The 72089-nt window shown below is 34.0% G+C and overlaps 1 pseudogene; it reads right to left on the bottom strand.

Annotated features, from left to right (window-relative positions):
* Positions 1 to 40022: 40022 nt before the first annotated feature.
* Positions 40023 to 61953, bottom strand: LOC149549139 (YTH domain-containing protein ECT4 pseudogene; annotated as a pseudogene).
* Positions 61954 to 72089: the final 10136 nt, after the last annotated feature.

Here is a 72089-nt window from a genome sequence, read left to right as displayed (position 1 = left end):
CAATCAAATATTTTGAGAATTCATTTGATTTCTCCTTAATGTCACATTCCAAAAGCATATGCATTTGAATCATCCAAGGAATCAAGAAAGTGATTTAGCACCTATTATATATGAATGATCATCTTAAGATATGTTGCCCGACTATAGAATTTGTTCCAATTCTACGAGCCATGGTTCGTATTTAAAACTTGCCTGGTTTTAAGCCTTAAATTGATCATTCTATCTGTGAAATTTGCAAGTCTTTAGGCCTCCATGTCCCCGGCTTGTTAACAGTTCCGCACAGCACTTGAGATCATTGAAATCTAGCTTCTGAGCCTCAAGATATAAAAGGTTAATGATTGCTGCCAAAAACACGTACTTCTTAACCTTTAACTTCTTAAAAGGTTAATGTTAACCATCAAAAACGTGTTTTTCTTAACCTCCAAATAAAAGGTTAATGTTAACCACCAAAAACATGTTTTTCTTAACCTCTCAAAAGGTTAATGTAAGCCTCCAAAATTAACTTCTTAAAAGAGGTTAAGATGAGCTCAAGATCTTAACCATTAACCTGCCAAACACAATCTTAACCATTAACCTGCTAAAAAAAAAAAAGGGGGGGTTAAGATATGAAGGTTAAGAACTCAACTTATTTGAATGTAAGCCATTTTACAGTCAGCAACACAGGAGGAGTGAAGGAATGAATGTTTTGGATAAAGCCTTTGCTTTCAACCCGCAGCCTTTTCAACTCCATGCGCAGTGAATCAGAATAGTGCTAAGCACACGGGGACTATGGCATACGTGAATGCTGTAATAGTTATGTCTCAACTGGAAATGGTTATGACAGTTCCAAATTTTGAACTGTGGTATTTGTTTATAAATATTTTATTGTATTTGATGATTCAGGAACTGTGGTTAAGACTCCGTAATGTTGAGTTGCACAAGTGTATTTCCCCTCAACACATGTGCAACTCAAAATGTTCTCTTCCAAGCTGCAATAATCCCTGTGTAGTGGCGATTGAAGCAAACCATGAAATGCATCAGTGCGATGAAAAATATTGTCCAAGCAAATGCACGATAAATGGGTGTAGCAGGACATGTGGAGTTAAAGACCATTTCCATGATTTGGATCAACATGCAGACACCACCAAAGTCACAAGTCTTTTGAAGTTTCAAGCTTTTAAATTATCTTTTTGTGATTAGTGATTTAAAATTTCTTTTTGATAGGTTAAGGATTTGATCATTTTTGGGTTAATTTTGTTGAGGTTAATTAACCTCACCCAAATCACGTATTTGGGAGGTAGTTATTAACCACAGAAGGGTAGTTATTAACCTCTGTGTCTATATAAGGGCTCTTTTGGGCTTTGTAAAGGGACTTTTTGGTTGGAAAAATAAGGGAACACTATGCTGAAATTTTGATCTAGGGATAAATTTTGGAAAGTATGTACACTTTTTATCTCTGAATTGAAAAATCTCTATTGTTTTTCTTGGTGCAAGGAAATGAAATGAGATCTACTTTGGGTTTCTTATTTTCAAATCCAAATTGTTATATGTTGTAGTGGACATTCTCATGGTGCTATGCGAATGTTTACAGATGATAATGAATGTGCTTAATAATACAGGTTGCTTTCAAGCGTAGTTCTTGGGTATCTCTATTATCGATCTTGTTAATCTTCGAAGGTTGTGAGGGCATGTGGTACATTCACCTTCCACAACTTTCTCTTAAATTTTGAAGTTTTAGATTCTTTAATTGAAAAACCCTTTAAAAATTATATCTTACGAGGGAGCCACCCCTCCAAACGCAGAGGAAGGCCGGATATCAAGGGCCTATCCAACTGTTGTGAACGGTTTGCCACACACTCCGTTGGGCAATTCTTCTGTGACAAATCTGTTTACCAATAGATTTTTGGCGACTCCGCTAGGGACATGGAACAAAAAGATTGACAGTCGCCTACAATGAAGTACAATGGTGCTTCCACATGAGAACATTTTTCTTGTTCTCCAACCGAACCTTGGCTTTCAAGACACCCAGGAAGATATCATCTCAGACTTGAACACTTAGCCTGGAAGTGTAGATGAAGTGTACAAGAATATCATCAAGTTAATCAAGTTCTTGAAGAAGAAGAAGAGTTCGGAGAAATCTTGCGAAGAGCCCCTATTGGTCAGAACATTGTAGTTATTGAGAGAATAGTGGTCATTCCAAGAAGAAATAGGCCAAATCTTGGTCACATCCAAAACCAAGTGAACAATAATCAATAACATGGTTGATAAAAGGTACCTTCCCTGGAATGAAGGTTGGCGACTCTATTTTAAAAATTGATTATTGGCGACTCTATTTGAAGGTGGCAATTCAGAATCATGGTTTGGTACAAGGGAAAAGTTGAAAGTGACACTAATACCGATAGTGATGATGAATACTTTTCATATCCTAAGAAACAGATTCCCGATGAACCTCTGCAAGTTCAATTCTTGAAGAATTTCTATGGTGGTAGGAGGTTAGACCCTAAAATGGTTCATCCCCACTTACTTCAAATTTTTCAGAAGATTGAAGAAGATGATAGAAAAGAATATGGGTTTCTTTCTCATTATCAAGGATCCTTCTTGGAAAGAAATTCAGTATATAAAGATAAAGAAGTCTTTGTTGAAGAATGTGCTTCATCTGAATCAGCAATTAGGAATATTAAAAATGTCTCTCATGCACCTACATCTCAACAAAATCAGATTGATCCTACACAAGCTAGCTTTTTGAAGAGTTTCTATGGTGGACGGAAACTAGATCCAGGCGAGACTCTACCATCTTTGCTCCAGACATTGCAAAAGATTGAACAAGAAGATGGTAAAGATTATCAATTTTTCTCTCACAAGCCCAAATTGTCCTTAGAAACAAGTTCTACATGTAATTATAAAGAAGAGATTGATAAGAAAAGTGATTCATGTCAATTGAAGATGGATAGTGGAGGTCAAAAAGGTGTCCCAATGCTTGCACCTATTGCTCATCAAAATCATATTTCTATTGATCCCAATCAGGTGGAATTCTTAAAAATTTTCTACGGCAATGCACGCCTAGATCCTGAAAAAGTACATCCTTCTTTACTTCAGATGCTGCGAGAACTTGAGAAAGAAGACCCATGCAAGAATTATTTTCTTGATATTAGAACATCTTCTGATCCAAATGTTAGAAAGGATTCATCTAAATCTTCATGCATGGAAGAAGACAAAGGTTCTATGTCTAATCTAGGAGATATCAAGGAATAGAATCTATAGAAGAAAAAGGGTCTATTAATGTATCAAGGCATGAATGTGAAGATTTCCAAATCCAGGAGAAATTATTCAATCATCTCAATCCTAATGAGAAAGAAAGAGAAATATCGAAACCTCGAGAAACTACACAACAAATGATTGAAGATGACGAAAATGTGGATCAAAGTGAATTTCACACTGCTTTTATTCCAACATGGTGCCTGGATGCTTCAGATGATGACTTCCTATGTGAAGAAAATCTTCCAAATCATCCTTCAATGACCATTCGTGATGATGATATCAATACTTTAGATGTCATGGAAGAATCAAAAACCACTACCATTGATGGAGATAAAAGCAGCCATGAACTTCTACAAATATCTGCTTTCCCTGAAGAAATGGAGACCTTTACATTTGATGATATTGATGAACTTGTGATTAAATGATCGGTTGATGGAAACGTTAAAAATCAGCTTTAGAGAGAAGAAGATAAATTATTCAGCCTTCATTCTCTATCATGCATGCCACCTTTCGCATTTCATGAAGAATGTCTTGGTGAAGAAATGATGATTCAAAAGGGGATAGATATCATAGAACATATTGAAAATGAAAGCTATATGGCAACAGGTTCCTATGATCAAATGGAAGTAGATTTGAAATCCTATGGATTATTCGAAAGTCAAAGAAATCCTCTTTTTGAGCCTTCTCATCAAATAGGAGATCTTATGTCAAAAAGATTCTATGAGGAGAATAACCATGATAAAATAAGTAATCAGTCAGCAGATAATCTCATGGAGGAATCTGAGGAAGGAAACTCTAATGCTATTTTTATCCCGAGTTTGTGCTCAAAAGCTTTGGATGATAATTTCCTCTATGGAGAAAGTGTTTACTTTAATCCTTTGTTTGTAGACGAAGACATTTCTACTGATGATTCTCAAGTTGGTATTCAAAGACAAGGTTCAATGGTTATTATAACCCCGCAGGTGACATCACTCCACAGATTGTATGAAGGCAATCCAATATGAGGTTTGATATCTTCTCATCTTAACCATCAGAAGGCCCTTCAGATGGAAAATGTTGATATTAATGGGATGGAAATTGAAGTTATGGTCCGCAATGTTGAAGATGGTACCCATGTAACTCAGAAGTTACTAAAAATTCAAGATGATCTTTTGGAAGAGAAGGAAGAAGAAATGGATCATTAGGAGATTCAATATAACATCGGTGTGCATCCCAGTTGGAATAATTTTATAGAAGATTCAACCATGATCATGCCAGTTGAAAAAAAAGAGTGTCCATTGTCAAAAATGAGTTCAGGACTTCATGATGACCAAATTCAGGTTGAGGGCATGCCAAGTAGAGGAGAAGATCAAATATGCATTCAGGAACTTGAGAATCTTATACTTCAACTCTTTGAAAATGAACTCATTAGTGACATACAACAAGAAGCAGAGTTGATTTTGAAGCCCGAGATTTTTGATGGAGCTTGGTTATTTGGATGCGTCCCTTTATCTAGAGATGTTGAGCAGGCTAAGAATCTCATAATTAGAATTCAAGGAGCGGACTTATATCTGAGCCCATGGAAGCTTAAGAATTTTCATATGGTGGTACACCATGGTATTTATTTTCCCCAGCCAGTGAATGGATTTGTATGATTATACCTTGAGTCACTGTAGGTAGGGAAACCTACCTTGTATATAGTCTAATTAGGAGTTTTTGTTGCGCCTAGTTTTCTTTCAGTTGTCTGGTTTTCGGTGCTAGTTTCCTCCCTTTTGCAAATTGGCCCCTCGAATGACTCTATTTCATAGCCCAATGGATAAGGCACTACTTTATTCATTATGGATTCGAGCTTCGTCCTTGTCAGTCATTGTCCCCAGTTAGAGCTAGCTATTGCCCGACTATAGAATTTGTTCCAATTCTACGAGCCATGGTTCGTATTTAAAACTTGCATGGTTTTAAGCCTTAAATTGATCATTCTATCTGTGAAATTTGCAAGTCTTTAGGCCTCCATGTCCTCGGCTTGTTAATAGTTCCACACAGCACTTGAGATCATTGAAATCTAGCTTCTGAGCCTCAAGATATAAAAGGTTAATGATTGTCGCCAAAAACACGTACTTCTTAACCTTTAACTTCTTAAAAGGTTAATGTTAACCATCAAAAAAGTGTTTTTCTTAACCTCCAAATAAAAGGTTAATGTTAACCACCAAAAACATGTTTTTCTTAACCTCTCAAAAGGTTAATGTAAGCCTCCAAAATTAACTTCTTAAAAGAGGTTAAGATGAGCTCGAGATCTTAACCATTAACCTGCCAAACACAATCTTAACCATTAACCTGCTGAAAAAAAAAAGGGGGGGTTAAGATATGAAGGTTAAGAACTCAACTTATTTGAATGTAAGCCATTTTACATTCAGCAACATGGGAGGAGTGAAGGAATGAATGTTTTGGATAAAGCCTTTGCTTTCAACCCGCAGCCTTTTCAACTCCATGCGCAGTGAATCAGAATAGTGCTAAGCACACGGGGACTATGGCATACGTGAATGCTGTAATAGTTATGTCTCAACTGGAAATGGTTATGACAGTTCCAAATTTTGAACTGTGGTATTTGTTTATAAATATTTTATTGTATTTGATGATTCAGGAACTGTGGTTAAGACTCCGTAATGTTGAGTTGCACAAGTGTATTTCCCCTCAGCACATGTGCAACTCAAAATGTTCTCTACCAAGCTGCAATAATCCCTGTGTAGTGACGATTGAAGCAAACCATGAAATGCATCAATGCGATGAAAAATATTGTCCAAGCAAATGCACAATAAATGGGTGTAGCAGGACATGTGGAGTTAAAGACCATTTCCATGATTTGGATCAACATGCAGACACCACCAAAGTCACAAGTCTTTTGAAGTTTCAAGTTTTTAAATTATCTTTTTGTGATTAGTGATTTAAAATGTCTTTTTGATAGGTTAAGGATTTGATCATTTTTGGGTTAATTTTGTTGAGGTTAATTAACCTCACCCAAATCACGTATTTGGGAGGTAGTTATTAACCACAGAAGGGTAGTTATTAACCTCTGTGTCTATATAAGGGCTCTTTTGGGCTTTGTAAAGGGACTTTTTGGTTGGAAAAATAAGGGAACACTATGCTGAAATTTTGATCTAGGGATAAATTTTGGAAAGTATGTACACTTTTTATCTCTGAATTGAAAAATCTCTATTGTTTTTCTTGGTGCAAGGAAATGAAATGAGATCTACTTTGGGTTTCTTATTTTCAAATCCAAATTGTTATACATTGTAGTGGACATTCTCATGGTGCTATGCGAATGTCTACAGATGATAATGAATGTTCTTAATAATATAGGTTGCTTTCAAGCGTAGTTCTTGGGTATCTCTATTATCGATCTTGTTAATCTCCGAAGGTTGTGAGGGCGTGTGGTGCATTCACCTTCCACAACTTTCTCTTAAATTTTGAAGTTTTAGATTCTTTAATTGAAAAACCCTTTAAAAATTATATCTTACGAGGGAGCTGCCCCTCCAAACGTAGAGGAAGGCCGGATATCAAGGGCCTATCCAATTGTTGTGAACGGTTTGCCACACACTCTGTTGGGCAATTCTTCTGTGACAAATCTGTTTACCAACAAGATACAACAACCATGAATGAGAAATATATAGATATGAATACCTTGATCCTTGTTAAATAAATTAAGCATTCATAGTGCATTTGGTTATCTTTGGACAATGTAAATAATCAACAATGAGGAATAATGATCATCTATTTACAAAACATTTTATTTGGTTATTAATGCATTCAAATCCTTCAAATTCCTTTTAATCAATTGGACCTAGATTAATAAACATGTGAGGAATAATGATCATCTATTACAAAACATTTATTTTTGTTATTAATGCATTCAAATCCTTCAAATTCCTTTTAATCAATTGGACCCAGATCAATAAGCATGTGAGGAATACACATTTTATTTATAGGCCTCCCAAGATCTAGATGTTTGAATATTAAAAAATTATTAGAGAATAGATCTTGTATGATATCATTTTTCATCACACACAACTCTAGAATGACTAAGAAATATATTAAATCAACTTGTGGTGCATGATTAATTCCAACGCACATACATATATTTTCAATGATGAAATTTGAATGCACAATTTCCTTATGTGTGTGAAACATCTCAAAAAAAATTGATTCAAGAAGTAGATAAGAAGAACTAAATTAATGTTTTTTGAATCCATCAATATGTTTCACTAATTCTTCTACACAAAAATCATATATTTTAGTCATATCATCATTTTCATGCTCATTAAGAGAATTTAAAATGACAATTGAAATGTCATCAACATATGTTATTTAATACACCTTATGATGTAATATTTCATGAGGAATTATAATTTCCATTGGTGGATATGTTGGGGTGGATGGTGGGTGAAATGAATGGAACAAGGATAATGGAAAAGGTTGTATTGGATATAGAGTAGGTGGATATGAGTAGAATGGGAATAATGGAGATGGTAGAATATAAGATGGATGTATAGGTTGTTGTGAGAATTCATGATTATATTCATTATGCACACCAAGTGGAAAATTATATTTTGAAGAAATATTTTGTATTTCCAATGTAATAGAGTAATTCATACCTTGATCTACTTGATTTGGTGTATGAAATCATTCATTAGCTACAAGGAAGACTTGTTCACTTACATCCTTAGTGTGGTGAGGTTCATAAAGATCTTGTATGTCATTTACCATGTGTTCTTTTTTGTTTGTGCATGTGCATTTATCACCTTGCCATTAACAAGTAGAACAACAAATGGTTAAATTGTCACTCATGAAATCACATTGTTTTAGAAATTCATCAATTATACACTCTTGTTCAAACATAGAAATAACATTTGGATGTACCTGTGACAATAGAAGATCAAGATCATGTAATTTAAATTCATTAGGTAGAGAGTTTGTAAAAGCATCACCTTTGGTTGATGCAATTCCTCTACCAATTCTTGTTTTCAAACTTGATGTGTTTGGACTACCTTGAAAATGCATTATTTAAACATTTTTCTTTTAATTTTCATTTTATTTAGGAGTTACTCGCAACAAGAAATGAAGAAGAAGAAAAAAATGAATTTACCTACACCCTAAAACAAATAAAAATAAGTGATCTAACTTCTAGGATCTACCCACAAACTAAAACAATGATCTATATGATTTAAGCAATGCAAATTAGGATTAATTACTCAGGAAAGGCTAGCAATTGCAAAAGTTTTCATCCTAACACATTGTTCATAACACAGCTCACTATGAATTCATGCCTTTAATACCTTTCCCTGGCAATGATGCCAAAAATGTAAGGTGAAACTATGGTTCAAATATTAAGGATAATTGATAAGATTAAGAGCCAATTCATCTCATATTTAATTATCAATTTGGGGTCATAGACTAATGAAAAGTATAATGGTTATATGCTCAAGGGATGAAGATAGAATACCAAGTAAATATGACTACAACTAGAAAGCATTGGAGGAAACCTGCAACAAACCAAACAAAATTGGCAACATGAACTGTCACTTCCTAGCGATAGGAGCTACTCTAAATTTGTTAAATAAAAACTATTTTAAACTTAATCAAAAGAATAAAGTTTTAATGTATAAGTTAATAATACAATAATTAAATAGAATAGCACAAAAATTTCAATTTTCATTTAAATCTCAAACAAACACAAACCAAACATAATTCTATGTATGAAATAAAATCAAAATAATAACACACCAAAAATAAAAACACACAAACAATCTAAACTAAATCACCAGTCATTCCAAGAATTGGATCCTACCTGTTTAGTATGCTTGGTGATGAAATGTGAATTCCATTCTACTCTTTTGTGATCAAAATAATGATATTTTATTCATCGATAAAAAATATAAAATTCACATTGAATTCTGCTATAGGAAGATCTGTTTACAAAAGCTTGTGTTTCTCTTTGATATCAGTATATCTCCCATTCAGAGAAGATGCATATATATAAATATCATTCATATAACAAAATAGAACTATTTGACAGATAGTATAATATTTATTTTTCCTCCAACCAATAAAGATCACAATGGAATGATTCACGTACAATGTGTTGGTCACATATTCCAAATCTATTGCAACAACAATAGAAAACTAGGTATGGAATGGTTATATTCTTCTCCAACCATATAGAAATGCATACCACAAATTCCCCAACAAATTGAATCTTCCAAAGATCAATTCCCATGTGGATAGAGCCATAACTTATTGGAGAAAAATGTGGAGCATTTGTTAGCTGTAATGGTAAATTAGATATTATTATGTTTAGAAAACTACATATAACTTCCAAATGGTTTAGTTTCTAAAGATTTTGCCACATGGAAAGTTAAATGGCCTCATTATGCACAAACCCTAGATCATGGACTTTTGAAATTTGTCCTCATTTTTCTGCAAATTGAAATGTAAAGAAGACTATGATATTTGTGATCAGCATAATTTTCCCTTTTCTATAAGTCCACATATCTTGCATTATATGTCCCAAGATATATAAATATATATTTCAAGGCATAAAATAACTATATTGATTAGTAAAATCAATCAATTATAAATTTTCATTAATATATCTAAAAACTTTATTAAGTGTTACTTATTTATATTCAACCATATGCAACATAAGATGATAAAAATATAGATGAAATGTAATAGAATAGAATATAGAAATGAATATGATGGTATGTAAAATGGTGAAAATATGGTATGAATTGGATAAAAAATGGCTATCATCAATTAGAAGAGGATAATGAGAACAAGAGTGGCTTTAAGATAGTTGTTGAAGAGGAAGACAAAGATAGGGGCATAGATGAGAAATGAACTTAAACCTTAGATAGCCAAGAAAGTAGGGAGGTTGAAGTTGGGGAAGCAAAGGAATCAAGTTGTTAGGATGTAAGAGATGGTGCAAAAGAGGATTCAATTGCTAAAGTGTTGAAAATATTGTACTTTGAGCACTTGTTCAATGTGGTTGAAGAGGGTGATTTGTTGTCAATTATGTAAGGAAGCTAAGGTGCGCAAAATCACTTCCTACACTAATCTTTGAGGAGATGATTATGAAAATTCAACTAACTATTGCAAAGATCTCCATAAATGCATAATAACATAATAGAAAATAATAATGAAACCATAAAACAATGATTGTCATGGGGAAACCCTCCCGAGAGAAAAACCCCACCCTCTAAAACATGCACAATGTATTTTCAAATCTAGAAGATTACAATACACTTTCAATGCAAGTTCTTATAAGAGTGCATGACCACAACTCAAACTCAGACTTAGACTCAGAGAGACACCTTCTAGCACTAGTCTTGCAAACTAAACTCAATGATTCAAACATCTCCACAAGCCCTCCTTTTATAGTGGTTTTCCACTTGCAAAGCATTTGTGGTTTTATAGAACCATGGGCAAAACAACCATGTCACATGTTACCCACTTGTAATTTGCAACTCCAAGAATACCATTTTCGTCCATAATTTTGCCCTCTAGTTTAGACCCCCATAAAAGTCATATAATGAGTTGTTTAACTCTAAAAATAGCCCTTATACATTGTTGTAGAGACGAGGCACATTTTTAACAACTCATGCACCCTTTTCCAATTGATAAACATGTGGAAAACTACCACAAACTAATTCTCTAATTTTTTATTAAAAAATTAGAGTTTTTCAGAAAAAGCTTGCCAAGTTGAGACACAATTCTCAACATTCTCCCACTTGTCAAACATCTTGCAAGAGTTAGGGGATCCAGAATGTCATGGACTTAATTGCTAGGAGTCAAGAGGCCCATAGACTTTGAACACCATCTAAATTTCTCTGTGCTCATAGGTTTATTTAATGCATTAACAATATTCGCCAAATTTTCCACCTTTTCTAGCTTCCATTTTCCATCCTCAACCATATTTCTCAAAAAATGATATTGTAAATCAATGTGCTTGGTCTTGGCATGAAATGCTGGGTTCTTCACTAGGTAGATTGCACTCTGACTATCACTATAAATTATCATTGCACCTTGTTTGAACTTTATGTCTGAACATAGTCTCTTAAGCTAGATGGCTTCCTTGTAGGCATGAGTAGCTATCATATACTTTGCCTCTATATTGGAAAAACCAACCATAGCTTATCACTTGCTCATCCAACTGATTGCACCAATGAATAATTTAAACACATATGCACTAGTGTATCTCCTTCTATCAACATCGCTAGCACAGTTTGAATCCACATAGCCTTGAATATCCAAGGAATGCTCATATCCTGTTCCATGGAAATATATAGAGTACTCTAAATTACCCCTCAAGTATTTGAAAACTCTTTTTACTACATCCCAATGTGCTCTTCCTAGATTAGACATATAATGGGAAGGTACTCCCACTACTTGGGCAATGTCTGGTCTTGTATAGACCATAGCATACATCAAACTTTGAACAGCACTCTGATATGATACTCAACTCATCCCTTCCATCTCCAATGGGAATGAAGGACACTGTGAGATGGAAAGATTTGTTCCCATAGCAATAGGAACACTCAATGGTCTAGAATCCTACATATTAAATGTTCTTAGAATATTACAAATATACTTACTTTGGCCTAGCCAAAGCTTTTTATTTTGTCTATCTCTTATAATCTCCATTCCCATAATGTATCTTGTTGCACCAAGATCTTTCATTTCAAACTTTGCAAAGAGATGAGATTTTAATTCTGCAAACAAACCATTTCCTTTGCTAATAAACAACATGTCATTGACATATAAGGAAATAACCAAGAAATAATCACCATTAGACTTTTAGTATGTACAATGATTAGATTTGTATCACACAAATCCCAAACTTAATACATATGTATCAGACTTTTGGTACCACATCCTATGACTTTGTTTTAAACCATACAAGTATTTCTTCAATTTATAGACCAAATGAATTTCACCTTTGACCACAAAGTGCTTTGGCTTTGTCATATAAATTTTTTCCTCCAAATCTTCATGAAGGAAAGCTGTCTTCAAATCCATCTACTCAACTTCTAGATCATAAGACGTTGCAATAGAAAGTAAAAATTGAATGGATGTCATTTTTGCTACAAGAGAAAAAATTTCACCATAATCAAATCCTACAACTTGGGAGTAACCTTTTGCACCCAATCGTGCTTTATAATTCTCAATGCTTCCATCTAAACCAATCTTCCTTTTGAACACCCATTTACAACCAACGGGCTTTCATCCTTCAGGCAATGGTACAAGATCCCATGTGTTATTCCTCTTAAGATTTTTCATCTCTTCTTCCATGGCTATTTTCAAGGACTCTAAATCATTCATACCAAGAGGCTCTTCTACATATTTTGGTTCATTAATATTAGCATTCAAAGAAAATACACACCTCCAATCATTAGGATAATATCCATAACTTCCTAGTGCTTTTCTCTATCTACTAAACCTTCAAAAAAGATTTGGTTCAAATTTAGGTTCAAGTTCATGATCATGATTAGCTTCTCCCTCTTCCTCTAATGATATAGAACTTGTAGAGCTCTCTTCAACAACTTATCTTTCTAAGGGCCTCGATTCAACTTTCTCAGGTGTAGTAGGAAATTGAATCACATCTTTCTTTTCTTTTATGTTTTATGGATGCACTGTAACAAAAGAAAGCTCGGTTTCTCTAAAAATAACACTTCTAGAGTAAAATACCTTTTCTACAACATCATCCCAAAGCTTTTATCCTTTCACACCATAACTATACTTGATGAAGATACATATGACAACTTTTTTGTCCAATTTTTTTACCTTCTCCTTTGACACATGAGCATATGGCTCAAAACCAAAAACTCTTAGATGTCTAAATGAAGGCTTGTGGCCCAACCATGCTTCCATTGGTGTCTTATCAAAAAGAGCTCATGTAGGAGACCTCTTTATTAGGTAGTAGGTAGTGGCTATAACTTCAGCTCAAAAAATCTATTCCATTCTAGCTCCACTCAACATACTCCTAGCCTTCTCCATCAAGAACCTATTCATTCTTTCTACAACTACTTTCTACTTTGGAGAATATGGAGTTGTCTTCTCTCTTTTAATACCACAATCTTTACAAAATGTGTCAAAATCATTGGAGCAATATTCACCCCATTATCAGTTCTCAAATGCTTTATGTTCTTTCTCTTCTACAACTCAACCATTACTTTAAATTCTTTGAAATGAGTAAAAATTTCAGATTTACAAATAGATCCATGTTTTTCTACCAAAATCATCAACGAAAGAAGCATAATAAACTAATCTACCAATAGAAGGAACATCAACTAGACCGGATACATCCAAATGGATAAGATCCAAAATACATGAGGATTTATGAGAACTTGAGTAAAACTGAATGCGATTTTGTTTACCATTGATATAATGCTCACAAAAATCAAAATCAAGATTGCAATCATTCAACCCATCAACAAGGTTTTTATTCTTTATGGCTCATAGAAATTTCTCACTTATGTGATCAAGTCTTTGATTCCATAACATAGTCTTCTCTATAGGTAACTTTGATTTAGTAGATAGAGCACCCTTGTGTACCCAAAAACCATGACCATCTATTGAAAAAGAAACCCTCTCCTTCTCCAACAAAGTAGTCCTCTTCATAGTATTATCAAGAGTACTATTGCACTCAACTATGCATGCATCAAGCTAGTACAATGTACCCAATCTACTTCCTGTTACTATTACCATAGCACCTCTCACCATTTTCACACTTGCTTTAGAAAACTATACATGCACACTTTCATCTATTAATTTATTAACAAATAACAAATTCCTCGCTAGTCCCAGGATATGCAAAACACCATCAAATCATCTAATTCTACCATCATAAAAGTTGACATGAATACTTCCATGACCAACAATATCAAGAACTGAGTTATCACCCAAATACACCTTATCACCTTCAAACTTTTCATATTTACTAAACTGGTTTCTATTAGGATTCATGTGAAAAGATGCACCCGAATCTATTACCAATGCATTATCACCTACATGAGTGGCCAAGGCTATGATGAAAGTATCTCCATATTCCTTCTTGGACTCAGAATTAGAATCTTGCTTCTTCTTCTTTTTCTTTTCCTATTTCTAGTCCTTTTGGAAGTGTCCAGGTTTGCCACAATTCCAATAGATCACCTTGGACTTACCACAAGATTTTGATCTACCCTTATTCTTGGACTTAGAATGGCCAATATGCTTCTCATTCTTGCATCTTTCCTTTGGTATTCCTCAAACACTAAAACCCTCTTTGGCATTCAGAGAGACCTTCCTTCTCATCTCTTTAGAAAGTAGAGAACTAACAACATCTTCAATTTTCAAGACAACTAAAGTGATCCCTGTGGCTATGAGAAGGCTATCCCATGAGTCTAGCAATGAGCATAGCAATATTTGGCACCTTCCTTCTTTATCCATCCACACCCCAACTAAGGTCAATTAAGTCACCAACATATTAAAACTTTCAAGATACTTAGAAATATGTCCACCTTCTTTAATTCTCAATGAATACAACTTCTTCCTCAAGAGAATCTTGTTCACAAGTGATTTTTCTTCATAGATCTCACTTAGCTTCTTTGAAAGCTTTTTTGTGGTAGGTTCTTCATGGAAATTAATTAGTGTAGAGTCTACAAGACACAATCTAATGAGACTCTTAGCTTTTCTATCTCTCACATCATACTCTATGGATGAAGTTGGATTCAAGGACCTCAGTTCCTTTTCATCGACTGCATCCCATAGATCTTGATCAATCAATAGATCTTCCATCTTCAACATCCACATTTCAAATTTTGTGCCAAAAAACTTCTCTAAATTCAATCCTCCCTAATGTGCTTGTCATCTTTGTAATCCTGCAACATAGAAATAAAAACCTTTACACAAGCTCCCACTAAAACTTTGAATAGCTCAAAAAACTCTGTGCCCAACAAATAGAACCAAAACTAGCCAGGCTTTGGTACCACTTGTAAGGAAGCTAAGGTGCATGGAATCACTTCCTACACTAATCTTTGAGGAGACAAGTATGCAAATTAAACTAACTATTACAGAGATCTCAAGAAATGCATAATAACATAACAAAAAATAACAATGAAAGCATAACACAATGATTACCATGGGGAAACTCTTATAGGAGAAAAACCCCACCCTCCAAAACCCACATAATGTATTCTTAAATTTGGAATATTACAATACACTTGATGTCATGCCTAACCACTACTTTGGGTTTTTCTGCATATTAGGATCTTGTTGTTATAAGTTTCTTTCAGTTGTTATGTTTTTATTTCTATAGAACTTGGTTATATTATTGTCCTTTGGAACACGAGACTTATGCTGAACATATTTTCTGTTTAGAACTATTTTATTGGCAGTAAATGTGATTTAGGATTTTATGATTTAAAACTGGCATATTAATGATTGCATGTTGATAGGGTATCGATTATGTTTATTATGTTTTAACTCATTGTAAATTGCATTCTTTGTTTGAATGCTTTGGAAAGAAAGTAAATATATTATATGTTTAACTTGACATTTCAAATGATTAGAATGTTAATATGTTGTATGTATTGAGATCTTGTCATTTTATTTACATATGTGTGACTAAGAAGGGATTGAATTATTTCATTGGATTTTTTTTCAGTATAGCATACAAGCATATGTTGTAAAGGGATTAGATTCTTCTAAATACTTATAAACTTAAGATGGTTTTGTTTACATGACTCATATTAACTTGTTATTTAAAAGAACCACAGTTTGCATTGCATATATATATACTTGTTATTAAAAGGGCTAAATACCCTAAGTTGAGATGGGCATAAACATTTTCTATTTTAAAAGGGTTTAATTACCTCTTAAGTATCATGTAACCCTAAATGGGTATCGAATGCCATGAAAGAGGAAACATATTCATTGTGTTGAAAGCCAAATTCATGGAAGTGGTTTTGACACAGCTGAATACACGGCTCTATGACACTTGATGTGTATTGAATGCTTGTTATGAGGAGTTATGGAACTTAAGGTTTGGTTGGCCATTTCTTGTTGCAAGTTGCGTTTTTTGCAGAATTTGGGCCAAAAACTTGGCCACATCGCTCTGTTTGGCTTAACATCTATGATCTTGTTGTTGAGGTATCACCATAATGAAGGGTTGTGGTTGGAAGGGAAACTTGCATATTTGGTTAAGCTCGATCGAGTTACTCATCAGAAGTTGTCTATTGTTATTATTGGGTTCTTCTACTTCACTCCATTGTGAAGTCATTTGCGAGTTATATGTGTAAGCTATGTGAAGATTGTTACCAGTTTTGACTTGGCTTTTGGGGCTTTGGCATTGAGATTAAATTGCAGAGCATTTTCCATCTTCAGTATTCACATAGGAGCAATTTCTTACCCTACTCTCTCTCTATTTACGATTGCATTTTGATATCGATTAGCATGTTCCAAATGGTTATCAATTTTTTTTTCTTGATGTGAATTTTACACTCAAGGATGGGTATATGCAGAGCATGGCACTGTGGGCAATGCTTACCCTTGTATATATCCACCTTTGAATGGGATTTATGGAGATATTGTTTTAGGTGTTGCTATATGTATATTCAATTGCGCTTTGCCCCAAACATGTGTTTTACACCGAGTTAAGCCTGTGAGAAACACATGGTTGCGGTAGTTAGCTTGCTAGCTATTGTGAAATAACAACTATGTTTTGGGCTCCCAAAGAGGCGAGCTATGTGAGAACCCATATCTCAAAGTTCACTTGGTTTTCTGCAGAAAATAGGTGAGAGGTTCGGCCTCAGTCATGAGTTTGCTTTAAATTACGGGCTCATGACCGTAGTCGAGGGCAGAGGCATTTTGTCGAATAGTTAGTATGAAACCAAAACAATGTTGAATTTACATGTTATTAGCATAGCATCTTTTATGGTTATTGAAATGGTTGAAAAATTCCATATATAATAGCCAATACACTGTCTGAACATTGTAGTATGGTTCGAATTTCTTTATAAAAGTTACATGAGGTTGCGTAAACTGGTATTATGTTATTTTGTGTTGCACCTTGTTTGTTAGTATATTAGAGATTCTAAATAGTAAATATGTTGTCCATGGGTCAGAACTTGCAATTTGGCAATTTGGAAATGAGTTTGTATGAACACTTGGTATCATCAATTATGTTCTTTTTGTTTTAAAACAACAACAAAGCTAGAAAAATTTAGTTAAATGTACGCTGTTGGGAATTGTTAGACATGATTTTATTTTATTTGTTTTGAAGCATTTTAGATATGCCAATAGTATTTATATTATGATGAAAATTATATGTGTACGAATTGGAATCTATTATTCTAATGATGTTTTCTATCCAATATTGAATTGGAAATTGTGTTCAATGGGAAAGATAGATTTATGATATATGTGTTTGATGATATGTCATTCAAAGCAAGAATATCATATGTGCATTATTTTATTATCTTGGTCATTTCAAAGGATAAGTTTAGTTTATTATAACAATAGGAATAAGTAGTATAGTACTACGATTGGTAAATATCATTAAACTGATGTAATAGTTTAGTTATATTTACGAGATCGTAATATTGTAATATTTATTTCTGTTGTTAAAATAACCTAAGTTTACTTTCAAATTTGGCAGTAGAAGATGAGATTTTTAAAAGATGAAGAATGTAATATCATGTGAAAAATGACTATTGTTCATTGCATGTGCATTCTTAGAATATCTGTTTGATGTGTCTTTTAAGGATAGTTGTAATGAATGTATATCGAGGTGGCTAAATATTGATTTATCCTAAAGTTAATTAATTCAGTGATAATTTTAAGATAAATTGGGTGGGTTAATTAGATACAAAAGAGAATTGGCCTTACCTATGACTTAAACCAGTAAGGTTAAGTACGGAGAACAAGGCAAGTCTCTATTTCATCATTTCATGAGTACCATAGAGAATTCCACTATGTGTTGTCTATGAGCTTACCATATGCGGATGCAGTATCTTAGCACCATAGTGATGACACCTCAATATATATATGATTCATTTACTAGTTATTCTTAGTGCGAGTTTAATTTTGCATTTTTAAGAAGATGGTTACTTATTGCATATTAATTTTAGAATTGCACTATGTTATGTGGTTCAGATATCTGCATTATGGTTTTATATATGTTTATTCTAACATGTATGTAGGTGGACTATTCTTTTTAACTTAGTATGTACTAAGCCCTCTTTGTGTTGTGTTGCATTTTTGTGTGAGTTTCAGGTGTTTCAAGTTGATTAACAAGTAGCTAATGATGACTGTTGAAGTTACTTCTTGAAATAGAATTTGATACTTGTAGAGTCCATATGTTGGACATAGGCGTCTAAGAATGATATTGTACTTCATTATTGTACTAAACTCTTTATGTGTTAACATCATTATAGAAATTTATTTGGATGATATCTTCATCTATTTTGAGATTTACGAATTGAGAGTGTCTCAATCATTATTCTTTTTCTTGTAATAGATGATTAAATAAAAAAAATTTCTATGGTTCTTTATGCTTGTTCGTGGTTTCCTAGTTATTGAATTTTTTTTTAATGTAGCTTTACACTTGCAATGCAAGTTCTTATAGGAGCGCATCACCACAACTCAGAATCAGACTCGAACTTAGAGAGCCTCCTTCTAACACTAGTCTGACAAACTAAACTTGATGATTCAAACACCTCCCCACGCCTTCCTTTTATAGTGATTCACCACTCAGAAACCATTTGTGGTTTTACAAAACCATGGACCAAAAAAATCATGCCACATGTTAGCCACTTGTAATTTGTAACTCCAAGAATACCATTTCCATCCTTAATTTTGTCCTCTAGTTTAGACTACCATAAAATTCATATAATGAGTTATTTACACTCTAAAAATAGACCTTCTACATTGTTTTAGAAACTAGACATGTTTTGAACAACTCATACACCTTTTTCCAACTCATAAACATGTGGAAAACTACCACAAACAAATTCTAGAGTTTTCTAAACAAATTGTAGACTTTTCTGAAAAAATGCTTACAAGGTTGAGACACAATTCTCAACAGATTATGTACTAAAAAATGCATGAGTGTAGCTCCTATCTCTCATCTAATTTTGTCACAGATGACACTAATAAGCCTCGGTGGGAAGAAGATCTAGACTAGCTTTCCTTTTTGGGGTCTTTATAAATGTATCACAATTGGGGAAAGCTTAGAAATTTGTCTGTAGAAGGTTTTTCAATAGAAGAAAACAAATCAAATTCATTGTTTACTGTTGTATTACAAACTCTTTACCTTTTTATTATTTTTCTTAATTTGATTGTCTCAAACTATTTTTTTCAATTTTTTAAATCACAATTATTATCATCATAATTTACTATTGTATAATAAACTATTATCTTTTTATTATTTTTGTGAAGTTGATTGTCTCTAATTATTTTTATCAACTTTTCAAATCACACCCATCATAAGAATTATAAATATCTTAGAAAATAGAAAATTATTATGAACTATAGAGATTTTTCATGATTTTTTTTAGTTTACTTAATTTTTTAGAAAATTGAGGTATCTCTAACTATATGGAAGCCGAAACTTGTGGACTATAAACAGTTACAAGTTTTTTTCATTTCATGATGTGTGTAATTTTTTCCAATTTTGAATCTATTTTAACAAAAAGAGAAGCTAAGTACAACAATATAGGCATCTGCATTAGCTTCCAATAAAATTCGTGGTGGATCCATTTACCACTCAAAAAAAAAATTCTCATGCGTTAGCTTTTTCCTTGGGCTCATTTTTTTCATTCTCTTAAATATTAACAAATTATATATTTAAACTTTTGCATTTACAAATGTGTTAGCTTTAATATCTAAAATAGATTGAGTTCAATTTTTGTATTCACGCTATTTTTTTCATAAGAAAGATTTTGGTATTAATTTTTTGTTATAAAGGTCTGAATTCCTTTTCATATAATATAAAAATATTATAAAAATATATGAAAATTAGATAATAGACTAGTTTCACTGAATCTATGTTAGATAGATATTTCAATAGATTTAAATGACTATACCTACTAGTACTCATGTTTGAAGGTGCAATGTGTACACGGATAGTAGCATATCCTCTATAGTTAACTTACATTTGAAAACTCAGTTTATTTCTTTTATTAATAAGTCTAATTGTGCATGTCTTTTCAATACATTATATTGTATAGCTTTTGAAAAAATCATGTGAACATATTTTAAGAAACTATACAGAATATGCCACTATTTGAGTACACATTGCACCTTTAGATACAATTGCTAGTAATATTATTATTATTAATATGTCTTCAATGTTCTCTACATATTATGAAAGGGATATCTTCAAACAATGAGGAAAACTAAAAATGAATGATCTAACATACTAGAGGTTGGTGATGTCTTCAAAGCCATTTTTCACAAGATGTGGTGTAAAGGTTCCTGCGATGGTTGGGAAATTTTGAAAAAAATAGTATGGCAGCATAGATGACATTAAAAAAGGTATCATCACCAAGTGTCTCTAATGAGATATTTAAAGTCATCCTTGGACAAGAAAGGTCAATTAATCCCTAATAATTCACACTCTTTTATATTATAACGCTACCATATCAGTTATGAGGTTGTATAAACCAATGTCAACGATGTACACCTCATGCAAGTAATTGTAGATTGGTTTTCACCATGTGATTTAGGCTTCTCTTGAATAAGAATTTGCTTGTAAATCATTATTTTAAATATAACTATTTTGATTGTCGTGGTTCATTTTTAAGTCTGGTCAATGAAATATAAAACTAAAAACTATCGTAGCATATTCTAGATTACCATACACAATTAAGACATTTCTCATATGGAATCTAGGAAAAGAGAGCAAAGCATCTTTCCTAGAAGTTTCTTCATAGGACTAGATACAAAACACATGCAAAATATTCATATTAAATATTCCTAGTTTTAATACCAGGAGTAGGAATTCATTGTAGGAATTTAAAATGACAATTGAAATGCCATCAACATATGTTATTTGATCCACCTTATTATGTAATGTAGCATGAGAAATTATAATTTCCATTGGTCAATATGTTGGGGTGGATGGTGGGTGTAACGAATGTAATAAGGATAATGGAAAAGGTTGTGTTGGATTTAGAGTAGGTGGATATGAGTAGAATGGGAATAATGGAGAGGGTAGAATATAATATGGATATATAGGTTGTTGTGAGAATGCATGATTATATTCATTGTGCACACTAGGTGGAAAATTATATTTTGAAGAAATATATTGTCTTTCCAATGTAGTACAGTAAGCCATACCTTAATCTTCTTGATTTGGTGTATGAAATTGTTCACCAATTACAAGGAAGATTTGTTCACTTACATCCTTAGTGTGGTGAGGTTCATAAATATCTTGTACTTCATTTACCAGTGTTCTTTTTCATTCATGCATATGCATTTATCACCTTGCCTATAACAAGTAGAACAACAAACAGTTAAATTGTCATTCATGAAATCTCATTGTTTTAGAAGTTCATTAATTATACACTCTTGTTTAGACATAGAAATAACATTTGGATGTACCTGTGACAATAGAAGATAAATATCATATAATTTACATTCATTAGGTAGATATTTTGTAAAAACATCACCTTTGATTGATGCAATTCCTCCATGAATTCTTGTTTTCAAATTTGACATGTTTGGACTACCTTGAAAATGCATCATTTTAAACATTTTTCTTCAAAATTTCATTTTATTTATGACTTGCTCACAACAAGAAATGAAGAAGAAGATAAAAAATAATTTACCTACACCCTAAAATAAACAAAAATAAGGGATCTAACTTCTAGGATCTACCCACAAACTAAAACAATGCATCTATATGATGTAAGCAATACAAATTAGGATTAATTACTCAAGCAAGGCTAGCAATTGCAAAAGTTTTAATCCTAATGCATTCTTCCTAACTTAGGTCACTATAAATTTAGGCCTTTAATACCTTTCCCTGGCAACAACACCAAAAATGTAGGGTGAAACTACGATTCAAATATTAAGGATAATTGATAAGATTAAGAACCAATTCATCTCGCATTTAATTATTGATTCAGGGTCATGTACTAATGAAATCTATAATGGTTGTGTACTCAATGGATTAAAATAGCATGCCAAATAGATATAAGTTCAGCTAGAATGCATTGGAGGAAACCTACAACAAACCAAACAAAACTGGCGATAGGAACTATCACTTCCTGGTGATAGGAGCTAGTCTAAATTTCTTAAAGAAAAACTATTTTAAACTAAATAGAAAGAATAAAGTTTTAATGTAGAAATTAATATTTCAATAATTAAATAAAGAAGCACACAAATTTCAATTTGCATTTAAATCTCAAACAAACACAAACCAAAGATAATTCTATGTATGAAATAAAATCAAAATAATAACACACCAAAAACAAAGACACACAAACAATCCAAACTAAATCCCCAGTCATTCCAAGAAGTGGATCCTACCTCCTTAGTATGCTTGCTGATGAAACATGAATTCCCTTCTACTCTTTTGTGACTAGAATAATGATATTTTATTCAACCATAAAAAATATAGAATTCACATAGAATTCTACTGCAGGAAGATCTGTGTACAAAAGCTTCCGTTTCCCTTTGATATCAGTATATCTCCCATTTAGAGAAGATGCATATATATAAATATCATTTGTATAAAAGACTAAAACTATTTGAAGGATAGTATAATAAAAAATATTCCTCTAACCAACAAAGACCACAATGGAATGTTTCACGTATAATTTGTTGGCCACATATTCCAAATTTGTTGCAACAATAATAGAAAACTAGGTATGGAATGGTTATATTCTTATCCAACCATATAGAAATCTATACCACAAGTTCCTCAACAAATTGAATCTTCCAAAAATCAATTCCCACGTGGATAGAGCCATAACTTATTGGAGAAAAATGTGGAGCATAATTTGTTGGTTGTAACAGTAAATTAGATATTATTATGTTTAGAAAACTAGATATAACTTCCAAATGGTTTAGTTTCTAAAGATTTTTTCATGAGAAAAGTTAAATGGCCTCATTATGCATAAAACCTAGATGGTGAACTTTTGAAATTCGTCCTCATTTTTTTGCAAATTGAAACATAAAGTAGACTATGATAATTTTGATCAGCAGAATTTTCTCTTTTTTGTAAGTCCACATATCCTAAATTATATGTCCCAAGATATATAAATATATATTTCAAGGCATAAAATAACAATATTTATTAGTAAAATCAATCAATTATAAATTCTCATTAATTTATCTTAAAAATTTATTAAGTATTACCTATTTATATTTAACCATATGCAACATAAGATGATAAAATTATGCATGAAATGGAATATAATAGAATATGGAAATGAATATGATGCTAAGTAAAATGGTGAAAACATGGTATGAATATAGATCATAAATGGCTCTCATCAATCAGCAAAGGATAATGAGAACAAGAGTGGCTCTAAGATAGTTGTTGAAGAGAAAAACAAAGATAGGGGTGCAGATGAGAAACAAACTTCAACCTTAGCTAGGAAAATGGGGAGGGTGAAGTTGGGGAAGCAATAGAATCAAGCTACCAGGATGTAAGAGATGGTGCACAAGAGGATTCCATTGCTGAGACATTGAAAATATTGTGCTTTGACCACTTGTTTGATGTGGTTGAAGAGGGTGATTTGTTGTCAATTATGTAAGGAAGCTAAGGTGTGCAAAATCATTTCCTAGACTAATCTTTGAGGAGATGATTATGCAAATTCAACTAACTATTATAGATATGTCAATAAATGCATAATAACATAATAAAAAATATCAATGAATGCATAACACAATGATTACCATGGGGAAACCCTTCTGAGAGAAAAATCCAACCCTCCAAAACATGCACAATGTATTCTCAAATCTAGAAGATTACAATACACTTGCAATGCAAGTTCTTACAGAAGCCCATCACCACAACTCAAACTCAGACACAGACTCAGAGAGACTCCTTCTAGCACTAGTCTTGCAAACTAAACTCGATGATTCAAATGCCTCCACAAGCCCTCCTTTTATAGTTATTTTCCACTTGGAAACCATTTGTGGTTTTACAAAACCATGGGCAAAACAATCATGTCACATGTTACCCACTTGTAATTTGTAACTTGAAGAATACCATTTTCATCCATAATTTTGTCCTCAGTTTAGACCCCCATGAAAGTCATATAATGAGTCATTTACACTCTAAAAATAGCCCTTCTAAATTGTTCTAGATACTAGACACATTTTTAACAACTCATACACCTTTTTCCAACTGATAAACATGTGGAAAACTACCACAAACAAATTCTATAATTTTCTTTAAAATTCTATAGTTTTTTGAAAAAAGATTGCAAGGTTGAGACACAATTCTCAACATTTTCCCACTTGTCAAACATCTTGCAAGAGTCAAAGGATCCACAGTGTCATGGACTTAATTGCTAAGGGTCGAGAGTCCCATAGACTCTGAACACCATCTAAATTTCTCTATGCTCACAGGTTTAGTTAATGCATCAACAACGTTTACCAAAGTTTCCACCTTTTCTAGCTTCACTTTTCCATACTCAACCATATCTCTCAAAAAATGATAGTGTACATCAATGTGCTTGGTCCTAGCATGAAATGTTGGGTTCTTCACTAGGCAGATTGCACTCTAAGTGTCACTATAAATTTTCATTGCACCTTGTTTGAACTCTATATCTGAACATAGTCTCTTAAGCTAGATGGCTTCCTTGCTAGCATGAGTAGCTACCATATACTCTACCTCTGTAGTGGACAAAGTGACCACAGCTTGTCACTTGCTCATGCAACTGATTGCACCATCAAATAATGTAAACACATAAGCACCAGTGGATCTCCTTCTATCAATATTTCTAGCCCAATTTGAATCCGCATAGCCTTGAATATCCAAGGAATGCTCATATCCTATTCCATGAAAACATATTGAGTACTCTAAGGTGCCCCTCAAGTATCTAAAAACTCTTTTTACTGCATCCCAATGTGCTCTTCATGGATTAGCCATATAATGGGAAAGTACTTCCACTACTTGGGCAATGTCTGATCTTGTATAGACCACATCATACATCAAATTTTCAATAACACTCAGATATGATACTCGGCTCATCTCTTCAATCTCCATTGGAGATGAAGGACATTGTGAGCTAGAAAGCTTAGTTCCCATAGCAATAGGAACACTCAATGGTCTGGAATACTGCATATAGAATCTTCTTAGAATATTACCAACATACTTGCTCTAGCCTAGCCAAAGCTTTATGTTATGTCTATGTCTTATAATCTCCATTCCTAGAATGTACCTTGTTGCACCACGATCTTTCATTTCAAACTTTGTAGAGAGATGAGATTTTAATTTTGCAATCAAACCTTTTCCTTTCACAATAAACAACATGTCATCAACATATAAGGCAATAACTAGGAAATAACACCATCAGAATCATAGTATATACAGTGATCAGATTTGGATCACACAAATCCCAAACTCAATACATATGTATCAAACTTCTAGTACCGCATCCTAGGACTTTGTTTTAAACCATACAAGGATTTCTTCAATGTATAGACCAAATGACTTTTACCTTTCACCATAAAGTGCTTCGGCTATGTCATACAAATTTCTTCCTCCAAATCTCAATGAAGGAAAGTTGTCTTCAAATATATCTACTCAACTTCTAGATCATAAGATGTTACAATAGAAAGTATAAATTGAATGGATGTCATTTTTGCTACAAGAGAAAAAAATGTCACCATAATCAATTCCTACAACTTGGGAGTAACCTTTTGCAACCAATTGTGATTTATACTTCTCAATGTTTTCATCTAAACCAATCTTCCTTTTGAACACCATTTACAACTAATAGGCTTTCTTCCTTGAAGCAATGGTACAAGGTCCCATGTGTTATTCCTCTTAAGAGTTATCATCTCTTCTTCAATGGCTATCTTTTAGGACTCTGAATCATTCATACCAAGAGGCTCTTTTATAAATTATGGTTCATTAATATTAGCATTCAAAGTAAATATACACCTTGAATCATCAGGAGAATACCCATACCTTCCTACTACTTTCCTCTATCTACTAGACCTTCAAACAAGATCTAGTTCAGATTCAAGTTTAGGTTCATGATCAGTTTCTCCCTCTTTCTCTGATGATTGAAAAGTCTTAGAGCTCTCTTCAACAACTTGTCTTTCTAAGGGCCTCAATTTAACTTTCATAGGTGTAGTAGGAAATTGAATCACATCTTTCTTTTCTTTTATCTATTATGGATGCATTGTAACAAAAGAAGGCTCAGTTTCTCTAAAAATAACACTTCTGGAGTAAAACACCTTTTGTGTAACATGATCCCAAAGCTTTTATCTTTTCACACCATAACAATATCTGATGAAAATATATTTGATGGCTTTCTTGTCCAATTTTTTTTGCTTCTCCTTTTGCACATGAGCATATGCCTCACAACCAAAAACTCTTAGATGTCTAACTGAAGGCTTGTGGCCCAACCATGCTTCCATTAGTGTCTTATCAATAAGAGTTGGTGTAGGAGACCTATTTATCAAGTAGCACATAGTGGCTATAGCTTTGGCCCAAAAAATTTGTTCCATTCCAACTCCACTCAACATACTCCTAGCCTTCTCCATCAAGGTTCTGTTCATTCTTTCTAAAATTGCATTATGTTGTGGAGAATATAGAGTTGTCTTCTGTCTTTTAATACCATAATCTTTACAAAATGGGTTAAAATCATTGGAGCAATATTCACCCCATTATCAATTCTCAAATGCTTTATCTTCTTTCTAGTCTGCAACTCAACCATTGTTTTAAATTCTTTGAAGCATCTAAAATTTTTAGCTTTACTTCTAAGAAAATAAACTCATATTCTTCTACTAAAATCATCAATGAAAGAAGCATAATAAACTGATCTACCAATAGAAGGAACATCAAGTGGACCAAATGCATCCGAATGGATTAGATCCAAAATACATGTGGACTTAAGAATACTTGAGTAAAACTAAAAGTGGTTGTGTTTACCATAGATACAATGCTAACAAAAATCAAAATCAAGATTGTAGTCATTCAACCTATCAACAAGGTTTTTATTTTTTTTATGGTTTGTAGACATTTACCACCTATGTGGTTGAGTCTTTGATGCCCCAACATAGTCTTCTTTGTTGGTAACTTTGATTTAGTAGATAGAGCTCCCTTGTGTGCCCAAAAACCATGACCATCTGTTGAAAGAGAAACCCTCTCCTTCTCCAACAAAGTAGTCCTCTTCACAGTCTTATCAGAACTACTATTGCACTCAACTATGCATGCATCAAGCTAGTACAATGTACCCAATCTACTTCCTCTTGCTATTACCATAGCACCTCTCACCATTTTCACATTTGCTTTAGAAAACTATACGTGCACATCGACATCTATTAGTTTACTAACAAATAAAAAATTCCTCGCTAGGCCTAGGATATGCAAGACACCATCAAATCTTCTAATTCTACCATCAAAAAATTTAGCATGTATACTTCCATCACCAACAATATCAAGAACTAAGTTATCACCCAAATACACCTTACCACCATCAAACTTTTCATATTTACTAAACCAATTTCTATTTAGAATCATGTGAAAAGATGCACCCGAGTCTATCACCAATGTATTATCACCTGCATGAGTAGCCAAGGCTACGACGAAACCATCTCCATCTTCCTTTTCAGACTCGAAATTAGAATCTTGCTTCTTCTTTTTCTTTTCCTCATTGAAATCCTTTCAAAAGTTTCTAGGTTTGCCGCAATTCCAATAGATCACCTTGGACTTACCACAAGATTTTTATCTCCCCTTATTCTTGGACTTAGAATGGCCATGTTGCTTCTCATTCTTTCCTCTTTCCTTTGGTCTTCCTGGAACACTCAAAGCATCTTTGCCATTCAGATATACCTTCCTTCTCATCTATCTAGAAAGTAGAGAACCAACAATGTCTTCCATCTTCAAGATAATTAAATTGCTCCCTATGGCCATGATAAGGTTGTCCCATGAGTCTAGCAAAAAATATAGCAATATTCGGTACCTTTCTCCTTCATCCATCCACAACCCAACTAAGATCAACTAAGTCACCAACATATTAAAACTTTCAAGATGCTCAGAAATATGTCCACCTTCTTCCATTCTCAAGGAGTACAACTTCTTCCTCAAAATAATCTTGTTCACAAGTGATTTCACTCTATAGATCTCACTTAGGTTATTCCAAACCTTCTTTGTGGTAGGTTCTTCATGGACATTAATCAGTGTAGAGTCTGTAAGACACAATCTAATGAGACTTTTAGCTTTTCTATCTCTCACATCATACTCTGTGGCTGAAGTTGGATCTGTGGGCCTCAACTTCTTTTCATCAACTACATCCCATAGATCTTGATCAATCAATAGATCTTATGTCTTCAACATCCACATTTGAAAGTTTGTGCTAGAAAACTTCTCTACATGAATCCTCCTACTGTGCTTGCAATCTCTATAATCCTACAACATAGAAATAAAAACCTCTGCACAGGCTCCCACTGAAGCCTTGATTAGCTCAAAAAACCCTATACCCAACAAATAGAACCAAAATTGGCTAGGCTTTGATACCTCTTGTAATGAAGATAAGGTGCGTGGAATAACTTCCTACAATAATCTTTGAGGAGACGATTATGAAAATTCAACTAACTATTACAGAGATCTCAAGAAATTCATAATAACATAATAAAGAATAATAATGAATGCATAACACAATAATGATCATAAGGAGACCTTTCCAAGAGAGAAAAATCACCCTCTAAAACCCATACAATGTATTGTCAAATTTGGAAGATTACAATACACTTACAATGCAAGTTCTTACAAGAGCGCATCACCACAACTCAGACTCAGACTCGGACTCAAAGAGACTCCTTCTAGCACTAGTCTTGCAAGCTAAACTCAATGATTCAAACACCTCCCCATACTCTCCTTTTATAGTGATTTGCCACTTGGAAACTATTTTTGGTTTTACAAAACCATGGACCAAAATAACCATGCCACATGTTACCCACTTATAATTTGTAACTCCAAGAATATTATTTTCATCCATAATTTTGTCCTCTAGTTTAGAACCCCATAAAAGTTATATGAGTTGTTTACACTCTAAAATAGCCCTTCTACATTATTCTAGAGACTAGACATGTTTTTAACAACTCATACACCTTTTTCCAACTCATAAACATGTGGAAAACTACCACAAACAAATTCTAGAATTTTCTTAAAAAAATTCGAAAAATGCTTACAAGGTTGAGACACAATTCTCAACAGATTATCTAGTCAAAAATGCATTTGTGTAGCTCTTGTCTCTCATTTGATTTTGTCATAGATGACACCAATAAGCCTTAGCAGGAAGAAGATCTAGACTGACTTTCCTTTCTAGGGTCTTTATAAATGTATCATGGTTGGGGAAAGCTTAGAAATTTGTCTATAGAAGCTTTTTAAGTAAAAAAAAAACAAATCAGATTCATAATTTACTATTGTATTATAAACTCTTATATTTTTTACTATTTTTCTTAATTTGATTGTCTCAAATTGTTTTTATCAATTTTTCAAATCACACCCATTATCATCATAATTTACTATTGTATTATAATCTCTTATCTTTTTATTATTTTTTTGAAGTTGATTGTCTCTAATTATTTTTATCAACTTTTCAAATCACACCCATCATAAGAATTATAAAGATCTTAGAAAATAGAACAAAATTATGAACTATAGAGATTGGTCATGATTTTTTTTAGTTCACTTAATTTTTCAGAATTGAGGTATTTGTAAGTGTAAGGAAGCTAAAACTTGTGGACTATAAATAGTTACAAGTTTTTTTCATTTGACGATGTGTGTAATTTTTTCAGATTTCGAATATATTTTAACAAAAAGAGAAGTAAAGTACAACAATACATGCATCCACTTTAGCTTCCAATAAAATCTGTGGTGGATCCATTTACCACTCAAATTTTTCTTTGCTCATGCATTAGCTTTTTCCTTGGGTTCAATTTTTTCATAGATATTTACGTTAGATAGATATTTCAGTAGATTTAAATGACTTTACCTACTAGTACTTGTGTCTAAAGGTGCAATGTGTAGCGGATAGTAGCGTATCTTCTATAGTTAACTTACATTTGAAAGTTCAGTTTATTTCTTTTATTAATAAGTTTAATTGTGCGTATTTTTTCAATACATTATATTATATAGCATCATATTTTTAAAAAGTGTACACACATTGCACTTTCAAATACAATTGCTAGTAATATTATTATTATCAGTATGTCTTCAATGTTCTCTACATATTAAAAAAGGGATATCTTCAAACAGTGAGGAAAACTGAAAAGGACTGATTTAACATACTAGAGCTCGTTGATGTCTGCAAAGCCATTTTTCACAAGACATGGTGTAAAGGTTCCTACGATGGTTGGGAAAATTTGAAAAAAATAGTATGGCAGCATAGATAACATTAAAAAAGTGTCATCACCAAGTGTCTCTAATAAGATATTGAAAGTCATCCTTGGACAGGAAAGGTAAATTAATCCCTAATAATTCACACTCTTTTATATTATAGCGCTACCATATCGGTTATGAGGTTGTATAAACCAATGTCAACGATGTACACCTCATGCAAGTAATTGCAGCCTGGCTTTCAGCATGTGATTTAGGCTTCTCTTGAATAAGAATGTGCCTGAGAATCATTGTTTTAAATATAACTGTGTTGATTGTTGTGGTTCATTTTTAAGTCTGGTCAATGAAATATAAAACTAAAAACTATAGCAGCATATTCTGGATTACCATACACCGTTAACACATTTCTCGGATGGAATCCAGGAAAAGAATGTAAACCATCTTTCCTTGAAATTTCTTCACAGGACTAGATACAAAACACATGCACAATATTCATATTGATTTCACAAATACAGGCATTTGTTAAGGAGAGCATAGTTTTTAAGACGAGAATTTCGTTGTCAGACACATGGAGCAGTTGAGATCATTTATTTCTGCCTTTTGGGAATATTTGACCAACTAAAATGTAGTTGCAAAATATTCCTAGTTTTAATACTAGGAGTAGGAATTCATTGTGGGGACTCTTCTCATTAAAATTTCAAGTTATTTGCTGTTAAGACTGATCAGCCATGGCTTCTATATCGCCCTTTAAATCCCCTGCGTCAATACAATGAGAGAGAAGAAAGATTAGTAATGGGAAAGACAGTGCTTGCAATGTTCCTGATTGCTTTAATTTTAATGGCTGCTTCAACTGCTTCTTGTTTCGGTATGGATAATAAGACTGATTAGATTATTATCTTGGGTAGTACCTAACATTATTTTGGGCTGGTTTTTCCTAAGCAGATTTTTGAATTATATTCTCTGCATATGTTTGACAACAATATTTTCGATCCCTCACCAAAATTATAATATGACCCAAAAGAAAATCGAAAACGAAAATGCACAAAATATTATAGAAATCTTCATGTGCACTGATTTCTTACATCTGATATTTTTGTATATGCAGAGCCAATAAGTTTTAGGGGAAGATTCAACGAAGGGGTGCCAGAGAGGAGAAACCTAGTGCCGCCTCCTCCCAAAGCTAACGATAACTACCCTGGATCTGGACCTTAGCCTTGATTTGCTCATTCATCCAGTTTCTCCCAAGGATTTTATTAATCAAAATTGTTCTTATTTTGTGTGAGTTCATGGCGTTCTATTCAACGATTCAAGACAGTTTTATACGAGTTGAATCACTGTAATGGAATGGAATGTAACATTTCGTTTTGCACCCAAATAATAATATTGCTGAAAATGCTTTGTTTGATCTTATTGGTTTCCTGGTTTAAAAGTTTTTTTTTGTTTCTCTTTGAATAAATTAAACGGATACAAAGTTCGATTGGTTAAGAAAGTAATTAGTAGTATTGAATGTGTGATAGGTATTTAATAGACTTAAATTAGAATTTCAAGGATTAGACACTTCAACTTCTGAAATTGTGATCAAGACTTGGAAATTTATCACACGTACGTTGTACATTATGTAAATAATATCACTTACTTTAACACAATCATGTGTTAAATTGAAAAGAAATTTCCTCTCACAAGGTTTATTATTACAAATTCGGTTTCCTTTGTGAGAAATATACAAATTAATATCTCAACAACTCACAACTTAAAACTGCAACCCTAACCCTAAAAATTGCTCGGCACTTGAAGGAAAGTGCTCGGCACAGGAAGGTGCCGAGTGCCAGAAATTACTCGGCACTTGCTCGGCACATGAAGGTGCCGAGTGACAGGCAACAAGTACCGAGTGAACTCGGCACAAAGAGGAGCTCGGCACCAAATGCCGAGTATGCTCGGCTCACAAAGGAAATGCTCGGCACCAATGGATGTCGAGTGAGCTCGGCACCAACGGAGAAAGAAGATGCCAAGTGTTCTGTTTCAAACTTAAGAAATATAACTTAGGAATTATTTCAACGTGAATGCTTTCACCATTAAAACCAGAAAGCCAAAGCTTGAAGCTTTCAACCAAACTTATTAAATCCAATGAATAGAAGATGAAGAACAATGGATTAAGTATGTTGCTTGCTTTCTATTCAACTAAGATTTAAACTATTACAAATCTGGGAGCATTCGGCTTTAACCAGAAAACCCTATATTTACCCTAAAACTTCAAACGACTTCAATACTTCAAACTTTAAACTTGCAGCTCTAATGGCTGCATACAAAAAATGCCTGGAGCAATCACTGCTTCACAGGTCGAATCCAATGAACAATAAACTTATAGAATGATCAGAGGAAAGACGTGCAACTGCAGGCATGAAATCAACAAACTTCTTTCTCTGCACTCTAACGACTGGATCTGCTGATCTTCTTCCACTGCTCTTCTCTGCAACTTCTCTGCTCTGCTTGATCTATTCTCGATGGAATGAATGAATCATTCCCTTTGTCTTCTAACCTAAAATGGTTTTCCCTCTCATTTTCAAATTCCAAAATCTCACCTACCGCATTCATGTTTTCTATCTGTTCTGAGCTGTTAGGTGGTAGGTGGGCATTTGGCTCAAGGGGCAAACGGCCAAGAGCATTAAATATTCCAACACTCCCCCTTTGTCCTGAGCCAAACAAACAAGGATCACAGCTGATCCACATCAACTACACCAAGACTCTCTCTTAGGTGTACAAAAGTTCCAATGCCTAATGGCTTGGTAAAAATGTCTGCTAGCTACTGCTCTGACTTGCAAAAATTCATCTTGATATCCCCATTCTCCACCAACTCTCTGATGAAGTGATATCTGATTTTTATGTGTTTGCTTCTCCCACGGAAGACTGGATTCTTGGACAATGCAATTGATGAGATGTTGTCACAATAAATTGTGGTTCCATCCTCTTGCCTTTCATTCAATTCTGTCAAGATCCTCCTTAACCAAATAGCCTGACATGCTATTGCATTTGCTACTATGTATTCAGCCTCTTCTGTAGATTGAGCAGCAATAGGTTGCTTCTTGGATGCCCATGAAATTGCACCCGATCCCATATGAAACATGTACCCGAAAGTGCTCTTCCTATCATCTATACTTCTAGCCCAATCACTATCAGTGTAACCAATCAACTTGAATTCATCATTTGCAGTATACAAAATTCCAAATCCCTTGGTACCTTTCACATACCTTAGGATCCTTTTTCCCGCTTGCCAATGGGAATCCTTTGGTGTTTCCATAAATCTGGAAATCAGACTTACTGCATGCATTAGGTCTGGTCGAGTTGCTGTCAAATACATTAAACCTCCAACCATGCTCTTGTATAGTGTTGGATCCACTCTCTTGCTAGAGTCTTCCTTGCTCAACTTTAGACCTACTGTTGTTGGTGTGGGGACTACCTTACTGTTCTGCATTTTGAATCTCTCCAAGATCTGACCTGCATACTTTTCTTGAGAGATGAAGATGCCATCATGCATTTGTTTTACTTCTATGCCTAGAAAGAATTTCAAGAGACCTAGGTCTGTCATTTCAAATTCACTTTTCATGGTCTCTTTAAACTCATCAATTAGAGCCTTATCATTTCCAGTAAAAATCAAGTCATCTACATACAATACAACAACCAATACATTACTATTTTTGGCCTTGATGTAAAGAGTGGGCTCACCATTGCTTTTGCTAAAACCATTGCTCATCAAATATGAGTCAATCCTACTGTACCATGCCCGTGGAGCTTGCTTGAGCCCATAAAGAGCTCTCTTCAATCTATATACTTTATGTTCTTCACCTGCAACTTCATAACTAGGTGGTTGCTCCACATACACTTCTTCTTTCAATACACCATTTAGGAAGGCGGACTTCACATCCATTTGAAATACCTTCCACTTGTGCTGAGCTGCAATTGCTATGACAGCATGCACGGTTTCCATTCTTGCAACCGGGGCATAGGTCTCATCATAATCTCTTCCATACTGCTGTTTGTAGCCCTTGACTACCAGCCTTGCCTTATGCCTATCAATCTTGCCTTCAGCATTGCATTTGGTCTTAGAGACCCATTTCACTCCAATCACTTGCTTCTTGGGAGGAAAATCTGTTAGCTCCCATGTCTCATTCCTTTCTATGGCATCTATTTCCTTATCCATGACATTACACCATTTCTTCTCCTTAATAGCTTCCTCAAAATATATTGGATCACTATGAGAAAATAATGCAAAATTAACACTCTCATCATAATCTTAATACCTTTCATCTTGGTATATCTCCCTAAGACTCTTGGTCTTTCTTGTTAATAGGGAGGAGAGTGTGGGATTAGAATCTTCAGTGCTGTTGTTTTGCTGACTAGCTCGGTCTTCACTGGTACTCGGTACTGACACTCGGTCATGCCTAGAGGAGCTCAGCAATGTCTGAACCTGCTTGCCTTTTCTTCTATTTGCTCCTTCTTCTTGTTGTTCATTAGCATCCTCTTCATTCATAAATGGCACTTTTCTTGAAGTGCTTGGTGACTCATCAATTTGTCCATACCAAGATTGATTTTCAAGAAATTCCACATCTCTTGAAAGCATCATCTTGTTGTTCAATGGATCATACAATCTGTATGCCTTTGATTCTGGGCTATACCCTGTGAAAATGCATTTCACACCTTTGTCATCAAATTTCTACCTTTTCTCTTTAGGCACATGTGCATATGCAACATATCCAAACACTCTTAAGTGTTTAACTGTCCATCTTCTTTGTGACCAAGCTTCCATTGGAATTCTGTCACGGGCTGCCTTTGTAGGACACCTATTAATTAGGTAAACTGTTGTTTCCATAGCCTCTCTCCAAAATTCAGTTGGGAGACCTTTCTCTTTCATCATGCTCCTTGCCATTTCAACAATGGTCATATTCTTTCTTTCAGCCACTCCATTTTGTTGTGGTGTATAGCTGGTTGTGAGCTCTTTCTTTATGCCATGTTTCCTGCAAAAATTTACAAAAGAATTGGAGGTATACTCCCCTCCTCTATCTGATCTTAAGACCTTGATATAGTGTCCACATTCTCTTTCAGCCTGGGCTTTAAATTCTACAAATTTATCAAATGCTTCAGATTTGTTCTTTAAGAAACACACCCATGTCCTACAACTGAAATCATCAATGAATGTCATAAAATATGTACTCTTCCCAATGGAAGTAACTTGCATAAGACCGACTAGGTCAATATGCACTAATTCTAATGGATATCTAGCCCTCCTAAAATTTTTAGAATTAAAGGGAAGCCTATGTTTCTTACCCAAAATACAAGCCTCACACTTGTCACAAGAATTTCCTACATGTGGCAAACCTTCTACCATTCTTTTATTTGACAATAAATTTAAACCAGCATTGCCAAGATGACCATACCTGAGGTGCCATAGCCATGAGGGGTCTTCAATCACACTCCTTCGAGCTGATTGTGTGGGAGGTGCAGCACAAACTTGAGATGAGAAACATGTCTCTATCCTCAAGGGAAACATTCTATTCTTGGTCATTTGAACTGCTGCAAGTAGGTTCTTGCTCCCATCCTTTTCTTGAATGACACACATGTCATTCTCCATCAGCACTTTGTATCCATTTTGAATGAGCTGACCAATGCTCATCAAATTGTGCTTCATACCAGGGGCGAAATACACATTTTGTATTTCTCTTTTCTCACCTTTCTTGGTGCGGACCATAATAGATCCTTTGCTCACAACTGGTAGGGTTCCATTATTACCCATCTTAATCTCTGATTTGAAACTCTTGTCAATGAATGAAAACAAGGTTTCATTACTGTTAGAAGTTGTAATCTTTCCTTGGTGTATTTATAAACCAAGGTTAGAACTCCTTTCTTTATTGTTGTAATATATTAGGATATAAGCCAAGGTATCCTAATATATTTCTTTTTTGTCCTTTTTCCACTACATCTTAATTTGTCATCTAGTGGAATATGTGAGGACAAATATATATTGTAATTTCTAATTTTAGATTATTCCTCCTTAAGAGGAATCTCACACTTGGCCTCACACACTTATGAATGGTGGCATTCATAGACATGGGAGTTACATTCTAACTCCTCTCTCTCATCTCTATTTAAGAGATGACCCTCTTCTCTCATTTCACAATGAGGTTTCTTCCTCTTCTCAATTATTGTATGAGCATTGCTCTCTATCTCTCTCTCTCCTCCTTCTTAGGCTTTTGATGCCTCATTCATAATATCACAAGGGGTTTTCTTTGCTTTCCCCTTTCCAAATATCTTGTCTCATGGTGTTGGAGCTTGAAGCTTTCTCTCTCCTATTTTATGGTAATATCTTTCCATGCATTTACTCACTTAGATTCTTTCCTGGTATTATTTATTTATAGATTTCTTTTTCCATTTCTAACATGGTATCAGAGCAGTTTAATCTTTTTTTTGAGTGTTTGCATGAAGGTACGATTTGAAGGAGGCTCTTGAAAATTTCACTAATTTCTTCTTTAATCTTCTTAAGATGGAAGAAATTGAATTTTTTTTGGATTTGGCTGGTTTACCGCCAAACCCGATTAACTGTTTGCTCTAATTTGTGCAGGCTACTTCTTATTTTCTAGTAATTTTCATCTAACCCCCTTTGGAAGGCTTGCCGCCAAAGGATTTTCCTATAAAAGCATCAATTTTTTTGTTTTGGAAGGCGTGCCACCAAAACAACAAAATATTACTTCATATCATTTATTCTGCTCTGACAAAGATCGGTTTTCTTTATGCAATCTGGTTTATTAGTTTGTCACTGCATGCATACTTTAAGTTTTTTAAACTTTAACTAAATAAAATTAGGATTGCTTCTCTGAACTTTATTGAGTTCAACAGATATCCTCCAGTACTTCGATCACATCGGTTAGAGGAAACTCGCAGCCGGATCCGAAAGTTGTGGTATCAACTCCAAGCAACTGCCTGTGACAACGAACGGAAAGGCAATCTTTCTACCAGTTTTATACAATCAAATTAACCCGCTTTGTGCTAGACGCACGAAGATGGCAGATCCTGTTGATATGTTGGTCGCAGATGGACGAATGCAAGCCCGCCCATCTCAATATTACAGCCAGATTCGCGTATGCTCAATTGACTTTGAGATCCTGTACACCCAACTCTGCGCATGGTGTGGAAGGGTCTATCCTTACAACCACCAGCTAAGGATTAGGTACTCAGGTAACCAAGGTACGATTAGTCAGCACATTCATGACGGTATAGACTCACTCGTTACCATAATGATGATGAATGCCTATAACAGGCTTCGTGCAGTGTTAGAGTTCTACAGTCCTGAGGTCCGTATTAATCGGATGAATCCCCGCGCACCCATGCCGGCTAGACTGAAATTTCTAACCGATTTGTTGCTTGAGGGTTTTGTCATGGCATGATGTCTGCCCAACTCCTTCTTTCACTTCTTTCTCCATTGCTTCTTCTTTCCTCCCGTCGCCCATCTCTTGTGCATGAAATCTCGTGAGATACCCATTATCACCGCAGAAACCTCGTGGGATTCTTAATTATTGCATTATAGTCATGTAAACCTAGCCCAATCACATCTACTGGAGTATTGACAACCCATCCAAATCGGTGTTTCATCAGCCTCGACCCGCATTGTTTCATTGCTTCTACAAGCTGTTTACCAGCAACCGGATCAAACAACGACTTCTTCGGCTCCCTTCCGTCCAACTTTTCTTGTGTAGATCTTTAATGAAGACCAGACTTTTTATTTTTCGGTGGCGGCATCTTATCCTTACCTATCAGTAACTCTGAATTTCGATAATTTTGATTCGCCTTAGGTGTTGTATATAGTAAATTCTGGAGTAGCTCTTCTGGTGTAGGTTGGATGCACATGTCATGCGTGCAGAGAGCGTGGTACGCCCGAGCCGAGACAATTCTGACTTTGATTCGATGCTCTGGGTCCCAGTTCAGAAACTGGTCATTCACAAATACCTTCTTTAGAGAGTTCAGATAGTCCTCTGTCCTTTCTCAATTTACCAAGAACGTATGCTCGTACATCTCCATATTTGGAGATCCTTTCCCCACCACAGCTCACTCTCAGTGTTCTCATCCTTCACCATGCGTTTATCTCTCAAGGCTCGTCCAATTTTAGCCCTTAATAGGGTGGCCAGTGCCCCATTTGAAGTAATGAAAGATCCTTTTTCATATTTAACAGCCTGCTCATACAACTCAGCTGGACACAGATTGTAAAGAATATGTGTGAACTTTAATGTGCTGTACCGCTATTATAAACTGCTGGGACAGGGCTTGGTTGTGTAGTTTTCTATGGCAATAGTTGGTTCCACACTAGCATGCTTCGTCGCATTTGATGCTGGTACCTGAGTACCATTTGTAGATTGCAATTGGAAACGATACCCATTGGGACTTTGTGTCACTACAATTTTTTGGAGATTGCAGTCGCATTGAGTGAGATTTTGTTAGTCAATCTTGCATTGTTGAGTTCTGCAGCAACAACATTTCATATTGCAGGGCTTGAAGTTTTAACATATCAGAATGCATAACCACTAATTGAACAGGTATTCAAAAGTCCAATTCCTCTTGTAGTATTTTTTTTTAGGCATATATTGTGCCAACTCGTTGTCCACAGTAACTGGAATCGTTGGGGCACAAGTTGCTTTGGAAGGTTTTCTTGGTGTTTTTCCACATATTCCGGTTCATCGTGTTTTATTCAAATAGGTGTTGTTGTGCTGGCCATGCTTTGCATTTGGAATACAGATGCAGCAGGTATTTATCAGCTGCTGATATTCTCTCAGGTCATGTTAGCTATGCAGCTTCCATCTGCTGTCATACCTCTATTTAGAGTGGCATCATCAAGTTCAATAATGGGCACCCACAGAGTGCCTTTTGCAGTAGGAGTCATGGCGTGGTTATCATTCTTTTTTATTCTTATCCTTAATCTATCTCTTGTCTTAGACATGTGTTTCTGGGATAGTGACTGGATTTGGTCTTTAAGATGGAATATTGGAACTGGCAGAGTGGTTCCTTTCACGCTTGTTCTTATGGTTGCTGGTATGTCATTTGTGCTTATGTTATGGCTTATTACAACACCATGCACACCATCTTTTACTTCTCCATCAGATCTATTCAGTTCCCCAGATCCTTTCTCAGATTTAGTCAGCTGTTCCCCAGATCCCTTCTTCTAAACAGTGTCATATCTGCCTAATATCTGTAGGTGCTCTTGCTGCTACGGCGCCCTCTTCTTCTCTTGCATTGTCTTTTTCCTACTTTCATAAAACATAAAATCATCTAGTATAGATGTCCTTAAGGAGAAGTTCTTGAAAATATTTAGCATCTCAATACCCTGCGAGAATCTTATCTCTTGTGTGTCCCTGTTGTTGGTCACAGGCTTATTGTCATTGTTTCCAAGAATGATATGATGGAACTGAGAATTGGAAATATCTTTAATGATGCGCCATTTGACTGGGAAGTAGCCATTCCACTTGTCTTACGGGCATGCTTTTGTTAAAATCCACAGGGCCAGTCATTTCAGCCACACCACAAAACTGGCCACTTGCATTAACTGAAAAAAAAAAATAGTAACACTGGACAGCTTCCAGGCTTTCCTCCAGACCTCTCTTTGGCAGTTTGGTATGCCCCATCTAGTCTCTTGTTCCCATTTGGTGTGCTTGCCCATACACTGTATTTGATGCTCTTATGGACATCATCGTCATTGAACGATTTTATTACAAAGAATAATTCATTCCCATATTTAGTGGGAAAATCTGCCGTCTATTGTGCCACAGCTGGAGGTAACGTTTTCTTGTCTTTTCATGCTAGATTCTTTTTCTTTTTTAAGCTCTTGATAGAAGCATCATTTACTTTTATTATTGCCTCTTGTCAACCTATTTTTGGCATGTAATCATTCATTGTCAGACAAGTACAATATTTTATTTTAAATCTCTCTTACTCCTTTACGTGATTTTAAATAAAAAAGGAGAAGTTAAGAATTTTTTTTTGAGAAGTTTTCTTAGAATTAAAAATTAAAACTAATCAAAGTTTTATTTTTATTTTTAACATAAAAAGTTAAATTTTTTTAAATATCCTCATTTATAATTCCTTTTTGAGGATTCTTGTCTTTGATGGTGGGCCCATGCTTTATATCTTCTTACTTGTGTTCACCTTGCATGGAGATTTTAACTGATAACTTATGCTTATTGTTCTTCCAACTACTTCTTTTTCTTTCAATTTATTCAGGTTTATGAGTATCTTACACTATTGCCTTCATTATTTAATGATTTGAGTTAATTGATCTATCTGCACATGGATACAGTTTTATGCTTTTATAGCATCGTTCCATGCCCATGTTGGCACTTTATGATTCTATACCATTGATTTATATGATATTTTGTTTTGAGTTGCATAGGGAGCAAATTTTTTTTTAAGGATAACTATGTAGGTCCCCTCAGTATAACTGATACATAGTTTCCTTATCTGGCCCATGGAGTATACCTTCATCCTATATTGGTATGCACTCACTTTATATGGAGTTTCCCTCCATTTGGTTCCATTGGTTCCACTTTGAAAGATTAATATTTACATGGAGTTTCCCTCCATTTGATTCTATATGCTCTACTTTGAAAGGTTGATATTTATGGAGTTTCTCTCCATGTTGTTCCATTTTTGTTCCTCAATGCGAGGATGATTTTTTATGGGGATTTCCCATTTCAATCTCTTTATATCCTTAGTGTATGCTCCTAGTTTTGATTTAATCATGGTATGACTTCCTACACTCTGCTCATTTTTGAGTGTATAGGTGACGAGGCTACCATATCTTGGAGCACTCGTATGTTGGAGACTTTATTTGAGAAAGTTGTTTTTGACTCATGTTGATCTATTTCCTCATGGCAATGATGTTGCTTGTCCTTGATGAATTTCTTATTTGAAGGCAATATGTTGTTACTCCTCATAAACCCTTCCTTTGGTCCACATCGGCAATAATTCTTCGAAAAACTGTAACCTGAATTATTTGGTGCTTGAGGCACATGTTCTACTTATTTATTATTGTCTCTCTTATATTTCTTTGATAAATATACAATGTGATAATGTTCTGCATACTTTATTGCCTAGATCGTGAGTCATGTAGGTGATGGAGTCGCGACCCATTCACTTGTAGTGGGATGACTCATTAATGGACTGTCTATATCCATGAGATTGACGCAATATTGATGCAAGTTTCATTAGTTGGCCTTGTCTGTGGTCATTTGTGCATTAGTATGTTTCTTTCATGAGAGACTTATTCCATAAAGACTGGTCATTTTGACCCATATTATGATCCTTTTTGAGCTTATGACTTATTTTAGATATCATGTTAAACTTCATTGCATGTTGGTGAACACATTCATTTCTTTTTCCTCAATTTGTCCTTGTTGACAATTTTTTGAGCATATACTTTATCTTGATATTAGGTTATCTCCATTGTTTTCTGGTAACATGTTTTACTCATTGTTTCTCTATGAGAGTTTTATTATCCTTATTCAAAAGGATTTCAAATTTGCATATATGATTGCATTCTACTTGTGGATATTTGTCTTGTTGTTTTTTTTCAGGTAATCCATCAAGGAACCTTCTCCAAGATGTGTCTATGCTTCCACTTGATCACATTCAAAGGACTCATGTACTTCTCTTGGATCTAAAAATATTCCATATGGCTTAAAGACAATCAAATTACTTCATATTGAAGACTAAGTTGCAGATTTTTGTAAAAATTATGGGTTTAATACCCTTTGATGTAATTTCCCCAAGTAAAGATTACAGGGGGGTGTTAGAAGTTGTAATCTTTCCTTGGTGTATTTATAAACCAAGGTTAGAACTCCTTTCTTTATTGTTGTAATATATTAGGATATAAGCCAAGGTATCCTAATATATTTCTTTTTTGTCCTTTTTCCACTACATCTTAATTTGTCATCTAGTGGAATATGTGAGGACAAATATATATTGTAATTTCTAATTTTAGATTATTCCTCCTTAAGAGGAATCTCACACTTGGCCTCACACACTTATGAATGGTGGCATTCATAGACATGGGAGTTACATTCTAACTCCTCTCTCTCATCTCTATTTAAGAGATGACCCTCTTCTCTCATTTCATAATGAGGTTTCTTCCTCTTCTCAATTATTGTATGAGCATTGCTCTCTATCTCTCTCTCTCCTCTTTCTTAGGCTTTTGATGCCTCATTCATAATATCACAAGGGGTTTTCTTTGCTTTCCCCTTTCCCAATATCTTGTCTCATGGTGTTGGAGCTTGAAGCTTTCTCTCTCCTATTTTATGGTAATATCTTTCCATGCATTTACTCACTTAGATTCTTTCCTGGTATTATTTATTTATAGATTTCTTTTTCCATTTCTAACAATTACCACTCATGTGGTTGCTACATCCACTGTCGAGGTACCAAACCTTAGGGCTTCATTCTTCACCAACATTACACATGATGAAGGCAGTGTTTTCACTTCCCATATTCACATCAGCCACATTTGTTTGTCCTGACTGATCCTTCTACTTCTTCTAGCACTCATTTGCATAATGCCCATATTTATGACAGTAGTAGCATTCTACATTACTCTTATTTGAGTTGTAATTTTTCTTACCTCCTCTTGAAGTATTTTGTGAGCTACTTGCTCCATCTGCTCTTCTTGAGCTTTCTACTGCAGCATTTCTTTGTCCTCCATTTCCTCGGCCTCTTCCTCTGGAGTTTCTGCCTGAGCCATTTCTTCCTCTCCCCCTTCCTTTTGGATTTGACTGAGCCTTGAATGCTTGGTCTTAGGTAGAAGAAGATGTGGATCTATTGATCCTATACTCATGGGTTTGAAGAGAACCCATCAACTCATCCATTGTCAAAGTAGTGAGGTCTTTTTCCTCTTCTATGGTCATGACCAAGTTGTCATATTTATGAGGTAAAATCCTCAATATATTTTCCACTATCCTTTGTTCTTGATAGTCTTCTCCATTTGACTTCAGTTGGTTAATCACATTGGAGGTCCTTGAACTCAAGTCTGCAATTGATTCATTTTCCTTCATCTGAAGGTTCTCAAACTCCCTCCTTATATTTTGTAGCTTTACAGTATAGACTTTATCAGTCCCCTTGAAGTTCGTCTCAAGGATATCCCATGCTTCTTTTGCATAATTTGTTGCTGCAATCTTTGGGAATATTGTCTCTATCATTGCTGCTTCAATAAGACTTAATGCCTTAGCATCCTTCCTCCTTGACTTTTTCAAATGAGTCTTCTGTGCATTTGTGAGGGCAGCATACTAAGTTGGATCAGTCACATCATTGAATCCATTGACCACAAACTCTCACAAATCATTTGCAACCATAATGGTTTTCATTTTCTTTGCAAATGTATCATAATATTGTCCATTAAATGATGGTGGTTGCTGCTATATCTTTCCTGCATCTCCTGCCATGATAAATATCCCAAGAAAAAACAAATTCCCTAACTCACTTTGGATGTGGGGCCTCAAAGCTCTGATACCATGTGAGAAATATACAAATTAATATCTCAACAACTCACAACTTAAAACTACAACCCTAACCCTAAAAATTGCTCGGCACTTGAAGGAAAGTGCTTAGCACGGGAAGGTGTCGAGTGCCAGAAATTACTCGGCACATGAAGGTGCCGAGTGACAGGCAACAAGTGCCAAGTGAACTCGACACAAAGAGGAGCTTGGCACCAAATGCCGAGTATGCTCAGCTCACAAAGGAAATGCTTGGCACCAATGGATGCCAAGTGAGCTTGGCACCAACAAAGAAAGAAGATGTCGAGTGTTCTGTTTCAAACTTAAGAAATATTTCAATGTAAATGCTTTCACCATTAAAACCAGAAAGCCAAAGCTTGAACCTTTCAACCAAACTTGTTAAATCCAATGAATAGAAGATGAAGAACAATGGATTAAGTATGTTGCTTTCTTTCTATTCAAATGAGATTTAAACTATTACAAATCTGGGAGCATTCGGCTTCAACCAGAAAACCCTATATTTACCCTAAAACTTCAAACGACTTCAATACTTCAAACTTTAAACTTGCAGCTCTAATGGCTACATACAAAAAATGCCTGGAGAAATCACTACTTCACAGGTTGAATCCAATGAACAATAAACTTACAGAATGATCAGAGAAAAGATGTGCAACTGCAGGCATGAAATAAACAAACTTCTTTCTCTCCACTCTGACGACTGGATCTGCTGATCTTCTTCCACTGCTCTTCTCTGCAACTTCTCTGCTCTGCTTGATCTTTCAATGGAATGAATGAATCATTCCCTTTGTCTTCTAACCTAAAATGGTTTTCCCTCTCATTTCCAAATTCAAAAATCTCACCTACCGCATTCATGTTTTCTATTTGTTCTAAGCCATCAGGTGGTAGGTGGGCATTTGGCTCAAGGGGCAAACAGCCAAGAGCATTAAATATTCCAACATCCTTCAGCATATCAAATGTGGATACTAATTATTTCATTCAAGAGACTCAAGAAGAATTAAAAGGAATGAAACGTAATATTGTATTTTGGAATTTTATTGATTAATAAATTGAAAATTACATTTTTGTTTTTTCCCTCTCTGTTAGATTAGAAGGAAGGAAGGTAAAAAAGGATGACAAATTACAATTTTTTTTGAAATTTTTAACATTTGATCTTCATTGTGATCCAAAACAATAAAATTTTTGAAAGAATTTTATTGTGTTTTCATGAATCTGAAAAAAAATCATGTTTGATGTTTTCTTTCGAGATTAACTAGCCCTGAGAAAAAGAACCTCCAATATTGTAGACTACAGAAGTTCAGCATATATATCATTTTACCATATCCGTGAGTGGTATACGGCTGGATAATATAAGGTTATCTTTTTCTTTAAACATTATGGAGCACACCCTTATTTACATTAGAAATTTATACAACATATATTTTCTTTCTTGTTCTTTCCTGACTAGGACAATTGATTTCAGAACTGTGCTTTCTCAGCCTTGTCTTTTCAATTAGCATCCTCAGGAATAGAGCTTTTATACCTCCAAAAACTTGATTTGGCTATAATCATTGTTAGACATAATGAAGCGTTTGATCCATTAATACTACACTTTATCGAAAGGAGATCTTTACCAAAACTTCTTTTACTTTGCCTTGCTCTTCTCTTCTCATTTTAATTTAGCAAGGCTACAATAACTCAAAGAATTGGTTGTACATTCAACCCATTACATACCTTATGAAGTTGATGACTATAGTAAAAGTCAGAATGTGTACTTTATAAACTATTCTGATTCATTTGTATTTACGAAAAATTGTATAAAAAATGACTTTTCGAATAATCATAATTCTATCTATATTTAATATTAGTTTTATGTTTAACATTGTTGCCACAGGCTTTGATAAAACAATTAATTACTATATGTTAGGGGAGATGATCTAGTAGTTGTCCAAGTTCACTTTGGGCACCTAGAACTCTTAATTCATACATCAAAAATTGTCGTTTATTTGGGTGAATCTCGATAGGTGAGTGAAGAGCTTAAAGCTAACCTTGCAACTTTTCTGCATTTATGGAGCTCTCTGTAGAACTCATAGAGTGTGAGTTGGTCTAAAAGTTTCATTTTAAAATATTCACCAAAAACCAGTGATGTTCAACCCCCAATAGTCACTCCTAAAAAATAGTACTCTTTTCACAAATGGATCAATCAGCAACCCGAAAAGCTAGAACTTTTTATAAATTATAATTGGAGGGATCTATAATGTTAAATGTAGCAGTATTAGAACATGGACAACTATTATAAACAAGAATAAAAACATGTTTATACATTAAACAATATTTACATACACCATTTTAAAGTTTCCTTAATTGTTTATGATAAATTAATACTTACTGTGCTGAAAGACTTAGAGTTTTAATTTAACCAGCATAGCTAAACATTGTTATTAGTCTCATTAATACTATTGCAGAGAACTAACAAACCAAAATAATTTTTTTGTATCATCTTGGGTCAATGAGTATGAGGTCGTGTTTCAAGGATGTTCCCGTTTGCCCCAGTGTTTGCTAATTGCCAGATTGGTGATTGTCCTGAGGATAGATATGGTTGATGGCGACTCTAGAAAGTTTAGGGATAATTTCAAGGGCTCGTGTAAGGAGTGAGTTTGATTTTCAGTTGGGGGTAAACTCTTTAAATTCTTTTTTTATGGTATTAATAATGTTGGTTGAATCTCCTTCACTTTTGAGGTTTGCGATTCCAAGTTTGATGTCCATTTCAGCATTGTTGTTAGTGGTATTGCCTAATATTTTGGAAAGAGATGCAATCTCAACTCCATTAGAATCATGAATTACACAACCTAATCCATCTTGACCAGCATTGCCTCTGGATTCCCTGTCAAAATTTAGCTTGAACAATCCTAGTTGTGGGGGAGACCAAATGCACTTTGCTTTTGTCTTATATTTATCATTTTCTTGGGGATTAGTGAAGGAAGGTAATTTCCAACTCTCCCATTGATTTCACATAAGTACGTCCCAATAGGTCATTGGTTTTTTTGATCCATGATAAGAAAGGATTTTATTGTTTACCACTTCAATAATAATATTGGCATTGAGTTTATTAATTAGCTGGGCTACTTCCATTTTTCTTGAAATTTCTTCGGTTTCTTTCTCTCCAAGATTCATAGACTACCTTATATATACCTCTATATATATTATGCCAAGAGTAATCGTTTTCGAGGCACTTATTTTCATTTTCATAAATCCCAACTGTGATTAAAATAACCTTGGGATTAAATGAAAATAGGCGCATCGAGAACGATTACCCTCAGTGTAATATATATAGAGGTATATATAAGCTAGTGGCAATCATGGTGCAATAGGAAAAATATTTATTTTTTATTTTTTATTTTGATAAGATTACTATAAATTGTTAATTAATTTTTAATTAGACTTGCATGAAGTTACTATAAAATTATGCTTCAAAATATTTTTAAAAATTTAATATACGGAATTTAATTTAGATTAAAAATATATATTTTATCTTCGGGATATTGTAATGTAAAATGTTATAGTCATAGGTAGATATATCGTTAGGGACAAAATTACCATTAAAGTTAATGTTAACCTTAGGGATAGAATTAGGGTTAAGGTTAGCATTAGGGTTAGGGTTGGAGTTAGGGTTAGGGTTTGAGCTATGGTTAAGGTTAGGGATAGAGTTATGGTTATTGTTAGAGTTATGGTTAAGGTTTGGATTAGAGTTATGTTTATGGTTAAGGTTAGGATTAGATTTATGGTCATGGTTAAGATTAGGGTTAGAGTTATGGTTATGGTTATGATTAGGGTTAGGGTTAGGGTTATAGTAAGGCTAGGGTTAGGGTTAGGGTTAAGGTTTGATTCAAGGTTAAGCTTAGAGTTAGGGTTAGGGTTTGAGTAAAGATTAAAATTAAGCTTAGGGTTAGGGTTAAAGTCCAACTATGGTAGATTCAGATGTAGGGTTAGAGTTATGCTCATGGTTAAGGTTAGAATTAGAGTTATGCTTATAGTTAGGGTTGGGTTAGGGTTAGAGTCCAATTATGGTAGAGTTAGAATTAGGGTTAGAGTTAGGGGTATAGTTATGTTTATGGTTAAGTTTAGGGTTAGACTAATGCTCATGGTTAAGGTTAGGGTTAGATTTATCGTTATGGTTATGGTTAGGGTTATAGTGGGGATAAGGTTAGGGTTAGGGTTAGGGTTTGAGTCAAATATTTTTTTAAATTTAATATAAGGAGTTTAATTTAGATAAAAATATATTTTATTTTTGGGATATTACAATGGAAAATGTTATAGACATACATAGAATATGGTTAGGGGCAAAGTTATCATTATAGTTAATGTTAACCTTAGGGATAGAATTAGGGTTAGGGTTAGCATTAGGGTTAGGGCTAGAGTTACGATTAGGGTTTGAGCTATGGTTAAGGTTAGGGATAGAGTTATGGTTATGCTTATTGTTAGAGTTATGGTTAAGGTTCAGATTAGAGTTATGTTTATGGTTAAGGTTAGGGTTGGAGTTATGGTCATGATCAAGGTTAGGGTTAGAGTTATGGTCATGGTTAAGGTTAGGGTTAGAGTTATGGTTAGGGTTAGGATTAAGGTTATAGTACAGCTAAAGTTAGGGTTAGGGTTAGGGTTTGAGTCAAGGTTAAGTTTAGAGTTAGGGTTAGGGTTTGAGTCAGGATTAAAATTAAGCTTAGGGTTAGGGTTAGAGTTATGGTCATGGTTAAGGTTGGTTAAGGTTAGGGTTAGAGTTACGGTTATGGTTATGATTAGGGTTAGGGCTAGGGTTATAGTAAGGCTAGGGTTAGGGTTAAGGTTAGGGTTTGAGTCAAAGTTAAGGTTAGAGTTAGGATTAGGGTTCAAGTTAGGATTAAAATTAAGGTTAGGGTTACGGTTAGAGTCCAATTATGGTAGAGTCAAATCTAGGGTTAGAGTTATGCTCATGGTTAAGGTTAGGGTTAGAGTTATGCCTATAGTTAGGGTTAGGGTTAGGGTTAGAGTCTAATTATTGTAGAGTTAGAGTTAGGGTTAGAGTTAGGGGTAGAGTTATGTTTATGGTCAAGGTTAGGGTTAGAGTAATGCTCATGGTTAATGTTAGGGTCAGAGTTATCATTATGGTTATGGTTAGGGTTATAGTGGGGATATGGTTAGGGTTAGGGTTAGAGTCAAGGTTAAGGTTAGAGTTACAATTAGGGTTAAGATTTGAGATAGGATTAAAGTTAGGGTTAGGGTTATGGTTAGAGTCCAATTATGGTAGAGTTAGATTTAGGGTTAGAGTTAGGTGTAGAGTTATATTTATGGTTAAGGTTAGTGTTAAGGTTAGGGTTAGGGTTAGAGTTAGAGTTAACATCATGGTTAAGGTTAGAATTAGTGTTAGGGATAGTGTAAAGGTTAGGATTAGGGTTATACTTAGAGTTAGGATTAAAATTAGGGTGAGGGATAGGGTTTTAATTAAAGTTAGGATTAGATTTAGGGTTATTGTTAGGGTTAAGGTCACAATTAGAGCTAGAGTTAGGGTGAGGGCTAGACTTAGGGTTAGGGTTAGAGTTAAGGTTAGGTTTAGAATTAGAGTTAGGGTTAGGATTAGGGTTAAGGTTAGAATTAGGGTTACAAATATAGTTAGGATTAGAGTTAGAGTTAGGGTTCAAGTTAGAGTTAGGGTTCAAGTTAGAATTAAAATTAGAGATAAAGTTTGGGTTAGGGTTCGATTTAGGGTTAGCGTTAGAGTTACCTAGTTAGATTTAGGGTTAGGGTTAGAGTTAGGGTTGGGATTAGGATCAAATTAGGGTTAGGGTTCGAGTTAGAGTTATATATAGTGTTAAGGTTAGGATTAGGGGTAGGTTTAGAGTTAGAGTCAGGGTTAAGGTTAATGTTAGGGTTAGAATTAATTAGTGTTAGAGTTAGAGGTCTAGTTAGGGTTAGAATTAGAGATAAAGTTAGAGTTACGGTAAGAGATAGAGATAGAATTAGGGTTAGAATTAGGGTTAGGATTAGAATTAGCATTAGAGTTAGAGTTAGAGTTAGAGCTAGAGTTAGAGTTAGGGTTAGAATTAGTGTTAGGGTTAGGGTTAGGGTGAGAATTAGAGTTATTGTTAGGGTTAGAGTTAGGATTAGAGTTATAGTTAGGGTTAAAATTAGGTTAGGGTTAGGGCTAGAATTTGGATTAGGGTTAGAATTAGGATTAGAGTTAGGGATATATAGGTTAGGATTAGGGGTAGAATTAGAGCTATAGTTAGAGTTAGAGTTAGGATTAGGGTTAGGGTTAGAATTAGGGTTACAAATATAATTAGGGTTAGAGATTGAGTTTGAGTTAGGGTTAGGGTAAGGGTAAGAATTAGTGTTAGGGCTAGAATTAAAGTTACAAATAAAGTTAGGGTTAGAATTAGGGTTGGGGTTAGGGTTAGATTTAGAATTAGGGTTTAAGCTAGAGTTAGAGTTACAGTTACAGTTAGAAGAAGGGTTAGAGATAGAGTTAGGGTCAGAATTAGGGTTAGGGTTAGCAGAAGGATTATAGTTAGAGTTAGGGTTAGCATTAGATTTGGGGTTATAATTAGTGTTCGTGTTAGTGTTAGTGTTAGTGTTAGTGTTAGTGTTAGTGTTAGTGTTAGTGTTAGTGTCAGTGTTAGTGTCAGTGTTAGTGTTAGTGTTAGTGTTAGGGTTAGTGTTAGTGTTAGAATTAGGGCTAGAATTGAGGCTAGGGTTAGGGTTAGGGTTAGGGTTAGAAATAGAGTTAGAGTTAGGGATCAACTTAGAGTTATAATTAAAGTTGGATATGGAGCTAGAGTTAGGGTTAGATTTAGTGTTAGAGTTAGGGTTAGAATTAGGGTTGTGGTTAGGATTAAACTTAGTGTTAAGGTTAGAGATAGAGTTACATATAGTGTTAGGATTAGGATTAGCATTATATATAGTGTTAGGGTTAGGATGAGGGGTAGGGTTAGGGTTAGTGTTAGGGTTAGGGTTACAATTAAAATTAGAGTTATAGTTATAGTTAGGTTAGAGTTAGTGTTAGTGTTAGGGTTAGAATTAGGGATAGGGTTAGGGTTAGAGATAGAGTTGGAGTTAGAGTTAGGGTTAGAGTTAGAATATGGGTTAAAATTAGGGTTTTGTTTAGGGTTAAAATTAGTGTTAGAGTTGGAATAATAGTTAGGATTAGGGTTAAAGTAAGGCTTATGGTTAGGGTTAGAATTAGGTATAGAGTTAGGGTTATAAAGGGTTAAGGTTAGGGTTAGGGGTAGAGTTTTAGTTAGGGTTAGGGTTAGGGTTAGAGTCAGAGTTAGAGTTAGAGTCAGAATTAGAGTTAGAGTTAGGATTTGTGTTATTATTGTGATTAAGGCTGTTTCTACGTTATTAATCATATTTTAGTCGATGTTAGTGCTATTATTACAGTTTACCTTAGTGTTAGGGTAATTATTAGGTTAAATTTTTATGTGGGTTAGTTCTATTATAATGCCCATGATTAGTGATATTATGATACAAGTTATTAACCTTTTTAATAATGTAATCCCTCCCTCTCTCATCCTCTCTCCCTCTCTCTCTCTCCCACTCCCTCCCTCCCTCCCTCTCTATCTCTCCCTACTCTCTAACTACACCTAGTAATATCTCCCCCTATCTAAATATAGCCTCTAATCTCTCTCTGTCTCTAGTCTCCAGATACACCCCCTAATCCCTCTCTCTAATCTCTAGATACACCCCTAATCTCTCTCATCTCTCTCTAGATACACCTCCTAATCTCTCTCTCTCCCTCTCTGCTATCTAGATACACCCCTAATCTCTCTCTCTCTCTCCCTCTCTCTCTCCCTGCTCTCTAGATACACCTCCTAATCTCTCTCTCTCTCTCTCTCTCTCTCTCTCTCTCTCTCTCTCTCTCTCTCTCTCTCTCTACACTCCCAATCAATCTCTCTCTAGATAAACCCCCTAATCTCTCTCTCTCTCTATATATATTTTCCACTTATAAAAATTGTAATATTATTTCTAGTTTCTAGTACATATAGGGTTAAGTTAAGGTATATAATTTACTAAATGCTTAGTATAGTCATATATAGCATAATTGTTAGAGTTAGGATCCAAGGTTTACAATTTCATTTATATGACACTCAATGTTATGGTTAAGGTTAATAAGTGGTTAAATGTTACACTAAAATAAGGGACATGGTTAAGGGAAGTATGAGATTTAGGTGTAGTGTTGGAGTATTTGGAGTACAACTATGGTCAAATTTGGGATATATGTTATACAAATGACTTAAGTAGTGGAAAACTTTTCATTCATGAAAGGGAAATTATAAGTCCCAACACAACTATTTAGATGATGTAAAAAGTGTGAAAGAATATATAAGAATCAATTTTATGGAAATTATTTGTCCATGATAATGTGAGACCATTATATATTGTTGAATTTTTAATAATGCTAGTGCAATTTTTATTGCAATGATTAAGAATTGTAATCAATAAATATACTTATCATTAAGGACATCTATTTAGAATTATGATTTTCTTTCTTAATTAACATATTTAGTAGCAACATCCATTAAAGAAATATAGTGTACAATAATAAATTTATTTTTTCTTGTTCTCTTCTTCATGAAAGTTACATAGAACAATGGGAAAACAAAACTACCAATACAACTAATTAGAAGTAAAATTCTAATACTGGAGACAAGAATGAACCATATACAAAAAAAATAAAAATCTTTGTAATTGTAAATACATGTCATATTCTTCAATGATTAGGATTCTTTTGTGACCTTTGTTTGAACAATGATCATGAAAGACTTCTTTCATCATTGAGGGAAACCCATCCACTTTTGTAGATGTGTCACACATGAATTTTTATGCATATTTCATATGCATTACTTCCATTTCCTCAACATAGTCAATTGGAAATATTGCATTCTCCACAAATTTAATTATAGTTGTGCACATCTCTTTAATTATTTGTAGGCATTTGTCAAACTCGATCTCAAAGAAATCATTTGAGGTCATTGAAGTAGTCAGGCTAGTATCAAATAATGTTTTATTCTCTGTTCAAGGCATCCATAACTCAAATAGTAACCAACAAACTTATAAACAAACATCAACATATAGAAATTATCAAAATAAAAAAGTATTCATAATCAACACAAATTCTTTCAAATGAATAATTTTTAAAATAACATAAATAAAAATTAAAATTATTTCAAATGAAATAGTTAGATTGCAATGCTTGAAATATGGCGGCATTGTCTTCCACTTTTCAAACATTACAAACATTAATATTTATAAAATATTATATATACTATGAAAGATATTTAGATAAAAGACATAATTAATCTAATTAAATAATGATAAAATATAAATTAAGTATATGATTTTTTTATTTTAAATTAATCATTAAATTTAATAAAATACAAATTTGTTGATAATGTGACCTTGCAATCCACATTAATGATAAAATTTAATTATGAAACATGAAAAATATAAATATTTTGAAACATGTATAAAACTATTATGAAACATACAAATTTAAAACATACAAACCAAAAGCATTTTGAAATATGCAAATCTAAAACTAATATGAAACATACAATTATTATTCTAAATTGGAACATGCACATTAAAAATGTGCAAATGAAATGTATTATCAAATATCTAAATCAAATAGATTTTGATTCAATTTTGAATTCTAAATCTAAATCAAACATGGAAGGCTAAACTATATGAAACTTATTGAAATTGAAATCTAAATCAAAGGAAAATATTATAACTAATTTTGAAATTAAATCTACATTTAAATCTAAATACATAACTAAATCTAAATCTAAATGTAAAACTAAATTAAAAATAAAAATTTCACATGAAAAAATTACTCCAAAACTTTAATCTACTCCTCTTCAAAAACTCTAATCCACTCCAATAATCTCCACCTCTTCCTCCCTATAAAAACACAAAATGAAAATGAAATGTGGAGCATTTGTTTTATAACCTATGAGAGACTCATCATATCCCCCAATAGATGTCTTTTGACATTCCACGAATTTGTTTTGAATTGCCCCACCCCCCATAAAAAATAAGAGTGAATGTGCATGCAAAAATAAATTTAACAAAAATAAAATATTTTATATTAAAAAATTTAATGAAATTATTTCAGCCCTATTCTTTTGGGTTCTATTTTTTTGGCCTTATTTTTTTGGGTCCTATTTTTTAGCCCTATTTTTTGGGTCCTATTTTTGGCCCCTTTTTTCAGGCCCTATTATTTCAGCATCCATTGGCTTCATATTATTTTGGCTAGCTATTATTTCAAGAATTTTTTTATATTTTATAATCTAATAATGATAAAATATATACTAAATATATGATTCATGTACTTTAAATAAATCATTAACTTTAATAAAATATAAATTGTATTGATATGGTGACATTGTCATCCACATAAATGATAAAATCATACTTTGAAACATGAAAATATAAATACTTTGAAACATGCAAATGTAAAACTATTATGAAATATTCAAATCTAAAACATGCAAACTAAAACTATTTTGAAATATGCAAATCTAAAACTAATATCAAACATGCAAATCTAAAACTAATTTGAAACATGCACTTTTAAAATATGTAAATGAAAAGTATTATAAAATATATAAGTCAAAAGATTTTGAATGCAAATCTAAATCTAAATCAAACATGCAAGACTACACTATTAAATGAAAGCATAAACAATTTTGAATATAATTCTAAATCTAAATGAAACTAATTGAAATTGAAATCTAAATCAAAGTAGAATATTATAACTAATTTTAAATCTGAATCTACATCTACATCTAAATCTAAATAAAAAATAGAACTCTCACCAACAAAAAATTTACTCCAAAACTCCAATCTACTCTTGTTCAAAAACTCCAATCTAATCCTCCAATAATCTCCACCTCTTCCTTCCTGCAAAAACATAAAATGAAAATGAAATGAGGAGCCTTTGTTTTATAGCTTGTGAGAGACTCCTCATCTCCCGCAATAGACGTCTCTTCACATTCCACGAGTTTATTTCAAATTTCCCCACTCCCCACAAAAATAAGCATGAATCTACATGCAAAATTATATTTAACAAAAAAAAAATCATATTGAAATTGTTTCGCTCCTATTTTTTCGGGCCTTATTTTCAAGGGCATATTTTTTGGGCCCTATTTTTTTGGCTTCTACTTTTTTGAACCCTATTTTTTTGGGCTTATTATTTCGGCATCCCTTTGGCATCCTATTATTTTGGCCAGCTATTATTTTGGAAATTTTTTTAATTTAATAATTTAATATTTAATTTAGAAGGTGCCACATGGCCATGGCGAAATAAAATACATTTATAAAATCATTTTAAATTAAATTAGCATGTAACTGCTCCCATTTCTTTTTTATTGATAGAGAATCTATTTTGGCATATTCATGTGCTGGGTATTTGTGATGTGATTGTATAGAACACCTCTTGGCGTAATTAGGATTGATCATATATATTTTCCATAATACATTATATATATTATCTTATGGTAAGGAGGCCAAATTTTGAACATGCTTAAAATGTTGTCTAATATTGCTGTTATAAAGTCATGTTTGGAGAATTGCCATGTACAACATTGTTTTTTTAATATGGACAAATTAGAAGTAAATGGACTATAGTTTGTTTGTCTTTTCTTCAAAGAGAGAACCTTTTAGGTCCTTCATATTCCATTTTGGTGGACCTATCTACGTTTAGAATTTGGAATGCCATTTTTAGGCCTAAGATGGTTGTTACTAAGGTTATTATAGTCATCTTTAGTATTATAGTTTCTTAAGTTAGAAGACGTCCATATTACTTGATCACTTTTGTTTGATATGTATATCTTCTTTTTTTTAGAACCTTTCTAAGATACTATTTTTCCTAAGGTGAGATATTTATATCTTTTGATGCTTTCCATTTAGGATTTTCCAATGTGGAGTCCCTTGGTGCTATGATATAATCTTTGATGTATTTTCCCCATAAGTTTCAAAGAGAATTTCAAATTTTTTCATGATTAAGGAGTAAAGAAAAAAGAAACAATCCTTCCCACATGTGAGTCTTCGCAAAAGAGGGCTTCCTCACCATTAACAACTTTCCAAGATAGGCTTTTATTTATCAAGTTTCTACAATCTAAGTAAAAGTTCCAAAGTTCTAATCTAATCATGGATTAGCCATTTTTTCAAAAATTATGGGATCTTTTCCATTAAGATACTCATGTCTATGGATTTGTGTATAATTTCCATATTAATTTGGCCCCTAGGTTTTTACTTTGCTCTTTTAAATTCTTGAAGCCTAATCCTCAAAGTTCTGTCAAGACATATAACTTATCCCAGGCAATCAAAGGTATTCATCTAAATTTTATGTAATCCATTTTTTTATTGAATGGAAGATTAAAGCATGACATTTAATAGATGACAATGGTTGATAATATTGATTTAATCATTATTGAATTATCTAATTAATATAACCATTTTCCCTTCCATGATTTTGCTCTTTTTTGAACTTTAGATATAATTAGGTCCCATGAGTTTGTGGATTGTGTGCCCTTATCTTACAACAGAAAATCTTAGATTTTGATTCATTAATTTATTGTCCAGAAGCCATAGTATAGGTTGTAAGAATGTCTTTGAATATATTGGCTACTATAATTGAACTACTTCTTAACAACATAGTATTATCTAAAAATTATTAATGGGTCAGGGGTTCTAGGTTAGACATGGTTTTAATACCTTCCAAAAGTCCTTCCATTGTTACTTTATTTATTGAGCATCCTAGGGCCTCAACCATTATGATATAATCCCCCTAGAAGAGTCAAAAAGCCTTCTAGGATTTAGTTTAAGGGAATCAAGAATTTACGCATGGAAATTCATTCAAAGATTTTTTTTTTCCAAAACTATACATAAAAGTTGTCACTCCACTTTATCATAGGATGTTCTTATATCTAGTTTTATGAACATGCTTGGTTTTTTTGTTTGTTTGGACCAAGTGGATTGCTTCTTGGGCTATGATTACTCCATCGTAGATGGATCAATCTTCCACAATTTTTTTTTGGCTAATTATTAGTGGTAATAGTTTTTGAATTCTATTTGCTAATGTTTTAGAAGGAATCTTGTAAATTGTGTTGCATAAAGTGATTGGTTTGAGACCATCCATGGTTTCTACTTTGTCCTTTTTTTGGATTGGTGTTATAAAATTATTATTAATTAATTTTAGAAGGCTATCTATATTACTTGTTACTTCTAAGGCTTATGTCACATTATCACCAAGGAAGTGACAACATTTGTGAAAAGGGAGGATTAGGAATCCATCCTACATGAGAGCGTTGCCTAGTTTTATTTGTTTCAATGCTGATCAAATTTATTTCTTATTTTATTTAGCCTTTAATATTTTATTATGATCATGATTAATGATTTTTGGAATATTATTGGTCATGGTATCTCGATCTATCATGCTCAAGTTTCCAAACTTGTTCAAAATATCTGAAAAGTAAAATATGGATTCTTCCACTATTTCTTTAGGTTCTTCTAGAGTATCTCCACTGGAATTGTTTATTTTTGTTATTTTATTATTATTTATTCTAACTTAGTGTTGTTGTGAAAGAACTTTTTATTTTTGTCTATCATGTCTAGCCATGTTTCTCTTGACTTTTTATCCCAGAAAAAGCTCTTGTTTTGAAAGAATGTCCTAAATTTCAATTTTGATGGATTTTTATTTTTAAATATATTTAGAAAGTCATTCCATGATCACAATTTTTATTTTTTAAGGTTTCCATTTTTTCTTCTAATTTTTCTTTTCTTTCAAAATGGTTACCAAGCCATTATATGCACCATATTAGTAGCTTATTCTTTATCATTTTGAGTTTATTTACTATTTCAAATAGTTTGGATCCTTTGATATGATCTCCACCCATCATTTTTTGATTAATGTTAGTATATGTTCATCTCAAGGAAACATTTTTTCAAATTTTTATAGGCAACCTTGTGGTTTAGAGACATCAAGATTTTTAAGTTGGATAGGGACAGTCTAACCCTAAAAAAGGTAGGTTTTCTTCTTCCAAGGAAAAGGGAGACTTTTCTAGTTACCCTTAAATAAGAATATTTACCTCCACCTTGTCTTCTATTATTCCATGTAAAAATCCTTTCTTCACTTTCAATGTCTATGAAATGGTTTTCAGTTACCCAAGAATTGATGTCTTCCATAGTTTTGGTATTAATACCATTACCTCTTCTTTTTTCCTTTGGATGTAAAATGGTGTTAAAGTCTATGGATATAAAAAATGTTTCATTTGGGCAAGATTTTATATTTCTATTTAGTTCAGGTCTCATACCTTTATTTTATCTAGCCATTATAGGGTCATTAATATTTCTGATTATGTACAATAAGTTGGATTTTAGAATTTTATCTTTTCCCATTATCCAATATATTTTTATGGTTCAAAGGTGTGTAAATTGATTTTCTAAGGTCTTAAATTAAGGCTAAACTACTTGAAGCTCCATTAGCTAAAACCCTAAATATTTCTCATAACCCAATTTTTAAAAAAAAAATGTTTAAATCATTAAGAATTAATTTAGTTCCTTGGATTGCATTATATCTAATTTAAATTAATTTAGGCAATTTTTAATCATGTATTTTTTGTTAGGGGCATTGTTACCCCTAACATTCCAAGAGATGACTTCCATTGGTCCTTGAGAGGGTACTTTCCCTTGCCTGCATTACATGGATATAGTTTTGGTTTGATTTTCCTTATTTCCATTTTTGTTTCTGAGTTCTATTAAATATTTTCTACCTCTCTTTTTAAGTTTTTTTGTGCTATCTGGGGTATTATTTTTAAAATTAGTGATAGTAGTACCCAAGTTTCCATATTCTAGATTGATTTCCATGTTTTCTAATTCAATAAGTTCACTTTCAAGATTTTTCCATGACTTTTCTTAGGCCTCTAACTCTAATATTTTATTACTCAAAATTTCCTTTTCTTTATTAAATAAAATTTCCTTCTCTTTATTAATCAAAATTTCCTTATTCTTTCTAAACTAGCCTAGATATATGTTCTGGTTACTATTACGTGTAGAATCAAATTTATCAATGTTGGTACCAGATCATTGTTTAATTGTGATGTTTTGAGGTATGATGTATTATTTTCAAGGAAGTCTAAATCAATAAGCAGTTCCAAGCTTATGAGTTGTTTGGTAGAATATTTCACATTTAACACTTGAGGTTGTTCGCATATGTCTCCATAATCATTAAACTCCAAGTAATTTCCCCTTCCTCAAGAAGATCCATAAAGTCTATAGTGTTTGAGAAAATAGGGCCTTCAGATTCTAGTATCTTTGTTACAATCAATTCTACTAGAGGATGATATGTTCCAAATATCTTCTTGGGTTTCATATATTATTGTGTTACTAAAAATATCAAATTTATCTCTAAGGTTTGTAGTGTTGGGCATATGGGTGAATCTCTCTATAGATACCTAAATTTGTCCAAAACCCATTTCGTGACCAATTAAATAAATATTTATTATTTATTTAATTCCCCTACCTTAATTAAATAAATTTTACATTTATTTAATTCCTTACCTTGATTTAAATAAACTAAGGTTTATTTAAATCCTAACCAATTCCCACTTGCATCTAACCCCTTTCACTTTAATTAAGTATGTCATTTACTTAATTAATTCCCTCCTAATCCCACTAGGAATTAAATATTGCATTTAATTAAGTATGTCATTTACTTAATTAATTCCCTCCTAATCCCACTAGGAATTAAATATTGCATTTAATCCTATTTGAGCACATGGCTCCTACATTTAACCCTCACCTAACCTCACTATCCTATATAACCCATCATGCTAAACCTACCCACTTCCTAATCATGCTTGCTTTGCATAATCATCCTAGCTAATCACCTCTTAATCCTAAGTGTGTGCTCACACATGTGTGAGGAATCCTCACACATGTGTGAGAGATGTTCACACTTTCCTCATCCCTCATGTCTTGCATGTCTCTTGCACACTTGTCCTCTTGCATGAGAGTCAAGGTGTCTCACACATGTGTGAGAAGCCATGCCTTCTCACACCGCTTGCACACTTGTCCTCTTGCATGAGAATCAAGTTGTCTCACACATGTGTGAGAAGCCATGCCTTCTCACACCTCTTGCACACTTGTCCTCTTGCATGAGAGTCAAGTTGTCTCACACATGTGGCTTCTCACACCTCATTGATCATGTCACCATCAAAGGTTGCTCACACATGTGTGAGTATATTGCCCCCTTTGAATGGTCAAAACCCTAATCCACTTGGAGTCTACTTGGCCTCCACCTCATTGACACCTCATCAATCTTGAGGGATCCTAGCCCTCCATCTTGCATTCAATCTCAACCATCTGTTGCATCCATTTTCCTATAAAAAGAGAGCCCTCTGCTCATTTTCACAAGCACTATCTACCTCATCGTTATGCTGCAAGAATAGTGAGCAACCACATCCCACAACAATGTGAAATCATCTACACTTGATGGTTTCATGAGGTTTGCATAGTGATATTTTGAATGCTTTTAAGCTCTTTTTTGTTTCATGTTGCTTACTTACATGTCTTCTTTCATATTTTGAAGTTTTGCATGATAATGTAGGAATGTGCATTAGTTTCTTAGTATTATTTTCTTAGTTACATTTTTATGCAACACATTTTTGGCACGCCCGGTGGGACCCACTTCATAGGTTCGAACTAACCATCTAATGAGTTTTTGAGTGTTTTGTGAGTTTTCAAGCTTGTAGGTTGAGGAAGGATTTGGAGATCAAATCCTACGAAGAGCTTCTAATCAAGCCATAAAGCCCACCATCGAATTTGGAGTGCATAAGGGAAGTTTTTTGACATATAACACTTTATATTTCTTGTTTCCCTATTTCTAAATTGAAGGAGTGTATATACATTAGGTATACTTCATTTATTAAAAAAAAACTCCTTTGTTGGTAAATAAATAGGTTTAAAAAAAATAATAGGGGAGTTTCTTTTATTTTTATGTTATTCCATTTATGTTTTAAAAAAAAGGGGGGGAGGCTAGCATTTGTTTGTTACCTTTTATATATATAAAAAAATTTAAAATCAAAATAAAATTTAAAAAAATTAAAAATAAATAAATAAATAAAAAATAAAAATAATAAATAATAATAAAATTTCAAAAATCACAAAATTAAAATAAAATTTTAACATTGTTTTTTGTTACCTGTAGGTAGGCACTCGCAGGTGCCACCCGCGGTGGCGCCGCCTCGCTCCTCGCAGCTCCCCCATGCAGGCTCCCCCCACGGCTGCCCCCGCTCCGCCGCTTGGCAGCCCCTCCTTCCTTCTTCCCATCCTCCCACCTCAGCTACTGAAAATGCTGCTCCCCCAACTTCCACCACCACTGTCTGCAATTAAACACCGCGAGCGGCCGTTGCACTTCGTCTACCACCGCGGCCCCCTTTCCTCATCTGCGGCCTCCTTGCCTGCCTCCACCGTCACTATTTGAAACACCCTGCCAAAGCCAACGCCATCGTTGCTCTCTCCCTAAAACCTTGCAAATACTTGTCGTGGCCCTAACACAACCACTCCACTTTCCTCCTGTGCGCGGCTCGGCCACTGCAACCGTCGTTCTCCCCTGCTACCCTCTCTCATGCTGCCACCAATCCTTCTCCTTGCCACAACCTCTACAACCCCTTGGCCGAGCTACCTCCGTGATGAAGCCACCTCCCTTGTAGCACCTATAGCCTCGCTCAAAAACTTGCTCCACTACCCACTCCCACGATCCCTCTGCAGACTCCTCCCCCACTCATGCAATAACCTTCGCTACTCACACAACCCTCTTCCCTGTGGCTCACCGCCCTCCACCAAACCACCACCACATATCTCTTCCCTCCTCCCTTGCCAAAACCCTTCCCACCTGTGCTTTTTACATTTCATTTTTTTAAATTTTTGATATGTTATTTGACTTTCTAAGTATTGGAGTTATTTTCAATTTTACTTTTAAATAAAATTTATCTTTTTTTATTTATCTTTTTTTTTTCCAAAACATCAAAAAATAAAAAAAATATATCTTTACGTGCTCCTAACCGTCAAATTTAACCTCGCAAGTCGCTGATGTTAGCACTGCATCAACAGTCCACATGCTCTTTTAGACCATAAGAAGCAACCTTTGGTTTTTTGCTCATAACTTGAGCATACGGACTCCGTTTTTGAAAAACAAAATATCACCGAAAAGCTGATTCTGAGGCCGTCGTCATGGTGCTGGTTTCATCAAATTTTGATGCAATTTAGATCTCTATTTTTTCATCAAAGTCCAAACTTTGTGCTAACCTTTTCATTGCAAGGTTGTTTCATGTTTTTCCCACATTTTTGCTACATTAACTTGTATTTTTTGTAGGGATATTTTGATCACTAACCATATTTCTTGCAAGTTGTGCCTTAAGTTTTTTTTGGAATGAACTTTTATGCCTAAACACTCATCTTTGAATGCATGGTTTAATGCTAAAACAATCAAATTCAATCTTGAATGCCCTAAGGGAATTGACATGCATGTTTAGAGTAGCAAACATTTGGATTTGGTGCTTAAAATGAAATCACACAATCTTGAATGCCTTAAGGGAAATTGATTTCATTTTCAACATTTTTCTTATGCACACGCTCAATTTTCTTTCTTTTTGATGAATTTGCATTATCATTTATGTTGGCGCTATTTCAAATTGGAAAGAACATTGTATGCTTTAAACACATGTTTCTTCAAGTAGATTACAAAACCTAAAGCTTCATTGGAAAAGAATGCGTGTCTTTTAAACCCCAAGGCCACTTACGTATTCTCTCCCCTCACGCCTTCGGGTGATCTTGGGTGCACAAGAAATAAGTGGTCTTGTTTTTCTTTCTTTTAGGAGGCTTGCTTGGGGATTTCATCACCCCTTGGGATGACCTCAACTCCAGTGTTCTGGCAAAGTATAAAAATTGGGATGTGAATCAAAAGACACCTTTCTTGGAAGCATAATATTGTCACTCTTGGCTAAGCCCCAAAGAACTTTATACCTTTGGGAAGTGAAGGAGGAGATTTGGGTTACCATCTTCCCCTGTCTGTGTGGCAGTATTTTCTTTCATCTAAAGATTTGGGCCTCATGTACCTTGCATATATCGAGGACACCCTCTAGTTGATCCTTGTACATCCTAGTCAAAACCTTATAGGATTGTTGGTGTGTTTGATGTTCTTGAGTGTTTGAAACACACTTGCCTTGTACATATTTCATTGTATATATTTTGCATCTTAAACCTAAAAACCCAAAAAAATCATAAAACATAAAGTCCAAAAAAGAATCATAAAACATAAAATCCAAAAAAATCAAAAACAATTTCAAAAACAACAAAAAAAAGTCTTGATTTAAGACCTCTTAGTCAAGTCGTCCACATCACTTCCACATCACATCTTCTTTCCATCCAAGTCATCACCCTCATACATCTCGTCTTCATCATTCAAACCACTCTTCCACATCTTAATCATCTCCATTTGTCCACATCATTTCCTTGTCATTCAACCTACTTCCTAATCTTCATCCTAGTCATGCTTCATCATCATCCAACTTCAATTTCTTCCGCCAATCTCATAATGCATTCTTAATTCAAACCTTCACATCATCATTCTTCTACTCCAATCCCTTGTCAAATTCATTCATTTCTAATAAATTCTTAATTCAATCCATTTACATATTCCTCCATAATCCATATTCCTAATTTCATTTTTCTTCCTCTAATTCAACTTTTCATCAAATTTTCTACTTTGGACATAGGAGCATTATCATTAACATTGGACTTTCATTCAAATCTCACATTCACTTGGTTAGGGTTTTTTATCAAATCAAATCAAACCCTTATCCATATCATATCCAATCAAATCAAATCAAATCAAATTCAATCAAATCAATATCAAGTCAAATCTAATTCAAATCAAGTCAAAGTCCAAAGTTCCTAGTCCCAAGTTCATATTCAATCCATCCTCAAATCTTTCATCACTCTTCTTCTAGCATCTATGGATTTGAATTTGCTTAATCAAATGGTTGACAATCTTCAAAGACAATATGGAGTTCTACCTCTTGTTCAACCTTCATATCAAATCCATCCTCAACATTTCATATCCAACTCTCATCCATCTCATGCTCATTATTCTTCTACCTTTGACAAGGGAAATCCACCTCATTATCTTTCAACTCCATACAATTCCATTCCTAGCCTACACACTGCCTCAAACACAAATGACCTTGCCATGGAAATGGAACAATTAAAGAAGTATCTCTTGGCAAGTCAACAAGAAGAGTCCACCTTCCATGCCATGTGTCCTCTTCCCCCATGTTTCAAAGATCCTAGTCCTCATGTCCCATCCAACCCCAATCCTCCATGCAATCCCCTCCCCATAGTTCAACCTTCACATAATCCTCATCCTCCAAAAACCTCATCCCCACCTCATAAGGGGTTTTTCTCATCATTATTGGCTAAGTGTAAAGAACAAGATAAAGTGAGCCAAGAACCCAAAGTTCTTCCTCCAAATCATGTCATTATAGATGCCTCTTCTCCTCTAGATCTGAGCCTTTCTTCATCCCATCATTCCCTTATCCCTCAAGATCCATTTACCCCTCTTAGTCCATCTCATGATCCCCTTCATGATCAAGATCAAGGCATTTCATGCACTGCACACATTACTGATTCCACTCCATCTCAAAAGTTAGCATCCATAGATCCTCCACTTCATACAGAAGTTCCTTCCACTCCATCCACTAATCCTCCTCCATGTCAAGATCAAATACCTCCATCTCATGATCTTATTCCATTTCATGATCCACTCATTCCGCTTCATGATCCCCTTCTAAGTCAAGATCAAAGTACCCCTCCATTTTCCTTTCATGATCCCACTCCATCTCATGATCCTATTAGCCCTCATAATCCTAATCCTCCACATGATCCTACCACTCATGAACCCCATACACCTGGACTCGCATCTTGTATTAAAAATGATAAGTATCCCATTGAAGAAATAACATCCCAAGATGTTGGTACAACTTTCACAACTCCTCCTTCCAAACCTAAACACTTCCATCATTCATCTTCCAGGTCCATTTTAGGACCTTATATCCATATCCCTATTCCTTCCTCACTTCCATCCATTCTTCCATTCTAGGTCCCTATATTCCACCACCAAATCCTTCATCCCTTCCTTCCATTTTGGGTCCTTACATACACCCATCCACCATATCCATATTTTCCCCGTCATCTGCTCATGCTCCTAATAGAGATCCATAAAGTCACACATCCTTGAATTCCTTCCAACATTCACCATCCATACATTCTCCATCACATTTTTCTTCATGCACCCCTACCATAGCCAATGGAAACACATTGGATGCTAAAGAAAAAGAGCATAAAGCAAAAAATCCACAAAAATCCAAGGATCAACATGTCCCCTCTAAATGACATGTTCAAGAAAAGGAAAATATGATCCAAAGCAACATCAAAAGGTCGCAAAGGCTAAAAATCAAAAATGCAAGAATTTTGTGGATACCAAAGCTACTTAATGTAGCAATGAATCTCAAAGAAAGATTCAAACTGACATCCAATTTGGCTAATCCAAAGACTTCCCTCATTCATAAATCATCCACACTTCCATTTTTCAAATCCATTTTGGGTCCTTATATACCCAAATCCACCATCCCAAATCCATCATCTCCTTCCTCCATTTTGGGTCCCTATATCCCAAAATCCACACTTTCTCCTACCTATCCCCCACAATTTCCTCCTTTCCATCACCCTTCGAGGTGTGTGCCAATGAAGATCTTTCCACTTCCTTCACAAGTCTTCCAACCTAGCACCCATCAACCATGTCTTTCTCCCACCCCCTCCACCCCCTTAATTTAGCCTTTTTCATAAGTCATTTTCCTCCATTCAGTACCCTATCAACATCTATGAGAGAATAGTAAAAATTCCTTGAAAATAAAAAAGAAAAAAGAAAAAATATATCAAAGGATATCATCCACATATATAGATGCTTGAGTCCTCCCTTCATTTTCCTATCATGTATTTATTGCCTTCCACTTCCACTTATCCTTCCATCTATTCACTTTTCCTCTTCCACTTGCACTTTATACTAGGGGCAAGCTCCATCCATACTACTCTTCCATACATACCTTCCATGCTTCCATCTACCATTCATCATTTTCTTTCCTCTTTGATCTTTGACTTTCACTTTCCTTTCATCCATCCATATGCACTTTTCATATCCATTGCGCATCCTCCATACATTATCCTACATATAGCCATAATTCTTTCATATATTTGGTATTGACATGCTATCCATATCTTTCATCTCATGGTCCTTGTCATGTTCATCCATTTTCCATCCATACTCCTATATACTTCCATACCCCTTTCATATGTTCTTGATCTTGGTTATCCCTTTCATTTCATCCACTTTATATCCCACATTTCATCCATACCCTTCATATCATTATCCCTTTTTCACACCCTCCCTCCCATATCCCTTGTTCCTTCCACTTTCATGCACATGCTCGTGATCACTATTAGAGGCACAATAACAAAATGTTCGTACATGCTTTGGAAGAGTGCATGCCTCCTCTTCCTCCACACGCTAGACTTCATTCCATCCTTCCATTTTCATGCATCTTTTCCATGCATCCTTTCCCACCATGTCATCTTCCATTTTCCTATCCTTGGTATGGGGCATTTGGACTCCTTTGAAACATGGTCCTTGGTTCCGCATTTTTTGACACCATATCATTTGGCCCCTCATATCCTTTCACCCTTCCTGTCATCCACCACCTCACGTTCCTTCTCCTCCCTTTAGCCTACCTTGACTCTCTCTTGTCATTGGTCCCAATCCATTCTATCCCATCTTCATTCAATCAATTCATTTCTATCCATTCTATTCATTCATATCACATTCAATCTAGTTCTTCCACTCAATTCAATCAAATTTCCCTTCTTCTAATCCTTTCACATCAAATCAATTTCCATTCTACTCTAATCATTCTTCATCCTATCAACATAATTCTTCCAATCTCATCCACATTCATTTCAATTTCATCTATTCCTCCAACTCCACCATAAAATCAAAAATCAAAAATATATATAAACTATGCAATCAATACTAATTCAATCAATCTAATCTTGCAATCTTGGACATCAATCCTTAATCGATTCATCACTTTGACCCAATTAGGTGATAATCCATTTATTATTTTCAAATGTCATTATCATGGGATGAATCCTTCCCAATCCTTAGATGTGCATTATGCTTAGCATTAGCTTTGCCATCCTTAGTCAATCATCATCAATTGATCCATTAATGGGTTTTCAGCTTGACTAGGGGCAAAATGTTGGTTTTCTTTTGGTTTTTCATGCATGATTGCCTGTTACTTATCTGCATTAGTATTTTTTGGCATTTCTCATGGTCTTTGCATCCTATTGTCCCAGGAATCATGGTCTTCCATATCATGGTTTCATAAGGCATATGGTTGTATTAGACCCCTTTTTCACGTACTTGACACATTGTCATCTTGGTTCCTCATATCTTGGTACATAGTGTTAAATACAATATCAAACTTAGGTTGTTCACACCATTGCAGCATAACTCCCTTCCATCTTCCTTGCATTTCGAGAGAACATCCATGTTCTCCTAACCCGCATGTCCTCTCAAGGGGGCATACCTTTCCACCCTCATCATCCTTCCATGACTGGGGCATCACGCTACTAATCTTATCCTTTTAGCCACTATATTTTATTCTTCTTTGATATAACATTACTAATGCTATATCAAAGAGGGGCAAAATGTAGACACCTGAATTTGTCCAAAACCCATTTCGTGACCAATTAAATAAATATTTATTATTTACTTAATTTCCCTACCTTAATTAAATAAATTTTACATTTATTTAATTATGTTTTCCTTACCTTGATTTAAATAAATGAAGGTTTATTTAAATCCTAACCAATTCCCACTTGCATCTAACCCCTTTCACTTTAATTAAGTATGTCATCTACTTAATTAATTCCCTCCTAATCCCACTAGGAATTAAATACTGTATTTAATCATATTTGAGCACATGGCTCCTACATTTAACCCTCACCTAACCTCACTATCCTATCTAACCCATCATTCTAAACCTACCCACTTCCCAATCATGCTTGCTTTGCATAATCATCCTAGCTAATCACCTCTTAATCCTAAGTGTGTGCTCACACATGTGTGAGGAATCCTCACACATGTGTGAGAGATGTTCACACTTTCCTCATCCCTCATGTCTTGCATGTCTCTTGCACACTTGTCCTCTTGCATGAGAGTCAAGGTGTCTCACACATGTGTGAGAAGCCATGCCTTCTCACACCACTTGCACACTTGTCCTCTTGAATGAGAATCAAGTTGTCTCACACATGTGTGAGAAGCCATGCCTTCTCACACCTCTTGCACACTTGTCCTCTTGCATGAGAGTCAAGTTGTCTCACACATGTGGCTTCTCACACCTCATTGATCATGTCACCATCAAATGTTGTTCACACATGTGTGAGCATATTGCCCCCTTTGAATGGTCAAAACCCTAATCCACTTGGAGTCTACTTGGCCTCCACCTCATTGACACCTCATCAATCCTAAGGGATCCTAGCCCTCCATCTTGCATTCAATCTCAACCGTCCATTGCATCCATTTTCCTATAAAAGGAGAGCCCTCTCCTCATTTTCACAAGCACTATCTACCTCATTGTTATGTTGCAGGAATAGTGAGCAACCACATCCCACAACAATGTGAAATCATCTACACTTGATGGTTTCATGAGGTTTGCATAGTGATATTTTGAATTCTTTTAAGCTCTTTTTTGTTTCATGTTGCTTACTTACATGTCTTCTTTCATATTTTGAGGTTTTTCATGATAATGTAGGAATGTGCATTAGTTGCTTAGTGTTATTTCCTTAGTTACATTTTTATGCAACACACTCTCATTAGAGTATTCTTTGAAAATTGCTAAACCTTTAATAGGGCCTAAATGGAATTCTATTTTCAAATTATGAATTGAGTGATAAGTAATAATCTTAATAGGGTTAACATTTTGACGTTCTAAATAAAAAAAATTACCAGTGGAACCTAAAAGAAAATATTTTCCGATTCTTACATCTTTGATAAGACTACCTATTTTGCTTAAGATATTATGATGCAATAATTCAATTCCCTCAAATAATTAACTGATATCTTTTAACATTTAAATTAGCCATTTAATTATTTAAACCTATATATTCATTTAATTAATCAATATTTATTAAATTTTACATCCAATTAAAATAATAAAGTTAAATAAAATCTCCTAAGGTTCACTTTTTTAATTCACTAAGTTTCCAAGTCAAATTAATCCATTAATATGTTTAGTAACCCCTTACAAAAGTCAAATAAAAAAAAATCTAGATAAAGATAAATATTAAAAGTTCACTTAGTGACATTATTATGTATTTTTTTAAATATATTTATTACTTAGTTTAATTAATAACATTTTTATCTTTAATAATTAAATTTCCTTCAATAAATCTTAATCTAACACCATTTAAATAATAGACTCATTTTGATAAAATATTTCAACAATTATATCAAATACTCTTATTCTTCGAATATTCTGTTTAAATAGAGTACACTTGGAGATATAGTCTCCTCTTCTAAAACATAATAAACAAGTGTTTTTTTAAATATAAATCAATGAAATCAAAAGCCATTTTTAAAAAACATTAAACATATGCAAATAAATAACATGACCCATCTAAAAACTACATTATGCTAGATATTTAAAACCAAAGATAAGTTAAATAAAATGATAGGTAACACTATACCCCTTTTGAAATCTAAAACCCTAATTAGTTTTTATTAAAAGTCATGTATGCGAAGACATGTCCCATTATGAAAATCATATCTATTTTTCCCTCTCCCTTAACTCTATTTAAAAAATTAGAGTTAGGTTCTTTGAAATATTTCTTGTTTGGTGGCCTTATAGTTTTCTATAATATTGTTTTATTTCCTTATGATATTTGTAGGTTTTTAATAGAGCTAATGGATATATGCACATTTCCTTTTGAGGGTTGGAGATATAGCTTCTTTTTTAATTTTTTATATTAATTTCCATTTATTTTTAACTTATATTAAAAATAATTAGGGGAAGGGGTTGTGCTTGTGTATGTGGCACCTACAGCTTCCTTGGTTGTTCCATCTAAGTCACTCGTCCATGCGATGGCCTTGGCCATCCTAGTCCATCTCATATGTAGAGCCCAAAGCCTATGAAATGTGGGATTTTTTAAATTAATTTATATACACACACATACTGTGAGATTTAAGATTTATGTGTAATATAATTTTTTAAAAATATATATCTTATATTAATACATATAAATATATATACACATATGGTATCTATTACACTATAATATTCAATTTATTTTTCTTAAAATGAATATGTGTATGTGTAAATTGAAAGAAGTAAAAGAGTCATAGTTTAACACTTAAAAAATAGGTTAAACAAATAAATCCCTAAATCATATAGTCATTGTAATAACACAAAGAGTGGATCTAATGTCTATTTTTATGTGGAATAAATCTAGAAATCTATTTTTTTGATGTTTTATTTCCAATGCATGCATATGTATTCAAAAATACAAAAGTGTATCTTCTTAAAATCTAAAATGTGATTTTAAGGAAATAATGATTCTGATTTCTTAAAAAATAGAAATTAATTTGTATCAATGTTATAATCTATTTTCCTACACTATCATTTAATCAAAAGAACAACCTTTAAGAGAAACACCATTTTCATTTTTTAGAAACTTTAACTATTATGATGAATAAGTAACAAGACACCTAGAGTAGAATAAATTTATTTCTTTCATTTTAGGGGATAACCAACAAAGCTTTTGATACATTTCTTGGATTGAAACTGACAACATTAATAAAAATATTTTTCCTTTACACCTAAAAGAATACACATAGTTTAAACAAAATGCATACAATGTAGTTCACTACATTCTTTAAAATTTCATTCATTTAGTTTGTTCCTTCACTTTTTTTAATGTGTTCACATGAAATAGAAACTTAATGATGGAGGCTCACTTCCCAAGCTTGGCCTTAAGGAGGCCACCCTTGATCTTGGAGAACCAAGGTTAGATGGGTTACACACAAAACCCATATTTTACAATCACATAACAACATGCACCAATAAGACTCTAAACCTTGGCTTGAACAATATGTCATCAAAGAATCATGAATGGGGTAAAGGTTTACTAAGTGCCAAAGAAGAGAATGTCGAAATAAACATAGTGATAGTTCCTTCACGAGGCTCATGATTTTGATCACGTATACTTTATTTTCTTCTTAACAAAATTTCCTGTTATGAACCCCAAATATATGAAATAAAATGGAAACATGGAGCTCATACACCATGTCACATCCCTCTCCTCCATAAGGAGGGACTCTACACTACATGAGTTATCCAAAAATAGTTCACCTACAAGGTTACATCTCCCCCCGCTAAAGGATGAGTATGGCCTTAACTACCATTACAAATGCATTTAGAAGAAGGCCAAGAAAACAAGGTCTTGCAAGAAAATGCATATAAACAATGCCTTAACTACCACTAAAACAGGCTTTTACAAGAAGGCCAAGAAAACAAGATCTTGCAAGAAAGTACATATAAACAATGCAAGATATGGGTAGAAACAAGAAGTTGGGTCTCAAAATTGTAAAACTC

Source organism: Cupressus sempervirens, chromosome 7 (assembly GCF_028749045.1).
Source record: "Cupressus sempervirens isolate cs-2001-9-10 chromosome 7, ASM2874904v1, whole genome shotgun sequence".
In the NCBI taxonomy this organism is placed as follows: Eukaryota; Viridiplantae; Streptophyta; class Pinopsida; order Cupressales; family Cupressaceae; genus Cupressus; species Cupressus sempervirens.
This window is presented reverse-complemented; position numbering and strand designations above follow the sequence as displayed.